Source organism: Chenopodium album, chromosome 25, assembly GCF_948465745.1.
Source record: "Chenopodium album chromosome 25, dcCheAlbu1.1, whole genome shotgun sequence".
Classification (NCBI taxonomy): Eukaryota; Viridiplantae; Streptophyta; class Magnoliopsida; order Caryophyllales; family Amaranthaceae; genus Chenopodium; species Chenopodium album.
Window position 1 is genome coordinate 18,821,465 of NC_137858.1, and position 72,089 is coordinate 18,893,553.

The window sequence follows — 72,089 nt, forward strand, 5'->3', positions numbered from 1 at the left end:
TTAAAATGTAAAGAAAAAAAAAGGAGAAGAAAGACAATGCACAGCAATAGAAGAGCCCACACACCACGCAATATAAGGACATGACTTGACTGATCAGAGACAAACAAGCCAATCATGACAATTTCTTGAAAGAGTAAAAAACTAAGACTTTATGACTTCCTTAGCACAACCATTCAACATCTCTACATATTCTCTTGTACTTACAGTTTATAAAAATCAGAATTAGAAAGTTGCTTTTCATAGATATATTGTTGTACCTACAATTTACAAAAGGCTAAAATAGAAAGTTGCTTTTCGTAGATTTCGTAATATGCACGATGTCCACACACACGTGTGTTAGCCGTTTTTCCTATTCTTAAATTACGAATTGTCATATTTTTAAACATCACTTTGTCACACAATCTAACATTAGTTATAACTCCTAATCTTACACAATATACCATTTAAAAAAATAAGATGGAATTATTAAGACTTACATTTAATTAACATTACACGATACAACATCTTAGCCTGTTTATAACACTGTTGCACTACCCATTATATACATTATCTAAATTGGATTAATAAGGTCCATCAAATTAACGATACCATTAAATTCACTCGTTCCGTGTTTATTGGGCTATGGTGCACGCGATGACTCAACTAGTAAGCTTAAAAGTATGAAATTTGACTTTAATGGACTTTTAGATCCCTCATGGGCCATTGACCCATAGGAAAAAAAAAAAAAAAAAAAATCAACCAAAGAATATTCCTCAACCCCAAGTACATACATGGATCCCAAAACTTCCTCAACAATTCCAAAAAAGGGCAGACCTGCAACGCCATTTTCCTTTTCTCTTCCCACCATTCTCACCTTCATTCTCCATCACTCACCTCAACAATGGCCGCCATTACTCGCCTTCTCAACCATTCAAGGTCATCCACCTTCCCCTCTATTTGGAAGGCCATGATAACGACCTCAGCCTCAGCCTCAGCCTCTCCGTCATCTGGGTCAGATCTGAGCTCCAGAAACGTGCAGTGGGTTTTCTTGGGTTGTCCTGGCGTCGGAAAAGGCACCTATGCTAGTCGCCTTTCTAGTCTTCTCGGCGTCCCTCATATTGCCACCGGTGACCTCGTCCGACATGAGCTCTCTTCCAATGGCCCTCTTTCTCATCAGGTCCACTTTTTCTCCCTTAATTTATCTTTCATTCTAACTCATTTGATATTCAATCTCGAAATCAATTGAAACTTTTTTTTATTTTTTGGGTTGTAAATTTGTGTTTTTATTGCATTGTTGGATGGAATTGATGCTATGCTGTGCTAACTGAATCGATTTGATGATCTAGCCATGTAGGATTAGGGTTCATGTTAATAAAAAATTAGTAAAGTCATAGGTAGTTTTCATGGAATTAGTGTGGAATTTTAACTATACCCTTGTACAGAAATAGAATTTTGGCTGTTAGTCTGTAATTTTTGTACAATTTAAAGTCGTTTAATCAGTTTAACTGTTTTCATTAGCAAAAGAATCATTCGCAAATGATTGTGAAAATACAGAAATTGCATTTTATTTTTTGATTGATTATTAACAATCTATCTATTTGGGATATACGAAAAGGGTGATGTGGCTGATTTGCTTGGAGCAAAGGGAGTTACTTGATTGCATACAAGCTTTGCATTATTGTTTGGGTCATTTTTTTCGCATAAGATTTGGGAATCCAGTTTTTAGGTCATTTTAATTTTCCCATTTCCTTAGCCTTAATGTTTCCTCCACTCCTTTCTACAATAATTCCCCACCGCCCAAGGGTTTCATTGTAATATAATGGCTCATTCGACATTGACCACCGCCAAGACCAACAATACCACCTGACTGCCCACTGTCAAACCCAACCCTAGCCTCCCCGCCTCTAACTCAAACCAGGCTGCCAACCACCCTGCTGTCACCCCATCATTGACCCCACCCTTCTACCCTGCAGGTTTGCAAAACTCTAGATACCTCGCAGCCAAACCACATTGCTGCCCATCTAGTCACCCCATCCCCGACTTCACCTACCCGTTAAACCACCTCAACCAACCCAAAACCCACCCTATCACTCCACCATCAACACAACGCTACCTCCAACGGGAACTTCACAACCCACCACCTAACAAATACCTTCCAATTTATAACAACCGCACCCCACCAATATTCAACCACATACACCGAGAAAGAGGAAGATTGGATGATGGGAAGAGAATGTAAACAATTAAAGAACTTTTAATTGTGTAAAACTCAAATTTTGTAGTTTAAGGTCAAATATCATAGTTTCAATTGTGCAAGGTGTTAATGGTGGTGGCGGCAGCACGATAATGGTGGTGGTAAAGATTTGGGGGTTTTCCATACCTTGTCTCTCTCTCTCTCTCTCTCTCTCTCTCTCTCTCTCTATATATATATATATATATATATATATATATATATATATATATATATATATATATATATATATATATATATATATATTCATTCTTTCCCATTTGCTCTCTTTAACCATATGATCATTTTATATTTGATTTATATGTAATGGGTTTGCCTACATAATTCATAGGGGAAAGATGATTTCAAATGTCAACTTTTTGGGTTAATAGTTAAAAACAATGATATCTGATTATATGGAAATTCTAAAAATTATTTATGTGAAACAAGAGGTGATATCTCCTCTAATTTAAGGCTTAAGATAAAAAGGGATTTTCTCTATATTTAATAATCCATTTTTATATTTGTTGAGTGAAATAATTTGGTATCCTCTAATTTTTCAAAGTTCAACATATACCCCTTAGTTTTTCACAAATGCTTCAAAGTACCTTTATTGACTAATGAGCGTCACTATGTCGGCCATATTAAGGCCCCGTTCACTTCACCTTATTTTTGTTGAACTGAAATTCTTTTTATTGAATTGAAATTATTTTTGCTGAATTTAAATAATTAAATAATTTTTACTGAACTGAAATTATTTTACTGATTTTCTATTATATATTTTTTTAAAGTTACTGAATTTTCTGAACTTATTTTAACTAAATTGAAATTATTTTTACTGAATTGAAGTTATTTTTACCGAACTAAAATTATTTTTACTTAATACTTCCTCCCTTTGTTTTAAGTTGACACCATTTCATATTTACACTATTCACAAACTACACTTTGACTAGATTTTGTGATTTTTAGCTACGATAAAATATAGTCAAGTGAGATCTTGTTTGAATCGTCTTAATGTATATTATATTAATATCCACTTTTTATAATTTTACAATGTCGAGAATTAGAAATATTAATCGTTAAATTAGTGCGTTGACAAACGTGAAAAGAGAATGGTGTCAACTAAATAAAAACAGAGTTAGTATTATTTTTTAAAGGTGAAGTGAGCAGACCTAACACTTAATGATGTTACTACATCTCTTATTACTTTTACACTCTTTTCTTTCTCTAATATTCCCCATCAACCACATCCACTTTTGCATAACGCCATAACTCCAATTTCCTCTCTCCTTTTACATCCAAACTCTGTCAATTCATTCATTCAATCAATCAAAGCCTTAATCCCAAAAGTGGGGTCGACTAACATGAACCAAATTTGAATCCAAACTCTATCAATTAGAAATAAAATATAATTTAACAAAACCTTTAGATGAATTCAGAGTTTCAAACATAAATCTAGAAATGTTCAATCAAAATTCAATTTGAATCTTACCCACAAAAACCCTATAATAGAGTTTATCAATCAAGGATGCCACCACTTCAAAAATTCTAACAGTTTCCATGGCTTCTTTCGTCTTCCCCTCTTTACTCCTTACCCTATGTTCCATTCCCCTCTCTCCCTCTATCTCCATTCAATCCCACTCTATCTTTCCTCGTGCTAAAAACGGCCTTGGTAGGAACATCTTTTCAACTAATCCCCAAATCTACATAACCAAAGCCTTAATTTCGCAATTTTCCCTTTAAAGTCTCTATCAATTCATCAATGACAACACCTGTAACAATTGCACAATGCATTGGGGAAGAATAACAATTGCACAGGGGGAATGGGGAAGGATAAGGTTGGTGGTGGCGCCATTGAAAGGTATACAAAATGGAGGATGAACAAGCAATGCTTAGAGAAATTTTTGGGAGAAGAGATATGATTTTGGTGTTTTTATTTATGAAATCGACATCGTGTTTGGTTGGTTGTTACTTAGACATATTCTAGCCAATTCACAGCGAGAAGTGGCGGCATCATGGTGGCAGTCATGGTGATCCAAAAGCATAGAAGATAATCTGAGAAATTGCAATTGAGCGGCAGAGCAGGAGAGAAGTAACATTTTAAGTGGTGAAATTAAAGAGAATTCAAGAATTGTAAGCTTGTTTTTGTTGTGTTTCTCTTTCGACAGCAGAGGGAGATGGTGATTGATAACAGTATTGGCGATTCTGCGCGTATGTGATTGGTATGGTGGTGGTGGTCATGTGGAGAGAGATGGGAGCAAAGGGAAGGAGAAAGATTAGGGGACGGATTAGTGGTTTATGCTAGGACTCAGGTCATGTGGAAGCAGATTTAGGCTACAATACAGCAAATAGAGAAAGGGGGGGAATAGTTTGTATTTATTGATGAGTATAATCTTCTCAATGCACCCTTTCATTTGAGTGGAAAGGAGCTCTCAAACTAAGCAAAAGCTTATCAATATTGTAGCATGATTATTACAATAGAATACCCTCCCTTAAATACACTTAGCCTGCTAACAACTTGCTAACAGATTCTTCTCTCTATAACAAACTCCTCTTAACAGAATTATTAATATTAATGACTCCTTTGCCCTTGCATCATTAGTTGATTTTACTGCCCTTGCCATGCTTCTTACATGCATAAGTGATCACATTGGAGGTCTAGGAACATCTCTAGCAGTTTAATTAGGGGTTTGTGGGGATAGTTAGAGATTTATGTGTTAATTAAGGGCTATAGCTAACAAAGTTAATGTCCAATGTCCATTAAGGGTATGTGATGTGTTTTTGTTAAATTGAGGGGCATATGGTAAATTTTAAAAAGTTGCGCGTACCATGCCCATTTTCTCCACAATAGAGGGGAGACCATGGACAAAGGAATTAAGGGGGAGGGAGAGGAGGAGAATATATGCCACTAAATCCAACAACTTCTTCAGGTGTTGTAAGCAGAGGGAAATTGAGAGGAGATGGATTATAAAAAGGGTAAAAAGGGTGATGGTGGGGGTATGAAGAATTCAATTTCTCAACCTAACACTTTATATCAGGTTTGACTTTTTATGTATCTGCCATTATAGGCTTATAAGTCTGAAACCAAAAACCATATGATTTGTTTAAAGGAATAGTTAGATGTTATATTTCAGATCAAGGGTGTACTACTCTCTGCTATTGCAAGATAGTTTTTTTTTGATGTAATTCTGTAATTTGATATGTTACAATAACACAATAAAAATTGGTTTGTTAAATTAATCACCTGCTATGAAGAGTTAGCATCACTTAGCTACATCTCCCATCCCCCATCAAATATTTATTTAAACCTTATCCTATATATAAAGTGAAAGGGGGTTTTGGGTGATAAATTTTACTTTCCCAAAATACCCCTCTCAATTTTGTCTTATAAAAAAAAAGCTACAATTGTTAAAAAAAAAAAGAAACTACCATCTAAACAAAAAAACTACCACCTAAAAAAAACTACCATGTGAAGAAAAAGAAAACGAAAAAAAAAAGCAGACAGCCTTATATATTCACACACGAATTTTTGTGTGTCGCCTAGCATGTTCTATTAAAGACAAACACCAATTGACTATAAATGACTACATATACGGATATACCCCCCCCCCCCCCCCCCAAAAAAAAACAAAAAAAAAAAAAAAAACAAAAAAAGGGCTTAGGCTTTTTTGTCTTCCTGACATTTATCTTTTGCTCATTCTGACTTCCAGCTTGCTGAAATTGTCAACCAAGGTAAACTAGTATCCGATGAAATAATAATCTCTCTGTTATCAAAGAGGCTTGAGACTGGAGAAGCAAGAGGTGAATCAGGTTTCATTCTTGACGGATTTCCACGTACTATTAGACAAGCAGTAAGTTTCTTTTCATTGTTGGAGTAAACCTTTTTATACAATATTGTATCAGATATAAACATATGGGTTAATTTGTTTCCTATTTGAGTGAACATGCGAGGCTTTATTTCTTACAAATGCTATAATTATTTATTTATTTCTGTACCTCACATGTTATCAGATTTTTGTTGCTCTCTTGAGTTTAAACAAAACATCCTACATTGTGTAGGTTTTAAAATTTCGAGATATTGTTAAATTCTATGATGTAATTTCTTGAGATGTAAACCACTCTAAAAGTTAGATTTTTTTTTTTGGGTTGCAATACCTTCATTGGTTCTTGTATTATAAAATAGCTGCGTAGTTGTATCTGTATCTCCTTGTAGCATATTGTACTAACTTTATTGACGATCTACTTCTTGAGAGGTAAAGATTGTAAACCACTATAAAAGTTTAATTTTTTTTTTTCGGTATGCAATATCGTAAATGGTTCTAGTAGTATAGAGTAGCTGTATAATTGTATCTGTATCTCCTTGTAGCATATTGTATTAGCTTTGTACATGATCTACTTTTCATAAATTTTTATTCTCAAGTGACCTTATTCTACTTTTGTAGTGAAAATTTGTTTGATGCCTCTTTGTTTTGCATATTAGAATATCATGTATTATTATTTTTGTTTTTTCCCTTGGTGTCTGCTCACACCTTGGTTCTGATTTCAGGAAATACTGGAAGGAGTAACTGATATAGATTTGGTGGTTAATTTGAGATTACCTGAGCAAGCTCTAATTGAGAAATGCCTTGGTAGAAGGATCTGTGGCCAGTGTGGTAAAAACTTTAACGTCGCCTCTATTCATATCAAGGGTGAGAATGGAATGCCTGATATAAGTATGGCTCCACTGATGCCCCCTTCGCAGTGTGCTTCCAAACTGATTACCCGAGCTGATGATACTGAAGCAGTTGTGAAAGAACGGCTTCTTGTATACAGTGAAAAGGTAATTACTACAGTCATAGTTTGTTAAATTTCTTAAGGTTTCTATTGATAGTTTCATCATATATGATTATATGAAGAGTTATCTAGCAAAAACGAGGGAGTAATAGTCATTTTTTTTTCCTTTCTTTCTGAATTAGCATGCTTTTGTTATTTACTTTTTCTTTCTGAAAGAATGGAATTGTTAAAGAATAGTTAAAGAGTGCTTCTTATACTTTCAAATTATTTAAATTTTTGAAGAATCTGGCCATGGCTATAATTTACTGCCAAGAGCATAAGTTTCTTTTCTCCCATGGAAAGATCCTTGTCTAATACTTCATCTTCCAATAGCGAGTTGGTCTAGTAGTTTCCTAAATGAACTGAAGTCTGGGATAGTGGGATGATCAAGCTGGTTGATCATAGCAGAAAGGATTTTAGGCTTGTTACTCAAACTTGTTTTATAGAAAGAATGAATGGGGGATTAGGGAATTAGAAAATATGAATCTAGGGATTAATTATAACCGCCTTGGCCTCAAATAGGATTTCTCAATAGTACATGATATTTTATAGCATTTGCCTTCCTTTTCTCCCGAGGACATCTTTTTCTCTTTTATGTATTTTTTTTTGTCATCCTCTTTGAATTTGATAAATTTTACCTATCTGACATAATAGCATTTGAAATATGATTGCAGAGTCAGCCACTAGAAGAGTTTTATCGCAATCGTGGCAAATTAATGGAATTTGACCTTCCAGGGGGCATCCCAGAATCCTGGCCTAAGTTGCTGGAAGCTCTTAATCTTGATGAGCATGAAGAAAAGCTCTCTGCCGCAGCATGATTTTTTCCCTACCCCGAAAGTTAGTTTGTTATTTTTTGCATGTTCTTGAAGCATGCCAAACAATTTTGTTAGTGGTTACAGGAATTTATTAATTGCAATAAGTAACTCATACGTGCAATGTGATCACGGCGGATGCCTGGTAAGTTCTTGTACCTTAGGTGAAAGAGTTAGACAAACATTGTTACATAGCCAATCATTTTTTCTTCAGGTCCATTGTGGCAGGACTGGGTATGTAAAATTAATGTCATGTGAATGTTTCGCCCCATGTTTTCATGGACAAAAGTTTATTGAAATGCTACAAATAAGCTCTTGCTTCCCACCACAGACACGAAAAAAAAAAAAAAAAAATAGAAAAAAGATTTTTTAGAGAAGATAACATCACGAAAAAAAAAAAAAAAAACCAAATTCAATTATTACACCACAAAAAGGAAAACACTTTCATTATAACATCACATGAAAACCCAAAAATTAACATGTGTCAATAGCCTATTTGGTTAAAAAAATTATATTAATAAAAAGAATTTTTTTATTTTAAAAAAAGCTTATCTCCTAACTCAGCCAGGCACACCATTAGCGCCACCGTACGTCAGTCTTGGACACCTTAACGGCTTAACCTAGGCTGCGTCACCCCCCCCCCCCACTAAAATCGGCGAAACCACCCCATGTCGCCGAATGTTGCCTTCCCCCTCCCCGAAAATTACCCCTAGCCGTCGAACTCCTACCACCAAACCTGAAAACCACCCCACTCCGCTAAACTCCTACCAACATCACGCCACCACCACCTACCTCAGCTACATCACCACCATAGTCGCTGAACTTCTCTCCCTTACCCACAACCGTCGTTGAAACCAACCCAAAAACAACCCAACCACCCTTCTCCTGTCACCCTCACTTGAATCCAAACCCGTACCCAGAAATCGAATTGAATCGGGTTGAGGTTGGAAAAAGTGTTTTAAGGTTAGGGTGGTGCATCGTTCAGGTGGCCGGCTAGGCTAGTTTCGTCAATCAAGGGTGGTTGGCTGGGGGAGCCAGCAGCGGCGGTGAGTGCAAGGGGAACCAGTGCCCATGGTGAGTGTGGTGGCTGGGTTAGTATTTTAGGATTTTTCATTTTTCTTTTTTTAATCCAATAGACAACTGACACGTGTATAGTGTAAGGACCCACTAACGATCTTTTGGATGGCGTTAGTAAGTGGTGGTCAAATCCAATTTTTTGGGTTTTTTTTTGTGGTGTTATCATAAAAGATTTAAATTTTATGATGTTATAATCAAATGTGTGATAATTTTGTGATGTTATTTTCTAAAAATTCCTAAAAAAAAAAAAGTTACAAGTTAGTAATATAAGTGTTACTCTTGTTAGTATAATACAAGTTACTCAATTATTATTAGGGTCTATTCTATTCACCTTAATTTCACTTATTTCATGTCTAATAAGTTTAGGTATGTTTTAAATAAGTACAATTCATAAAAATAAATTCAATTCATAATTATAAGGATTATCTCTAACAAGGGTTATCCAATTCAAATTAAAATTAAATTAAATGCAGATAAGTCAATAAAAGTTCAATTAAGTTCAAATAATTGAAAATCAAGTGAATAAAACGCACCCTTAATGTTATCAGAGTTATCCTAATTTTTTGCAATGAACACCATATGCTAAAATTGATCATACAAACTGAAGTATATCTATGCTTAATCTTTTACAAAAATAAGAGCATATATTATGTTAAATATTCATTGATTATTCACAATTATGCACAATTATAAAAAAGACACATGCCAACTAGTCAACTACTCCGCAGATATTTGGATATTATGGTTTTAAGTTGTCAATGACAATAATCGACTAACAAGGCATCATACTATGACAAGCTACCTGCATTGTTTAGACCTAAACTTTTCTGAGTCAAGGAGCTGAAGAACAAGCTTCTCAAGCCTTCTGGTATTTATACTAGGTTTTATAGCATCTGAACTCCCAAAACTAGCACATGGATCCTTTTCAGGAACATAATTTCCCAGGCACCATCCCCCGGGGGCAAAGTAGCCATCCGTTCTCCTTAAAAGTTCCCGATCAATCTGCTCGAGAACGGGGTCATTCATAGAAAATCTATGTGCAAAAGGAGCACCACTCTGTACCATATCATCGAAATGCTCCTGGGTCAAGTTGACAGGTTGCTGGTTCGGAGGGTTGTCCCATTTCATATACCGAAGGTCATGGTTTACAGTAGTATTCTGATAATTTTTATGGTTACAGACCACAGTGTGAAAGTAGCCCTCAGAAGAGGATAAAAAATTTGTGTAATACATGAGTAGTGTCCTAGGAACATTATCCCATCCCCATATACAAAATTCAACAAACGATTTAGTCAGCACCACCCACTCAGACCCTGTCAATGAAAACCAAAGCATCAGAATATTATAGGGCCAATGCATAAACATATGGTAGGAATGCATATTATAACAGGCTCAAGGCAGAGTATGGCCCCTAAGTTGTTTCACTTAGTAAAGTAGTTTATTAGAAAAGACAACAAATACATTAATTGGCAAGAAAAAAATGTGAGTCACTAAATCGAAGTTTTTGGATGGTAAGTTGGTTTTGAGTTCGACTATGCTAGAAATAATAACAAAGAAGAGCATGTGGATAGTAACATTGACATAGTATGACAATAACAAAGTTAGAACTCAATTAAGGCAACACGCATAATGTCTTATTCAACCAACCCATCTAGGATTCTGTTACGCTATTACTTTTTTCTTGGCAAGTGATGTGTGTGATACTTCAAAAGGCATGTACAACAACTTATAGCATGTTCATTTTAATTTAAGGTATTTTATTTGATCTCTAAGCCAATGATACCAAGTAGTTGTAAGACTAGTAACAAGCAACTATAAGTATAATGAACATTAAGTGTCAAACTTGAGCTAGTCAACTAATTAAAAAAAGCATAAAGAATGAGGGAGCAACCGTGCAACTAACGTGGATGTTGCCTGTAATGGTTAAACAAAATAAACCCCAAAATCTGTCATAAAGTTATTAGAAATACTTGTATTCAAAGATATTTTTATTCTTTGACAAAGCTTGATGGAAAAACTCACCTATAGGCATCTAGCCCCCAGTGGTAATTCCCATTGGAATTAGAAATTCCTACATGCAACTAAGCAAACCTTGGCGTTTCCTAAGAAAATGAATTTAATCTGCATTGAGGGGGTGCTTGGTATGAATATTGGAAATTGAGTAGAAAGGAATTAAATAAGGAGAAGGAAAAAAATCTTTCCACAGTTACCTTTTTATTTGTGTAGTTTAAGCATGGAAAGGAATTAACTAAACCCACATCTCTTTATTTTTGTTTGAGAAGGGTACGGGTAATTGTTACCTTAGCTGTAGAGCGGTAACAAATAGGTGGAAATCATTACCCTTAGAAAACGGTTATAGTTATCCAAGCCTTCTAACCAAACATTTGGTAACGGTAATGGTTTAATTGAATCGCTTTCCAACCCTAAAAATACTCTTACCAAATATGTTGTGAATGTTAAGGGATGGTTCCTTATCACGAGATTAATGTGCATTGAATGTTAATGAGATGGTATCCCCTTATAACTATTGTAAACCTCTTTGATTTGTATACTATTTCTATTTCTCACGATACTGATATGGCACTCTTAGGGTAGTATTTTTCTTAAGTTTTTGGTAATTTCTAGCTTATTTTATTACGTTTTTAGGCAATAATGCTTGCTTTATATGAATGTGTGATAATTTAGAGAAACGTGTGTTTGAAATAGTTATTCCTTTTACGCAATTCTTTGTTATTCTTGCTTTCCTGTTTGCTTACCTTGTTTGTAGCTATGTCGAGCTTTCTCGAGATTCAAGGATAAAGGAGGAAGCTTGATATTAGCTGTAAAAGCCAATGTGATTAAGTTTAGGAAGCTAGAGCACGAGCAAGGAAATGTTGGAGGCAAAGCAAAGTACCCAGGCAAGACCGCAACAACCTAGGACATGATTTATCAATTTGCCCTAGGTTCAAGGGTTGAGTTCTTGTTTTTAGCAAAATGGTCCCCCGTGCCATGGCATCTTAAGCTATCCGAGCTCCAATGCTCCACCTGCGCAGGCACGCAGGTTAGGTCTCGAGCAGGGGTGCGCATTCCTTGGTTTGCGTTTTCGTAACCAACATTTCACGGGGGCTCAAAATGTTAATCGAGAGCGCGCCAGCCGCCAAGTGGGTTATTTTCCTTTATTTTCAGCATTTAATTTTGTTATTTGATGATCTTGTTAAGTGATTTTTCATTGCTACATTTAGTTGATTCAATCCTTTAATTCAATTCAATGTTGATGATGATTTTAGTTAAGTTAGTTGTAGAATTTAGTAGGTTCTTTGCTAGGGATTAGGGACAAACATGTTTGATTGATGAACGTGAGCTTATTTTGGAATTTTGAGTGATTTTTTATGATAATCAAAGTGATTAGATAAGATTTGCTTTGTGTTTATATCGATTGGATTGGCTGCCCTTGATGTTAAGCATGCTTGCATGATTGAATTCAATCGACATGGGAATTAATGTTGTGTTCATCATAATTGGTTGAGAATTTGATCATGTTTCTTCTTATTGCCTTGCTTTAGAGGGATCTAGGTTAGATAATAAGAGGATGATTGATTGAATGCTCCTAACTGCTCCTACTACTAGTCTTTGCTAAGCTTAAATCACTTGTTTCCCACAGTTTGCTTGATTGACCATGATTACATGTGGATCTCGAATCCCTGGTGTCTTTTATTGAATGAATTTCGTTCTTGCTTGTTGCTACTTGATTTAGTTTAGTTCAAATCTCTCAAACTCGATTTCGAAATAGCTTCGTCTTCAATCATTTGCAAAAGACTTCCCCTTCCTCGTGGATCAACCTCCTACTTGCCACTTCGCTAGTGCTGACATAATTTTCCCTTGCCAATTACACACCTTTTCCTTTCTTTTTTTTTTTTTTCAAACTTTTATTCAATTGATTATCTTATTATGCTCTTGTTATTTTTCAAACGGTTCCTTATAACAATTCATGTTAGCAGAACCCAAATCATTTCAAGATTTTGGCTTTGTTATTGTTGTATTGAATGTAAATAGGAATTATTTCTTCCTATATCCAACCAAACAAGCACTTAACTAGCCCTAGATTGTTGTACACTTGTAGCAACTTCTTATAAGTCTTGCCCTTCTCATTGTTATTCATCTATAGTATTAATATCTTATAAATATGTAAATTTCTCATGCATTAACTCTCCGTTATCTTATGTAAACGGAAGGTCTATTTCGTTTTTTTTACTACAATTTGCTTTCTTTTTATAAGAGCTCCCAATAATGTACGGGCACCAACTCAAGAGAATGGAATACATACATGTAAAAGCTATATAGGGAACCTTAAGAAGATGATGAATCTTGATATGAAACAACCAAGAAAAGAGGGGAAAATCAATCAACAACAATTTCAAAGCAACACAAATAAACCTATGCTTAATTTTGAAATCAATGAGATTTTCTCTCAATCTTAATGATTAGGAAATTTTGTTTTTTACCACCTCACAAAAACACGAAAATCTCTTTTATCACCTCCCAAAAAAAAGTATTACTTTACCACCTCATAAAAAACACGAATATAGTTTTACCACCACTTAACTGATTCCGTTTAAGAATCCGTTAAGTGGGCCCATAAAGCCACGTGTCGTGTTATTATTGGCCAAAAAAAAAATAAAAAAAAATAAAAAAAAACCCTAAGACTACCCAGCCACCACCACAGCCCCCCACCACGCCACCACCCAACCCACGACTACCCCCCCGAACCTACCACCGGCGGCGCGGCTCCACCCCCTCCCTCTCCCAACCCACCTGAACGCCCCCTTCCCTCTCCCGCAACCGCAATCGGCCCAAAAACCACCAACCCACAACCCTCAATGACCACGAATCCCCCCCAAAACAGCCACGATTCCGGCCACAAATGGCCGAAATCGGCCGATTAAGGCCACTCAGCCTTAAAACCGGCCGATTTCGGCCATTTGTGGCCGAAATCGTGACCGTATTAGGGAAGGAGGGTTTTGGGTTTGGTGGTTTTTGGGGGTGTTACGGTTGCGGGAAAGGGAGGGGGAGGGTTTAGGTGGGTTGGGGCTGGTGGTGCGACGCTGGTGGTGGTTTCGGGGAGTGCTGTGGTGAGTTGAGGGGGAAGGTGGCGGTGGCCGGGGGTGGTGCTGTGGTGATGGCTGGAGTAGTTTTAGGTTTTTTTTTGTTTTTTTTTTTTAATTTCTCTTTTTTTTTTGAACAAATAAAATGCTGACACGTGTTATCGTGGGCCACACTTAACGGAATTTTTGGATGGAAACCGTTAAGTGGTGGTAAAACCTATATTCGTGTTTTTTATGAGGTGGTAAAGTAATACTTTTTTTTTGGGAGGTGGTAAAAGAGATTTTCGTGTTTTTGTGAGGTGGTAAAAAACAAAATTTCCTAATGATTATTTGCTTTCTTTGTGATTGTTACTTTGTAATCATCTGGTTACACCTTAATCCTAGCTTTCTGATGCGAGAGAATCGACGATAATCGACTAATGTTGACTAGACGAAGATGTGAAAATTTTGGGCTCAATTTGAATTATTTGGATAATTTCCTTCGTATATGGGATTGCAATTTAGATTTTTTAGTTATGGTCTTGTAATTAATCCTAGCCTTTTATTTTGTATAGTTTAGATTTAATGAGGTTCAGGGTTTTATTTCATGTACTAGTGTCTTCTTACAAAGGAGATCTTTTATGATGTTAAATGGAGACTTATTTAGAATATAAAAAATATGAGAGTTTTTCTCCTTATTGAAATCTTGGTGACCTTTGTGGTAAAACCTCAATCTTTATCAACCTTTGTGATTAAGATTGAAACCCTTGTTTATCTAGACCTTATGACTAGTGAATCAAGTTATTTTGCTAGATAATCTTACTTGGTGTTTGATTATTTTAGCTTGTTTCCTTAAATCTTGATCTAAGATCATATCTTTAATTTTCTTTGCCCTCAAAAACTATAAAAATCATCAAAATAGATATGTGTTCTTTTTTTTCATATCAAATCTAAAATCAAGTAGCCAGCTTTATTCCCCAAGGATAAATTTAGGTGGGAGAGCCAAACAAGGCATGGTGCTAGCACTTGAACAAATGCAAGCAGCAATTTATAACAGTAGAAGCTTTTTAACAAATACTTAAATGACCGTAGGGAGCCCCTTAATGTCTAGTTTGAATTATATTAGCATGTTAGCTCATTCATTGGAGATTATTTTGAGTTAGCCAATCTATAAAGCTTCTAATTGAAGGAAACCCGAGAGACTCTTACGAAATGGACCTTACTTATAGTAGTTACCTATGATCTAAGATAACCTGGATAACAACTTTTACACAAAATCAACTTCACTTAACCAAACACTTTCATGTCAAGCTTGATTTCTAAGGCTTAAACTTCATCAAATCAAAAGAAATATTGAGTGGAATACTCATTAACTAGTTAATCATTATTATAGCCATTAGCTGTCTATAAGCACGATTAGTTGACCTAAACACCCTTTCAGTCACGGCTTAATCCTAACTATGTTATTAATGTTACTAATTTTGACCAGTTGTGAGATCATGCCTTTTTTGTCACGATTGTACCCTTTAGAGAATTAGTGAGAGCAACTGTGGAAATTAGTCTCTATTAGTTTTGATAAACTAGATAAATAACCAAAGAGCCATAATGGAGTTGTGATGAGTGACATTTATTTCACTCTTAGGGTAGTGTTTTTGCTTTCTTTTAACTTGTCTTTGTTTGTTTTATAATCCCTCCGTCCCAAATTACTCGCAACATTTTGACTTTTTGCACTATTCACACATCTCACTTTGACCAGCGTTTTTTAGCTATTATATGAAAGTCAATGTAATCATGTAACATATTGTTGGATTTATTTTAATGTTCTTAATATGAAATTTTTATAGACAATATAAATATATAGTAAAATATATCGACGGTCTAACATGTGCATCGACAAGCGTGTCCGGTCAAAATGTTACAAGTAAACTGGGACAAAAGGAGTAGGTGTTTTGTTCAAATAATTCGTACATTCATGTCCTAATGTATTTTGCATGAAATTGCGTATGTGCTTGAATGCTTGCCTTTTCGTGTTCATACTGTTGCCCTACCTAATTGCGTGTTCCTTTGCTTCTCTTGGTGTTTGTGTTTAAAATTTTAAAGTCAAGAATTGTAAAGAAGAAGCCAAGGAAGCACGAGAGAAGAACCGAGGAAAGCAAGGTGGGAGGATGAGTATGACTTGAGCATGGGCGCGCACTAGCGGAGAAGCGGCACAACAGCACCGCCGGAAGCTATGTCGTGGTGCGCCGGTGGCAACCGTGACACGGTTTTTGCTGCCGTGGCGCGGCATTGGCTGCCGTGTCGCGGTGACTTCTATCGTGTCGTGGCGCCTTTGCCGTGACACAACAATATCCACGAGCGTGCGACGCGCACATGAAGCAAATTTCAAAAGTTGAGGCCAAATGTTTGCACGCGCTGTGCACGGTCTATGCCTGGGCGTGTAATTCAGTAGCAAGACGCGCATACCCACAAAGTCACGGGCGCGCAACATTGTGCATGGGCACAATGGTCCCTTGCTCGGGCCCGCGGCCTTCGTGCACGGGCGCACACTGGGCCCCTATACAACTTATTTCGCGACTCTATAAATGCGTGAAGCTTGTTTTGTGCCAGAGTAAAGTCTATTCTTTAGATCTCTTTCTCTAGTTTTAGGAGAGCTTTTTTCTCTATGTTTAGAGTAGTTTAGAGAGAGAAAGTGAAGGTTTCACTTTTGTTAAGCGTGGATCTTGAATAGGAAGATTGATCATCTTGCTTGTAGACATTCACCATCATTCAATGAGAATTTCTAACCTTCTCTCCTCTATCTTTATTGTTTATTGCTTTAGATGTTAGTATTGCTTGTTAATCATGTTGATGCCGGTTGATTTGATGATTAATCTTGTTATTAGCGTGATTAGTAAGTGATTCCCCAACTAAGGGGATGGTGATGGTGAAGTTGGATCTTGAGCATGTTTTAGGGTTAGAAATTAATTTGGTTGTGATTAAAATGCTTTGTCTTCCATATCTTACCAATTATTTCATTTTGAGAGGCCTATCAATTGTCGTAGTTGGGTGGATTGAACTAGATTATGGCGATAGCGTGATCTAGGAATGTCCATTGAATGATTTGCTTGATTTGTACCTCGATTCGTGTGGCTTATGACGATAGTGTAAGTTGTGCTTGAGTTGAGAAATCAATTAACCCCGAAGGTGGTTAGATAGTGCTTTGAATCATTGACATGAGTTGCTTAGTTATGACGAATCACATTTATATAGGATTTATAGGCACGTTTATGCTAGTTTATAGTTGCTTTTTAGGTCTTTAAGTCACTTTTAAGTTGCAAATTAAGGTTGTCCATTTTGTGCTCTATTATGCTTCGTTTCTGTTTTCTTAATGTTTTAGGTAGTTTTTATAACTATTTGGACGCTTTCTGAGTAGTTTTAGAAGAATCAGACAATGAAAGGATGAATTGAGGCCACTCAATGAAGGATAATAAAGGATGTGTGTTTATGGAGGCTTAGGTTGAGATTTATAAGCATACGGAATGAAAATAGCATCCGTAAGGGTCGCTATGCATCTTTCGGATATTTATTTTAGTTGGAAACGAAGGTAAACGAAAGTTTACACAGTGTCAAAACAGATCTTTGGTCACTCTTTTGATCATAACTTGAGTCCTACAGATGGGATTGAAGTGATTCAAATTGCGTCGGAAACTAGACTTGAAGAGCTTTCCAACGATAGGTCACATGCCCCAATACGATCCCTTGAACAAACCATTGGACGACCAGCGCCCGCAGCACGAGCAAGCACCCATCGAGGAGCTACTGCTTGCCCGCTGGATAACCAGCGGGCGCTGGTTTGTCCTACGGCAACTCGTGATGGGCCTCATCTTCCCACCTTCGCAAGCTTCGTCGACTATGATTCCACATGTCACCTTAGTCGACCAATCGTTATATGACTTATGTAATTGCTATTTTTCTAATTTTATTTTTATTTATCTATTTTTAGATTAGTTTTAGGATAATATAAATACTCAAATGATATTATTTTTCCCCGATGCCTTTTATTTCTTTTATTATTTTACGTTCGTGATAGTTCTCTCTTAAACCCTAGTTTCTCATGGCATCTCCATGGATTCTTCCATGGATGATTCTCGGGTTTATTATTTTAATTCATTGAGGTATTTTTATTTCAATTTATTGCTTTCAATTATGCTTTCTTTAATAGATTTGGTTTTGATTATTTATTTCATGCTACAGTAGTTTATTTCTAGGGTTTGAGAATCCATGTTTATATAATAAATCTTGATTGATATTATTAATGTACTGATTATTGATTTCTCTAATTGATAGTGTTTTTATTGTTAATCTTGCAATCTGATCAATTGTTTGATTAATATGAGTTAATAAGAGTTTGAATCGAAAGATTTAACTTTTAACGGCTTACCTATAATTAGTAATTCTGATTATGTTAGCGACCGAACTATGTGTGTTGAATTGAGAGCATTAAGACCCAACCGTGGGCTTAGAAATTGCTCTAGATAATTAATTGATTGACTTGTTATTGATATTTGATAGATTTAGAACTATAAACATCGTGAACCACAACCCATGGTCTTTTTATTAATTGTTTCCTACTTTAATTTAGACTATCTTTTTATCTCGATTTCGTGACTTAGTTTAGTTTCTCCAATTACCTAAAAGTCAGATTGAATACCATCTCCTTGTGGATTTGACCCAACTTACCCTACTACATTGTTAGTTGGTTTTATTAAGAATTTATCTTTAACATGTGTACGACAACCTATCAAGTTCGCATTTCGATTTGATTTCATGTCTTATTTATGCTTAAGTGAATGTTATAACTAAATCGTTTTCCTTAGTGCTTTATTTCTTGCTTTAGCATCTTTAGACTTTAATTTACTTTCCCCTATCCCGGACTAGCTTAGTTGGTGATAACATTTGGTGGTGTTTATTTGTTCTTTGTGGTTGGACCCCTATGCTTGCCCTATACTCGTATTAAGTTTGTTTAGGTTTTATAAATTGTATTTGATCTAGGGATAGACAATTGACGACGTGTTTATTCCCTCATCAAGTTGTTAACTACAGCTCAAATCCAAAATACCCCCTTCTGTTTTAAGGGTGCAGCAGTGGAGTCATAAGTCATTTTTACAATCTTTTCTTCTCAAATAAGCTACAATAAAAGAATTTCCATACGCAAAATTGTTTCGTTGGGTTAGATGATCTTAAGAGCAGCAAGAAAAATCCCAACCACATGTAAGTTTTTTGTCTCCAAATTAACTTCTGCACTGCCCTTGTTTCAATCTTCTACTAAAGTCTTTAGCTATCCAGCATTCTAGCTTGATCTTTAACATCTAAATTATGTCCTTCAGTTCTTTTAGAGTTCTTCTAGAGTAATCTGTATTTAGGGCATAGCAAAAAAAAATCGTGGGTGCAGTTGCAACCGTTGTAATGTCACAATATTGCAACCGTTGTAATGTCACAATATTGCATGTGCAGCATCTCAGGTCAAGCATGCTTATCAGCAGCCATCGTGGAATGAAAAAAAAAACAAAGTTAAATAAACCATACTACCTCCGGTTCATATAATATGCAACTTTGGAATTTTTTATATCTCACAAATAATACACCAAAGTTGCATATAATAAGAACTGAAGGTAGTACATCCAAAGATTCACTTTTGAGTAGTGTTTCCCAAGCAGTCAAGTATTATGTGAGTTTTATGAAACTTTTGATGTGATCTCTAAACCCTTAAACAAGTTTTGATACATTGTTTATAGAAACTTGAATGCGTATTCAACCTTTTGAGGTGTTTGACCTATTCTATAAATTGTTATTAAAGTGGGGTGTAAAGCTTATTTTCATTTCTTAACTTAGCATTACTCTCATAGAGGAATATTGGGATAATTTACAGATTTACTAATCAATGAAGCATCTTATTAACTTTCTTTCATCCATCCTCTTTTTATCGCTTCTTACCGATTTTAAAATCCAAAAACATGGAATTTTCTTAGTATTAGTTTAACCTTAATCTAGATTACTTAATGCTAAATACTTAACATTATGCTGCATTAGTGATAATTTATTTAAAGGAAGATTATATAGTTTTTCTATCTCATGATTTCTTTCGATTAAATTCATACATAGCTATTCAAAGTAATTTTATGCTTTACCTTTGATATTCATCATAGTGAGAATTTGAGCCTTAATTTAAGCTTAACAATGCCTAGTAAAAGAAAATCTTGAATCATACTATTAAAGTGAATTTTAACATTAGTAAGTAGATTCTTAGGTAGAATTGGGCGAATACCCAACCAAGCATATTAGTAATAAATTAGGGGGTTTAAGGGAAGAATTAAATTGTTTACATAATTCTAGGGGTTTTTATTTTTTTTAATTGATTGTATTGGTGAAGGCCTCATCCATATATATTTTGTTTTCTTCAATCTAGTTGATAAGCTCTAGTATAGATTTAAAAGCAGCTTTTAGTGTATTAAAATTGGTAGAGCATCTCAAGTTAAATAGAGTGTGTAAGAGAGTGTGTATCTTTTATGATTTATTGATAGATTTGTATAAGGAATTCAAGGTGGAGATTTGATTTTTTTGTTGTATCGATTGTTTAGCTCGATAATCTAGTTTGGATCCTTGGTAGAGGATTAAGCTCTTTTATGGATTGAATAGCAGCTTTTAGTTAATTGATATTGGTGGAGCATCTCAAGTTTAACAGAATGTGCAAGAGTGTGTGTTTATATGATGTATATCTTGTATGATTAATTGATGAGATTTGTAAAATGAATTCAAGGTGGAAATTAGATTTTATGCTCTATTGATTATTTAACCATATAATCTAGTTCGGAACCTCGATAAAGACTTAAATTATGCTATTGACACTACATCCCCTTCCTTAAATCCCCATAAACTCATTTTGTGTACACTTGTGTGCTAGTCCCCATCACCTATGTTTGGATTGAAGGAAATGGGGGGAAAGGAAAAGAAGGGAAATAGAGGGAGGGAGTATTTTTAATTAGGATAACAAATTAGGGATGAAGGAAATAAGAGGGGAGAGAAATGGAGAGATTAAATTTTAAGAAAATGATCCCTCCAACAATGGAGAGATTTGGAAGTAAGAATATTAGAAACTACAGAGATGAGTACCAATCAATTTGTAATCAATAATTAACAGAGTAACTAAAACAAAATGATAAAGCTGTAATTGAGGTAATCATAAGATAAGGGTACCTCGTATGTGATGTGATAGCATTCAAGCCAAAAAGTTTATCTTAAACAACTCGAGCATCGCCAGACACAAAACATAGTTAGTTAAATGTCTTTTTCTTTGATGTGTTATTACATACATAACAATGTTTATCAGTCATAGAATAGCCGTATAAAAAGTGACTTGGGACATATTATAAGAGATTTTGCTTTTTTATTGGTTCTTTTTCAGTTGTCTTCTAATTCCTATTGGGAGCCTTATTAAAAGGTGTAGACTTACAATGTTTTCTTACATATTGTTATAAAATTAAACAAGGTAGTATAATGATGCTGACCATCAGCAATCAAAACCAAATAAAGGAACAAGGAAATGAGCCCATGATGAATATATTACATAATTTTTTCAATAACTAAAAACATAAGAAGCTATTAATCAAATTATCTTGAAAGTTTATGATAACCACCAGAAAATAGAAACAGGTTTTGTGGGAAGGCTTGGAAAGAACAAATGCCTAATTTTCTGCTCAAATATTAAGGTGTAAGACAGCACACATACACACACATGAATACAAGTACAATTACACAAATACACAAGCACATAGGCATCGAAAATGCACACACGCAAAGGCTAACACACATATTTTAAGTTTCAGGATACAACACTAATAGTTAGGTCAAGACATGACATGTAAGATAAAATAAAAGAAAAGAGGGGGAGAGGGGGTTGTATAGCCTTACCTGTGAACAATTTAAACGAAGATGGCATAGACCTTTTTTCTTTTGCCCAAAAAACTCCCGATTTTTTTACATGATACAAGCCAGGATCAATGATGATAGGTCGTGCTCTTTGATGTCTGCATACAGAGGACGTCTGTTTATATTCTCTTTTACTGATAATTCCAAATTAATAAAGACATGAAATAGAGGCATAAAGAATACTCACTCTTTCCAACCAATATCACTCGTGTGCTCAAGAAAGTTCAAGTCTCTAGGCAAGTAAGAGAAGATGTGCAAAAGATCTGCGTAAAAAGACAACACTTGAAATTAGCTTTATATAAAAGGGGGAAAATAAAATATACACAAATAAGAAGAATTAGAATGCATTATACAAAGATGAAAAGCTAGAAGCACTTCGATATTTGTGCCTTAAAAGTCTTGAATATCAATAGGAGCTATTCAGCCACTTCCTCCTCTTCTAATCACTGTCTCTCTATTTTATTTCTCCTATTTCTTCCCTCAATTTTGAAATAAACTAATTTAGCCTAATAGGAAAGAAACTAAAATTTGGACAGTGGAGTATACTTGAAAGAGTACCACCGAAAAGCATTCTAAAAAATTCTTAAGGACCAAAAGCTTGTCAATAACCTGATAATCAATAATGAATATGACAAGTATAAGGGATAAAGCTATTGTTTGTTAGTGTATCATCTGTGCTACGGTAGTAGGATCAGTATTTCGTATCAAAGTTAAGTCAATACGGCTATAGTATGTTTGTGCTGCATATTCATATCTGAATAAATTACTGTTTAGGTTGATGAATTTTTTTCATTTTTTTCTCAAAGACCTTCAAATATCTATAACCAACAGTACATTCAATCATTCAGTCTTTACTCTTTAGGTCATATAATTTTTACACTAATTATTCATACATCAACTGATGGCTAACAATGAATAGGGTCATGGGTGTAACTCTATGAAATTATTACTATATATACAGTTGAAGATTTGTGACATGGATAATTTACTCTCTCCATCCTACTCAAATAAACAACTTTTTAAATCAAGTAAGTTGAATTACAATGTTTCCTATATCCCTCTTAATGTTTCAAGATTTGATGCATAGTACCCTAACGATTAAAAAGATGCTTTCTCAACAGTCAATATAAAGTACAATCATCGAGAGTTAGTATTGGCCTGCTGAATTAACAACTTATGCAATTTCGATCCCCCCCCCCCCCCCCACCATCTCCCTTCCCCTGCACTCCCGCTTCCTATTTCCATGTAAGTCCACATAGCATTATCAACCAATACACACATCTCACCAACATACATTGAACCTCAATTTAATTTCGAAAATTCTTTTTGTAAACAAGTCATCATTAATAACACATGCTCATTCAAAAATGCAATTCTGGAGAATAAACACTTTTTAGTTCATCATTGATTTAGGGATGGGTTATATTTACATGATTTTCACCCATCAAAACTTACCAAAACTTGGTATAGATGTAAATTGAAATTCAGTACCCTTATTAACTCTTATCGAACTTAGTTTTCTTGAACTTTTCTAATTAACCCTTCGCCGCCAAATCAGGTGGAATTAATTTCAACAGATTAGGTCCTACATGACATTACTTTTCCCAAACAATATAGAATAATTAAATAGCTTCTGAATCAAACACTGCAACTAAATGCTCAACAAAAAAAAAAATGCCAAAAAATAAATAAATAAATAAATAAATAAATTTTACCATCCTGTGAAAAAAGAGGATAATCCCAAGCATTAAGATTAATAAACCAATCCCAATCTTTGGCCTGCCTCAACAAAATAGCAACACCATGAAGCAATGAAGCTGAAGCAGTTGGACCCTTTGAAGTGATCAAGTCCGCCTTTCCAACAACAAAAACATTCCTATAATGCCGCACCACCGGTTCCGATTTCGCAAACTTAGCAATCTCAAGCCTTTCATCCTCTGAAGCATCGAGATCAAAGTGAATTAAGTAGTAGTTTCTGGGATGATACAAGGCTTGAAGCAATCGCTTGACTTGCGGAGCTTCGCCTCTGGTCGCTGATATCAAGTAAGCGAACTTCGGGATTTGTGGAAGCCTTGATTCAGTGAAATGTGTTGAGTGTGAAGGGGCAGTTGAAGATGATTTGCGTCGGAGAAGAGCAAGAGCAAGAGAAGAGATGAGTAAGAGAGAGAAAATGGAGAGGAAGAAGATTGAGATTCGCCATTTTTTATTGGTTGTGATGGTGTGGTAGATGTGTGGACGTTTCATCAAATTTGAAGGTCAAATTTTTGGGATTTGAAGAATGAATATAAGGAGATCGAAATTGGAGCGCCTGCTCTGTGCCAACTGATTAATTGGGCGTAAATCGCTGCGAATGTTGGCGATTAGGTGGTGCTCGTTAGCTCCTCTTTGTGGTTGGGTGTTGATTGTGGGTTGTAGCTGTGATTGTTGGAGTTCGGTTGAAGGTTGGTGGTGACAGGTGGCGTGCTGCAATATTGATGGAAAAGAGGAGTGAGGGCTGCAGATGCAGTTGCGGCTGGTGATCGTTGGTGGATGCGGTGAACTGGTGGTTGGAGTGTGGATTTTGCGGGTTGGTGTTTGAATTGGAGCAGGGGAGCAGTGAAGGAGTGAGTTTTTTTTTTTTTTTTTTTCTTCTTCTTCTTTTTAAGGAGAATGAGAAAATACAAGTTTCTCAACATGTATTTTGGTCTTTTGATAAAAAAATCCCCACTGCTTTTAACTTCTCTCTCCTCAACAATGGACTTTGACCGGTTTTTAACAATGAAAATCGCATAATTCTTCAACAATGGAGGAGGGAACACTTTCAAGCAATGACAATAACCTACCATATGGGGTTAACCATGCCCTTAATTTATACATTCTTCTTAGGGTTTTTCGTTAAATTCGACGGCGAAGCCGCCGAATATGGTGGTGTTAAAGTTGGGATTTATTATAGTATTGGTGGTGTTGGGATGGTGTTGGTTATGGTGATGATGAAATTCTTCTGCCATTGATGATGATTCAAAAGGTTGAAGAAAGAGTGATGAAAACAAAGGGAGCTGAGAAGGAAGAGGATGAGTCAGCAAGAAAAATAATAAAATATTGTAAAGTTTGCCATTATTTACAATATTTGCCATTTTGAGAAACATGATTGTTTCTCATTTGAGAAACTGGGGCAAGCTCAGGGAGAATTCCCTTGCAAGTTGGGGGGAAATAAGGGATCCAACTTGCTTGGGGTGAGAATCGAACCTCTCTCCCAAAGCTGGAAGGGGGGCCTCCAACCACTAGGCCAACCTTGATTCTCGAAGGAGTGAGGTGTTGTTTGGTGAAAGCCCTGAAAGATAAAGTTTTGGTGGGGTATAGCGTATAGCGTATAGGTGGCATATTCTTAGGTGCACACTTATACACCTAAAAATAGGTGCAACAACAACACAATATGAACATTAGCTTTTCAGATTGTGAACAAATGCATAAAGAATTTGAACATTAGTTTTCCGAAAGTGAACATAGGCATACAAATGTGTGATTTTCAAATTCTGATGTGGTAACTTTGTGATTAACTTCGATTGATTAGGTTATACTACCTCTGTTAACATTTAGTTGCAACTTTGGGTATTATTTGAGAGACATAAATATTACAAAGTTGCAATAATTAAATGTTAACGGAGGTAGTATATGATTTTCTTCATTCTAATGAATTGAATTTTATCTGACTTTCTACATTTTTTTTTATCAATGAACATAATAATGCAAAATATGAACATATGCATAGGTTCCCTTACATGTGAACATTAGCTTTTCAGAAAGTGAATATAGGCATAAAAAATGTGAACTTATTCATTTCAGAAAGTGAACATAACATTTCAAAATATGAACGTAAGCATTGGTTTTCTCAAAGTGAATATAATCATTTAAAAGGTGAACATATACGTAAAAAATATGAACATAAACATTTAAGACAACATATGCATAAACAGATTTAATTAATATATTTCATGAACAACACTACATATTTACATTATGAATATTTGAAATTATATATGAACATATAAAATATTATTATGAATATAATGCATTTAATTACGAACATAAAAATTTGAAGAAAAAAATAATATGATTATGAAACATATGCATTATAAGTATTAAATGTTCAATTTTTTTACGTGTTCATTTTTTATTATTAAATGTTCATTTTTTTCATGTTCATATTTTTTTTTACTAAATGCTCATATTTTTTTTTTTTTTACTAAATGTTCATTTTGTAGAGCGTAGTGTTGATTTTTTTACATTGTTGCACCTATCTAAGGTGCACCAGGGTGCACCTTAGACTAATTGGCGTATAGGTGATTGGGCATAGTTGGTATATAAAACTTGTTCTCCTATATAAAAAAAAAATTAAAAATAAAAAAAAACTTGTATTTTCACCATTTGAAATAGAGAGGTTGGGTGAAATCGTGAAAGATAGGAATGAGGAGGAGTTTGGTTCGCAAGCTAGTATGGGGTTGGAAATTTGGAATCAATTATAAAACCATGGTGGTATGGGTTTTGAAATTAATTTGGAAAAATTGATTCTAATAATCCCACCGTTGGTCGGTTCGCTGTTAATAATCTCACCTTTGGATTATTATCTAATATAATTCCACCTTTATAAGACATTCTCTTTTATTGGTCCCTAACCTATTGGCAACCGATTTTAATAGGTTTTAATGCTATGTGTCACTTTGTTATTGGTTGAAAAAATAATTTTTTTAAAAAGTTAAGAAGAACTAAAAAGTTAAAAACAAAATTTAAAAAGAAAAAAAAACAAAACAAAACAAAAAACAAAAGAAAACCCCAGCCATTCCCAAATTCCGCGATGCAACCCAACCCCCACTATAACGCAGCCTCTGGCGTGACTGGGCACTTTGCCTGGCTGCGCGGCTTGATGTTGCTTCGGCTAGGCATGGTGCTCAGGCAACCTGCTCCAGCGATAGGACAAGAAGGGGCAGTAGGTGTGACAGTTTGGAGAAGGGCGGTGGCTGGGTTTTTGGTCTGGGTGCTTCGGCCGGCGGTAGAGGCTGGGCTTCGGCTTGCCCTCAACGGCAGGCTACTGTGGTGGCCGGTTGTTGCAGTGGCAGTAACGTGGCTGGGCAACAGCTCAGTCACGGTTCCCGTATTACTTGATTAATAATTTATTTGAATTGGGGAAGAGGAGTGGGATTCAGGGTGATTTTAGGAGAAGGGGAGGAGCAATTAGGGTGATTTTAAGGGAAGTGGAGGCGATTTTCGCTGGGTGGGGAGTGGGGAGGGCCGAAAGGAGGTGGGGCTCCCGGAAGTTAGGGTGGCGTGGGGGTTGCCTGGTTGGGGTGCCTACTACAGTAGTGCCTAGTGTAATGTTTTTTTTGGACCAATCACTAAATGACATGTGTCACTTAATTTATTTTTATGAAAAATAACCTAATGTACAGATTACCGGTCACAAAGGACAAATAGAAGAGAATGTCATATAAAGGTGGGATTATTAGATAATAATCTAAAGATGGGATTATTAACAACAAATTGATCAAAGGTGGGATTATTAAAATCAATTTTTCCAATTGTTTTTAGTACCATATGGTTGGTATAATACCTACAAATATGGAAATGAGCCAAACTCACCTCCCCCAAGTTTTCTATGGGTTTGAAACTCTTAAAAATTTAAAATATGTTCTATTCTATATATTATATGAACTAAAGTAGCAACTGCTGACGTCATCTTTCCCCCAAACCTGTACACGTGTCGACTTATTATGAAAAATTTTCCCGCCCAATTGTATGGCTTATTTTAGAAAATAATAATAAAAAAATTATCATTAAAGTTACAGCAGTAAACTATTATTTCCTAAAATAATGGGATTTGAATTGGTATAGTTGTTTTTGTATTTACCCCAAGTTACTATACATTTTACATAAATCAATATTTTAATTACAAGAATTTTGATTTTTGCCTCTTAATACAAGAATTTTGATTTTTTTTTTTTCAAATTAGAATATTTTCTTAATACAAATTTATTTATATATATATTTATTTATTTATTTTTGAAACACTTAATACAAAAATTTTGTTTGTGTGTGTAATTTTTTTTTTAGAAATCATCTACCTTAATATTTTGACATACTATTGAACAAGTTGTTGATGATACTTTTTTTTTTTCTTTCAAAGATTGATAAATTGAACTTTTTTAGTATTTCTCTATATTTGATAATTTGGGTGTTTCATTTAATTTTAAGTTGGCCACTACAGGTCAATTATATTGAAAGAGTTGATTGTATTATTAGTAATATATCACTTAAAAACATAGGCTTATGATTTAATCTATGGCAAAAATGTGGAAATATTTAAGTAAAATTAACATTAATTATCCGATTGATGTTTGATTTTGTCATGCTTTACAAACTTAATACGGAGTACTATTTTAAGTAATGTATTAATTAGAGCAAGATTAGCCCTGAGTCTTAAGACTCAGAATGACATCATCATTTTTTGATGACAATTATCAATCAAAAATATATTCAACGTTTATCAATTTAAATTATCCTATTTTTTTTGTTATTGTTGGTTGGTTTTTAATATTTATCATGTATGTACCTAGTCATAATTAAACTACTCTATATATGTATTATAAAAGCTAAATATCTTATTGATTCTATTATCATTTATTTGTCTTCTTTAAAAGCCTACCAAAAATATAAAGAACGTATAATATTATAGCTTTCTCTGAATATGGATCCCATTCAAAATTTTGATTTGCAATCTTTTATGAACTTGATTCAAAGCAATAAAAATCAAAATCTACCCTCACAATCAATGCAAAATTCCCAACTCCCTGAATTTCTAGCCAACAAGGGTTGGAACATATTGAGATACAAACTCCTTCTATGACTACTCAAGGCCGAAAAAGAAAATCGACTCCCTGGACGATTAAAGATGATTTCAAAAAAAAATATATTGAAATACATACGCTAAAAGACAAAAAAAATTAATAAATATTTTAAATAAATCTAAAATAAGTCTTAGGATTGAAGAGATAAATCTGATTGAGTCTTAAGGAGTGTAAACATAATTAAAATTAAAAAAATAATTAAATTTAATATAAAATCTGATGTGGAAATTAATTAAAATCTTAAGACCAGACAGGGCTAATTTTCTCTTAGTTATCTAATGCCTCACTCGAGAAGATTATTTATAGAGTATATGCGAGTTCAACATTGAGTATGGAGTACAATTTTATTTGTTAAAATCATGCATCGCACGGGGGTAGACTTGGTTATTGGGCGGGTCGGGTCAGGGTTGGTGCGGGTCGGTTGCGGGTCAGGGTCAAAGAGGGTCATATTTTATAGGGTCAATATAGGGTCAGGCCAATGCGGGTTGTGGGTCAATAATGGGCGGGCCTACAAAATATCAATTAAAATAAATATTGGACAAAGCCATTATTAAATACGTATTGTTTTGGGTGTTTTTGTCCCTTAGGAGAGTTACAACTCGAAGACTGGTCCTGCTGACTCTGTACCCGCAAAAACAACGGAGACACCGGTTGGGTGGTGCTCCGCCTCCAACGCTCAAGTTAGTAACTTGAAGAAGAATAAAAAGTGCGAAAATTTAGGTGGGGATCTGCTTGGATTCCAAGCTCAGGTGTTCTCTGATGAGAGAGAAAGTAGGATGTAATAAATGATAGTAAATTTCTGAATATCCCCCATTTTGGGGGAATATCTCCCTATTTATAGGGTCATTGGGAAAAGTGCCCCTCCTTAGGTCATTCTGACCTAGGACTGATGGGCTGCGCCGCCAAATAGCGGATTTTGGGGAATTGGGCCCTTGAAGGCCGCAATTCTAAGGAAGTATCTGGAGAGGCCACATGTCAGCTGGAGATTGGCCATGGATGACCTGCCAGCCTCTAACACGTGGCACCTCCTCATTGGTCCACTTGTCTAGGGTAAAAATTCCCTAAACATTTGCCCCTCACAGGTGGCACGTGGCAGGCCACGTGGCGCCTGTGACACGTGTCAGCCCATGAAGGGTGAACAGTGAAAACGGCTATTTTTTGACAGTGGTGACGGGGATTCGTGCCGTTTCACCCCCTATAAATAGGGTTTTACCCCCTCCCTCTCTCCTCTTCACTTTTTACATTCTTGACTTTTTAGACAGAGAAAGAGAGTTTTCTAGAGAGAGGTGCTCTGATCCCGGCTGCGTTTAAGTAAGTGATGTGTTCATTATATATATATATTTATCCCCGTCCCTTGGTCGTAATTAGTAGTGTTTTTGGCTTCTACGAGCCACTTTTATTACTAATTTGTGTTTTCCAGTGCTTTGGTAGTTTTGCTTGAGTTTCGTAGGAATTTGCGTACTTGGAGCAATTTCCCGGGCTTTTCGAGGAGCATCTACAAGTATTGGAAGACCGCGATCACGTTCGATAGCCCAAGGCCGATTGGAGGTATCAAATCGGCGACTAAGGGCTCAGTTCGATGGCATTTGGGCCAAGTTCAGAGGCCCAAAGGTAGAAGCCTGAGGCTAAAAAGCCCCGCCCAAGGCCACCCTCCTTGCCCGATGCACGTGCCCGTTCGGGCGGGCCAAAGCAGCACGCGCCCGGTGCACGCGCCCGGCCGGGCGCGAGAAGACTCTTGGAGTGAAGAAGGCGGGCCCGGTCGGGCGAGCCCTTGCCCGACCGGGCGCGAGTGTTGCCTTGGGGCTTGTTTGATTTCCGATCAGTTTTTGTTTAGCGAATAATTAAGCTTGCTTAGTATTAATAGGTTATTATTAGGCAAGATTAGACTATCTCTTCTTCATTATTATTACTTTAGTTTTACTTTCTCTTCCCTCTCTCTACTCAACTTTCTCTCTCTAGATTTTATTTTCTTTCTTGTTCCTCAACACTATTGTAATTCCGCCGTCTTGGTACGATTTCTCTCTTAATTAATCTCAGTATTTATTTCTTTCCAATTTCCTTCATGTCTTGTTTAATTATTATGCTTTGTTTAGTTTTGATTATGTCCGAGTAGTCTAATTCTATGGTTTATGGGGATCCATAATTAATATGAAGGGATAATTTGTTATTATTAATTATTGATATTGCATGATAATTTCTTATTGAATTGTTTTAATTCTTTGCAATTAGATTATGAATCGAGCAGATGTAATTTGATTGTGAATGTTAAGCAATATTGAATTGATGAATCGAGCAGATGTTAATTTGATATTAAGGGCTATTTTCAATAGGGACTTAGATCTAATAAATTGCGAGAGCCTGTTAGATCTATGTTGGTTAATAAATTGCGAGAGCCTGTTAATCACGTTATCTGTGCAATGTTGATTGATTGATTGTTATGTTTTATCCCGGAGTATTAATTATTGGTGAACCTATGACCCTAGGCCTTCTTATTATCGATTTTCTCCCTAAACTTAATCCCTGTAGTATAGTTTCATATTAAATACAACAAATTGGTTACCTTAATAATTTAGACTATATTAATTATTTAGGAGTAGAAAGACCAGTTTCCCTGTGGATTCGACCCTACTTCCCTATCTACTTTAGTTAGAGGATTTAGGTAATTCTTTTGATTAGGTGATACGACTTTAGCCTGTCAAAATTTGGTGCCGTTGCCGGGGAAACGGTTTTATTTTTATTTCTAATTGTTTTTGTAGTTTAGATTATTTTTCTCTTTTGCCTCAAAGGACATTAGTTCTTTGAGGTAGTACTAATATCCGTCTTTTTAGTTCTTTGTTTATGCCCAGGTGTTCCAGATCAGGTTACATTCCATTCGATCCTGAGATCGAACGCTCGTTTCATAGACAAAAGAATCTTTACAGGCAGATCCTAGCAGGTTCCGGGAGTAGTAATATTCCTGGAAATCCATTACCTACTTCTAGTGATTCGGAGCATTCTTCTGATTCAGAACTAGAGATGGGTACACCACCTCCACCTTGCAAGCTTAGCGATTATTCGCAACCATCGCTGACGGATTTTCCACATCTTTCTCCTACGCCCGATCTCGAGGGAGTCCAGTTCGAGATCAAGCCCCAGTTCATAACGATGATAGAAAGAAAGCAATTCAGTGGAGCAAAGGGTGAAGATCCTAATCTTCACATTGCAGATTTCTGTCAATACTGCAATACTATTAGGCAGAATGGGGTAACGCAGGATCAAATCAGGGAGATTCTTTTTCCCTTTTCTTTATGTGGAAAAGCTAAATTATGGTTTAATGGTTTGAATAGAGCTGCACTTGGTATTACTAACTGGGAGACTCTTGCATTGAATTTTTATAACAAATATTACAAAAACAGCTTTATTGAGAAGCGCCGTCCAGAATTTTGCCCAAGAGACAGATGAAGCATTATATGAAGCTTGGGAAAGATTCAAAGATCTGCAGAGGGAGTGTCCCCACCACAATTTGGCGAAGTGGCAACTGATTCAAGCTTTTTACAATGGATTAGGAAATGCATCTAGGACAATTTTAGATTCCGCAGCTAGCGGTAGATTTATGAATTTAAATGTTGATGATGCAGGTCAGGTTATTGAAGATATGGCAATCCATAATTCCCAATATGGGAATGCTAGAGGTTTTGCTAACAAGGGCAAGCATCATGTTGATTCAGTCACTCTATTGCAAGCCCAGCTTACTTCTATTTGTCAGAAACTAGATAATCTTACCACTAATAATTCTAATTCTGTTGCTAATGTTTCTGCTGTTTCTAATAATGCTAACGATGCTTTCTGTGAAAATTGTGGAAGTGTAGGCCATTATGAACAAGATTGCAGGAGTTCAATGGAGCAAGTTAACGCTTTTCAAACTTACAAGCAAAATAACCCATACTCCAATTCCTACAATCCTGGCTACCGGAACCATCCCTACCTATCTTACCGTAGCACTAATGTTCAAAATCCTCCACCCCCACAACAACCACAACAAGCACCCCCTCCACAGCAGAAATATTACCATCCTCATGCTAACCAGAAACCCCCATCACAGCCCCCTACTACATCTTCTGACCCTGCTTTATCAGAAATTAGGGCAATGCCGACCAATATGCAAAAACATATGGAGAGTAGAGACCAATAGATTGACTCTATTATAGCCCATAATAAAGTCATGGACACCCAAATTGCCCAATTGTCCTCTACCCTTCAATCTCGTCAGCAGGGAGCTTTACCAGCGCAGGGAATGCAACCTACGGATCATGCAAATGCAATCACCCTACGGAGTGGTTCACACTACGATGGGCCCCAAATGCCCAAAGAGGATGAATCTGATTTATCTAATATTGCTAATCCTGATTCCGTTGTACCAATTTCCCCTGCAGGGCTGCAGGGTAAAATTCCTGATGCTAATATTTTTGATGATTCATTGCAGGGTACAACCCCAGGGAAGGATGCACCCCAGGAGAAGAGTAGGGAAGTACCACCAGTTATCAAGCTACCTTTTCCCAACCGTCACTTGAAGACTAAGTTGGATAAGCAGTTTGGTAACTTTTTGGAGGTTGTCAAAAATTTGCAGGTAACAGTTCCCTTCACAGAACTTATTACTCAGGTTCCTGCATATGCTAAATTTATGAAAGATATTCTGACTAGGAAAAGGGCCTTTAATGAGGTAGAAACTGTAGCATTCACTAAGGAATGTAGTGCACTTTTACAGAATAAATCCCCTCCTAAATTAAAGGATCCCGGTAGTTTTTCTATCCCTTGTCATATTGGAAATGTCTTCATTGATAAAGCATTATGTGATCTAGGTGCTTCTGTTAGTGTAATGCCATCGTCTGTTTGTGCTAAATTAAATATGGGTGATTTAAAAGTTACTAATATAACATTGCAAATGGCAGACCGTTCTGTTAAATACCCCTTAGGTATTTTAGAGGATGTACCTGTCAGAGTCGGTAAATTTTTTATCCCCGTTGATTTTATTGTTCTAGACATGGCTGAGGACACACAAATTCCCATTATATTAGGTAGACCTTTTCTCCATACTGCAGGAGCCATTATTGATGTCAAAAATGGTAAACTAACCCTTTCTGTTGGCGACGATAATATCACGTTTAATTTAGGGAAAGTTTTGAAAGGTCCAATGCTTGAAGAAAATTGCTATCTAATTGATGTGCTTGATGTAATGGATGGTATTTGTGAGGAAAGCTTACCACAGGTTCTTGCAAGGGACCCCTTGGAGGAAATTCTTTGTGGAAATTTGTCTGCAGGTGATATGAGCATATGGAGCAAGGAGGTGGATGATATAGAAAGAGCTCTTGCCACCGAGGAATTCGATCCTAATGATTGTGTGAAGGTAGTAAATTTGGTTCAGGAATCAAAACCTGCAGAGGTGAAGAAACCTGAACTAAAACCTCTCCCTTCCCACTTAAAATATGTTTTCCTTGACGAGCAGGAAATGCACCCTGTGATCATCAGTACTGCACTTGATGACCCACAAACTTCCCAACTTCTAGAGGTTCTCCGAACCCACAAAAGGGCAATAGGGTACAGTATTGATGATCTCAAGGGTATAAGCCCTGATTTTTGTATGCACAGGATACACTTAGAGGACAACTACAAACCCTGCATTCAACCCCAGAGGAGGTTGAATCCTAATATGCAAGAGGTAGTCAAGAAGGAGGTTATGAAGTTACTTGATGCAGGTATCATCTATCCTATTTCTGACTCTAAATGGGTAAGTCCTGTACAGGTGGTTCCTAAGAAGGGTGGGATGACCGTTATTAAAAATGATAAAAATGAATTAATTCCCACTAGAACTGTTACAGGGTGGCGTATGTGCATTGACTATCGTAGATTAAATATCGCCACTAAAAAGGACCACTTCCCTCTTCCCTTTATTGATCAAATGCTTGAGAGGTTAGCAAATCATAAGTTCTTTTGCTATTTGGATGGGTATTCGGGATTTTTCCAAATCCCGATCCACCCTGAAGATCAGGATAAGACAACATTTACATGCCCTTATGGCACTTTTGCATATCGTAGAATGCCTTTTGGTTTGTGTAATGCGCCTGCTACTTTTCAACGTTGCATGATGAGCATTTTTTCTGATTTCATAGAGTCTATCATGGAAGTCTTTATGGATGATTTTAGTGTTTATGGTTCTTCATTTGATGCATGTCTAATTAACCTTGCTAAAATCCTGAAAAGATGTGAAGAATGCAATTTGGTTTTAAATTGGGAGAAATGTCACTTTATGGTGACAGAGGGAGTAGTCCTGGGTCACATTGTATCTGATAATGGCATACAGGTAGACAGAGCTAAAATTTCAGTGATTGAGCAATTACCTCCCCCAGTTAATGTTAAGGGAGTTAGGAGTTTCTTGGGTCATGCGGGGTTTTATCGCCGTTTCATCAAGGATTTTTCTAAAATTGCTAAACCACTGACTCAGCTTTTACTTAAGGATGCCCCTTTTGTTTTTACTGACGAGTGTCGTGAGGCTTTTGACAGGATTAAGCAGGCTTTGATATCGGCACCCATCATATGTGCTCCCGATTGGAACCTTCCATTCGAGATTATGTGTGATGCAAGTGACTATGCTCTAGGAGCCGTGCTTGGACAAAGGAAGGATAAAGTTTTGCACGCTATTTATTATGCAAGCAAAACTTTAGATGAGGCCCAAGTCAACTATGCCACCACGGAAAAGGAGTTTCTTGCTGTTATATATGCTTTAGAAAAATTTAGATCATATCTTGTTGGTTCTAAAGTCATTGTTTTTACTGACCATGCAGCTTTGAAATATCTAATAGCTAAGGCGGAATCCAAGCCAAGGCTACTCCGGTGGGTTCTTTTGCTCCAAGATTTCAATATAGAGATAAGAGACAAAAAAGGAGCAGAGAACGTTGTGGCGGATCACTTGTCACGAATCAGGTATGATGAGGGTAAGGATTTTCTCCCTATAGATGATTCCTTTCCTAATGACAACCTGTATGCAGTAGTAGAGAATCACCCTTGGTATGCAGATTTTGCTAATTATTTGGTGGGTGGTACTTTACCTCCTGACTTGTCCTACCAACAGAAAAAGAAATTCCTTTCTGATGTTAAACATTATTTTTGGGATGATCCTTTTTTGTTTCGTGAGTGTGCAGATGGATTATTTCGCAGGTGTGTTCCCGAATGGGAAGTTCACGGCGTCCTTACAAGTTGCCACACTTCACCCTATGGTGGACATCACGGCCCCTCTAGAACGGTGGCCAAGATTAACGAGTCAGGCTTCTTTTGGCCTACCATGTTTAAAGACGCTAACACTTTTGTGCAGGCTTGTGACTCTTGCCAGAGGACCGGCAACATTTCGCGGAGGCATGAGATGCCCCAAACTGGGATTCTTGAAGTTGAAATATTTGACGTTTGGGGCATCGATTACATGGGGCCGTTCCCATCTTCCAATGGGAATTGTTACATACTTGTAGCCGTAGATTATGTGTCCAAATGGGTTGAAGCCATAGCATCACCAACAAATGACTCCAAGGTAGTCATCAAGCTATTCAAGAAAATCATATTTCCCAGGTTTGGTGTCCCACGAGCCATTATTAGTGATGGGGGTACCCACTTCCACGAGAGACAACTGGACAACTTACTTAGGAAGTATGGTGTGTATCATAGAACCGGGCTTAGTTACCATCCCCAAACTAGCGGTCAAGTTGAGGTCTCTAATAGAGAAATCAAGGCGATTTTAGAGAAGGTAGTAGCCAAGTCTAGGAAGGATTGGAGTATGAAGTTAGATGACACACTTTGGGCATACCGAACAGCATTCAAGACACCGATTGGTACTTCACCTTATAGGCTAGTTTATGGTAAGGCATGTCATCTTCCCGTAGAATTGGAGTACAATTGGATGAGTTTAGATTGTCGGCATATGACAGTGCACGCATCTACAAGGAGAAGACCAAGAAGTGGCATGACAAGAGGATCCTACCGAAAGAGTTTACACCGGGTGATAAGGTTCTTCTCTTTAACTCAAGATTAAAGATTTTTCCAGGAAAGTTGAAATCTAGGTGGTCCGGTCCCTTCACTGTCACAAAGGTGAACAAATTTGGTTCGGTGGAGTTGGTGAATAACAAAGGTGAAGAGTTCAAGGTAAATGGCCAAAGGTTAAAAGTGTATCATGATGGTGCTACTATTAGGGATGTGGAGGAGACTCTCCTAACTCCACTTCCTAAATGAGCTCAAAGGAGGTAAGAAGGTCGTGCAGGACCTAGATAAACCAGCGCTTTGCGGGAGGCAACCCGTATTTTATTTGTTTTTATTCTTTTTTTTTTTTTCTTCTTTTTCTTATGAGAGGAGAGAGGAGGGAATTTAATGAGTTTTATGAGCTTTTGGTACAGTTTACAGGAAAAGAGTTAGCCAAATTTGAAGGAAGAAAAAAATCGTCAAAACTTGCTCTCGGGCCCGACCGGGCGGATCTTCGCCTGACCGGGCGCGAGAGTTGACGTATACGGACTTTAAATTGGCCCGAACGGGCGGGATTTCGTCTGACCGGGCGCGAGAAGGAGATCAAAAATTTGAGGAAAATGGCCCGACCGGGCGGTGAGGCGCCCGACCGGGCGCGAGAAAAAGGTGGGATATGTGCTGTAGATCGCCCAATCGGGCGAAGTGGCGCCCGACCGGGCGCGAGCTAAAAAAATCCGAACATCCAGATCGCCCGACCGGGCACCATGCCGCCCGGCCGGGCGCGTGCACACCCCCCCCGTTTTTTTTCCTTTCTTTTTCTCCTTTCCTTCTTCTTTCTTCATTCGTCTTTCTTTTTTCCTTCGTTTCATCTCTCTAAAAATCAAATTTCCTCTGACTTCTCTCTAAGATTCCTCCTTCTCCTCTTACCCAAATCCAAAACTTTTTACAAATTCTTACTCCTCTCTTCATCCTCTACACTCTCATATCAAATATTTTCAAATTCCACAAAATTAATTTTTGACCACCACCACTAATGGCGGCCAAAAGGGCTCGAAGTTTACTCGGGGGTAGCTCCAGTTCTTCCCAACAGTACGACCCGGCGCTCCAACTCCCTCAGTGGCCGACGATCAAGATCGCAACGGCGGAGCAACGGGAAAAACTCGAGGTGCTCTACGGACGAGAGGTAATTCCCTCACGGTGGTTACACCGTCCCACTTTAGAAGCTTTAGGAATTTTTGGTTTTGTTAGAAGATTTTTGAATGATATTGGTATGAGAAAATTTGTAGATATGCATTATTCAACATACCGTGAATTGACTTGTGAATTCTTATCTTCTCTTGTTATTCAAAACCATAAAAGTGGTCCAAAATTAATTTTTAGGCTTAATAATAAAAACACCACTCTTTCTTTTGCGGAATTCTGTAAATTATTTGAACTGGAACCTGATTTGAACAGACAATGGAATGCCGAATTTAAAATGGAGGATGTTTATTTAGCTTTAACTGGTATTTCACATGTTAACGCTCAACATGCTAGTGCTAGGCCTATTCATCACCCCGTCCCCAAATTGTGGCAAAGATTTGCCGGTGTGTGTTTCCTAGGGAGAAATGAACCCCATAACTGTCAGACCAATGAACTAGCTGTAATTGGCCATTACATGTTTGGGTATGAAAAACTGAACATCGCCCGGTACATCATCCACCACCTAGGTAGGCACGCTACGGCCAGCAACCACCACACTACCCCTATCCGTCTTGGTGGCCTTATCACTAGGATAGCCATCAAGAAGGCCGGTTTTGTAGAGAGTGGACCTCACCGGATGACTAACATGGGACCTGACACCTACATGACCTCTAGGTACCTTGAGGAGCTTGGGTGGTTGAGGGTAGACGAGAACCAGGTCACCCATTGGTGCATTAGGACAGGGACTGAACAACCCTTGCCTATTTTTGCTTTGCCCAACCCTGACCTGACCGCCTTTCCCCCAGGGCAAGAGTCCTATACTTATGCCCTGTTAGTTGCCCATGCTAGGGGTGAGGATCCACAGCAGGCCCAGCCACCTCCTGCACAGCCCATTCCACAGCCACCATCACCACCCCGACAGTCCTATTCTATCCCTCACGGTGACTCTGACCCAGTTTGGGACTTACAGAGTATTGGCCAAGCCATAGGTCGCATAGAGCAGAACCAGACCGAGTTCAGACAGATGATTGGCTCTGTCGACCATAGGTTAGGCTACCTAGAGAGGAACCAGGGTAGGGGGCTCTACCCTATGTATGATGATTACGCTCGTCGGGGCAACATTCCCGACGATGCGGTTTACCCAGACTGGTTTCAGCCCCCACCCCAGGGATACGATAGGGATCCCACTGCCCATGGCATTTACACAGACTATTCCTCGTTCCATGGGTACGGACAGGACATTCCTTTTGGGGGACCGCCGGGGGGGACTTTTCACGCTAACTATTTTGGTAGTGGCTCTTTTGGTGCAGATGGTGCCGGTTCCAGTGGTGGAGCAGGTGGGTCCTCTCATATGGACCAGGATGAGGATGAGTAGCCAGCTGGGCTACTTTCGAGCCAATGAGGACATTGTCCGATCTTGGCTTGGGGGAGATTTTTGGATTTGGTATATACTTTTCTGTTTTCTTTTTCTTTATTCTTGTTTATTTTTGGTGTGTTTTGTTAGTTTAGATTTATTGCTTTTTAGATTAGTTTATTGTTTTCCTTATATGAAAAATACAAAAAAATTGAAAAATCAAAAAATAAAAAAATACGAACCAATGAACTGTAAATCATGCTTCCCTGTGCCCCATACTTGAGAAAATTGTTTTGATTCTTGGTTTTTGATTGTGAGCATTGTGGATTAGTTGATCATGATTTGAAGTTTAATTATTTGGATTCCTAAACATGCGTCAATTTTGCCCAACTACTTGTGAATATAGTGCTTGACTAGTTGATTTGGTTAGGAATGTGTGATTAGTTCCTGGTATGTCAATGAATTTGAGTATTGGTTTGCAACTATGAGTAGTGTTTCATAACTCAATATTATGCACATGTGGAGGACAAAGGCATTTGTTCTTTTAGGTGGCCTTCAGACTTATTTAGATACATTTGTTCCCTTCTTGCTACCCATGTTGTTGCTTGTGCCCTTTTATTGTTTTTAGCCACATTACAAGCCTATTTTGCCCCATTGGTTACTAATCCCAAGCTTGGCTTGGGGGAGCTATTAGTGAGTGAGGTGAGGGAGTTTGTTGTGTGCACATTATTTGCACAATTTGGGTGGGTTTGAGAAGTTATTTGTTCTTGATCATATTTTTGTTTTGATGAGTTTTATAGTGTATATATTTGAAAAATAAAAGTGTGATAGAAAAAAAAAGAGAAGTTCAAAAAAAATAGTGAGAAAATAAAAAAGAAAGTGAACTTCTAGAAAAAAAAAAATGAAAAAAAAGAGCAAAAAAGAGAAGAAAAAAAATGTTTGATGTTCAAATTATCTAAGTGAAGGTTGATCAAAAGAAAAGAAAGGAAAAAGTTTGAGTTTCAATGTAAATATTTGAGTTTGAGTTCAAAGTTTGTTTATTCACTCTAGTTCTTTATTATCATATTTTTGGGAGTGAATTTTTGTAAGTATTGGGTTTGATTTTTATGATTGGAGTATATTTGGTGGATTATTGTTAGAGTTAGTTTTGTTGGAGATGATTATGACCATTATTTTTGGTCATGGGTTTGTTAGGATATGGCTCCCTTATGCATAGCTTTTCTCTCACATATTCCCAAATTTATCCTACCCTTTTCCCTAGCCTTGCATTACAAGCTTTAAAAGACCTTTTGACCTTGTGCATAGAGTTGTGTAAATATGAAAGTGTTGTTTATCAATGCAAGTTATGACTTGACATATTCCGAGTCGACTATTAGGTTGAGTGTATGTCTTTTTAAACACACGAGTGTTGTGAGTTTGGGAGGGCATTGTTCACAATAAAGGGGTTGGGATGGAGAGCGATCGAGTACATCTTTTACTCGCCACATAAATGAGAGTTGAATGTGTGAGCACTAGTCTTGAATTCTATATGCTCTTGTGGTTTGCTCTACTTGACAATTGTTGGGGAGGAAGGGTGATTAGATGGATAGGATTGGTTGATTTTGAAGCATGTTCACTTGATTTGCCTTGAATCGTTTGTGCTTGATTTTTATATTGGGGTGAGGCATGTTTTATTTATTCATTGAGGAGCTCTTTGCTTAGGGACAAGCAAAGGTTTGGCTTGGGGGAGTTTGATGTGTTCATTTTATATATATATTTATCCCCGTCCCTTGGTCGTAATTAGTAGTGTTTTTGGCTCCTACGAGCCACTTTTATTACTAATTTGTGTTTTCCAGTGCTTTGGTAGTTTTGCTTGAGTTTTGTAGGAATTTGCGTACTTGGAGAAATTTCCCGGGCTTTTCGAGGAGCATCTACAAGTATTGGAAGACCGCGATCACGTTCGATAGCCCAAGGCCGATTGGAGGTATCAAATCGGCGACTAAGGGCTCAGTTCGATGGCATTTGGGCCAAGTTCAGAGGCCCAAAGGTAGAAGCCTGAGGCTAAAAAGCCCCGCCCAAGGCCACCTTCCTTGCCCGATGCACGCGCCCGTTCGGGCGGGCCAAAGCAGCACGCGCCCGGTGCACGCGCCCGGCCGGGCGCGAGAAGACTCTTGGAGTGAAGAAGGCGGGCCCGGTCGGGCGAGCCCTTGCCCGATCGGGCGCGAGTGTTGCCTTGGGGCTTGTTTGATTTCCGATCAGTTTTTGTTTAGCGAATAATTAAGCTTGCTTAGTATTAATAGGTTATTATTAGGCAAGATTAGACTATCTCTTCTTCATTATTATTACTTTAGTTTTACTTTCTCTTCCCTCTCTCTACTCAACTTTCTCTCTCTAGATTTTATTTTCTTTCTTGTTCCTCAACACTATTGTAATTCCGCCGTCTTGGTACGATTTCTCTCTTAATTAATCTCAGTATTTATTTCTTTCCAATTTCCTTCATGTCTTGTTTAATTATTATGCTTTGTTTAGTTTTGATTATGTCCGAGTAGTCTAATTCTAGGGTTTATGGGGATCCATAATTAATATGAAGGGATAATTTGTTATTATTAATTATTGATATTGCATGATAATTTCTTATTGAATTGTTTTAATTCTTTGTAATTAGATTATGAATCGAGCAGATGTAATTTGATTGTGAATGTTAAGCAATATTGAATTGATGAATCGAGCAGATGTTAATTTGATATTAAGGGCTATTTTCAATAGGGACTTAGATCTAATAAATTGCGAGAGCCTGTTAGATCTATGTTGGTTAATAAATTGCGAGAGCCTGTTAATCACGTTATCTGTGCAATGTTGATTGATTGATTGTTATGTTTTATCCCGGAGTATTAATTATTGGTGAACCTATGACCCTAGGCCTTCTTATTATCGATTTTCTCCCTAAACTTAATCCCTGTAGTATAGTTTCATATTAAATACAACAAATTGGTTACCTTAATAATTTAGACTATATTAATTATTTAGGAGTAGAAAGACCAGTTTCCCTGTGGATTTGACCCTACTTCCCTATCTACTTTAGTTAGAGGATTTAGGTAATTCTTTTGATTAGGACGGATATGGAGCGTGGTACACTATTTCCACGCTCCCGGAATATCTGATGACCTTGGACAAGGTGTCCAAGTGGGGAGGCTGGAAGGACAAGTGGTACTTGGTCTCCTCCCCTCAAGTGAGAATAAACAAGATCCTCCGGCGCTACAACAAAGAGCCGGCTTTGGTGGGCCAGAAGTGCATACGCCCAGCTCTCACTACCAAAGCCCGGGAGCAAATAATAGAGCCGGAGTTCTTCAAGACAACAACTGAGCCCTTGGACTCACATAGTTGTTCCAAGAAACTGGATCCCCCACCCGGATTTCTTTGCGGATGAGAGATTCTTGTCCGCCTGCGGGTTGAGCCCTATGTTTCCAAAGGGTAGATACACTCACCCACCCGGCGGTCTTCCGTCTGCAATTTAAATTTCAATGCCTTTAACTTTTTCTTGTTCTAACACTTTTCATGTTTTTCTGCAGAGGAAGCAAGGAGAATGGTTGACCCAGCCAAGACTCCGGCGAAGTCTGCGGCTCAGCTCCGCAAGGAAAATATTATGGCCAAGAAGGCCACCATTGAGGCCAAGGAGGCCAAAAAAGGAAGAGTAAGAAAATCTTCAAACTTCTCTTGAATTTTTTCAAGTTCTTTCTGATACCGGATGACTTATGGTTTCCTTGCGTTTTTTGCAGGCTTCAACTGGCATCCTCCCCCGCTCCGTAACAAAGGTCTTAAAAAGACCTGGGGATGAGAACCTTCAGAAGTCGGCTGCCAAAGCCGGGAAGAAGGCAACCTCGACGGTCTCTAGCACTAATGCCAAAGGCCACCCAACAACCGGGGGAAAAGGCCCCGAAGCCATGGCAACTCTGAGTGAAAACTCAGAGAAGTCAAAGAGAAAGTCGGATGCTACTGAAGCATCGAAGGATGGCGAGCCATCCAGGGCTGCAAGTGGTGCTGCAGCCGTAGGGGAGGAGCCGGCGAGGGTCGACTCCAAAGGTAAGATAGAGATTCCTTGGCCGCCTGATTTTATGCGCGTCAAGACTATGACTGACCCTTCCGGGGGTTCCGTGAGTAGCCGGCAAAGAATGAACGCTAAATACGCTGCTAGTCTCTCACAAAGTCCTTCTTATGCTGCAGATGCTACTTCTGGGCCCCCGAACCTAGCGGGGTTTGGCAAGCGGATGGTGAGGACTCTCACCCAAACGGAGAAGAACTCCATACCCAACCACCATGAGGTCGACTTCGACCAGATTCTGGGGCAGCTGGCGGAGGTAAGTGAAACTTGCCCCTTATCTTTTTCATTTCAATTCATTTCATTTCTCTTTCAATTTTGCTAAGTGTGTAATTTCCCGGATGACCTTGCTCAGGTTATGGTCCGGGTGGATGGGCTCCGGGTGCCATTCCGGAAGAAGCAAGAAGAGGTAACTAATGCCAAGAAAAGGGCTCGAGTCAATATCAACTCTGCTGAATATGCATATATTAACTTTGATCTTGAGATTAAAGCCCTAGAGTTGAAACAGGAGGAGCAGGTCAAGACCTTGACGGCTGCTAATGATGAGGCTAACAGCCGGATCAGCGACCTGGAGCTCCAGCTGAAAACTGCCGGCTCATACCTCAAAGCCTTGGAAGGAGCTGACAAAGAAAATGCTGATCTAAGGAAGGACAAGTCCCGGCTGATTGCTGAGCTTGCCACTCTGAAAAGTCAGCACGAAGAAGAGTTCAAGGCTGAGCAGGGACGGCTCATCAAGGAGAATGAGCGGGATAATGAGATCCGCATCCGGATGGCTTGGGGGATTCTCTACCCTGAGTTAGACTTTGAAGTCTACAAACTGAGGTATAACTACGCCACTGAGGCGTATGATGCCAAGGTTCTTGGGGATCCTGCTCCGCCTCGCTTCAAGGACTGGGCCTTGGAAAATGGTGCTGAGGATTTGGACACAGAAGAGCCGGACTTAGATGAGATAATGAAGGAACTGGGCACCAAAGACAGCCAGCCTGAAGAGGCTGTGGTTCCGGATGATGTTCCTTCTACCACTCCAGCCCAACCAGAACAGCCCCAAGCGTAGCTCCCCTCCTTCTCTGCGGCAGTATGCCAACCACTTTTTTATTTTTCAGCGGCTGTATGCCAATCATCTACTTTTCCGGCCTGTGTGCCGAGTATTTATGTAACTTTTTTTTTTATGTTTCTCTGTATACCGGATGTAGATCCGGCTGACAATCATTCCTGGACTTGAGCCAGTTTAATTTATTGAAGTATACCGACTCAGTCGGATTTCTTATACTTGCCATGCACAATTTTTCAATTTTTTCAGTTTTTTCACTTTTGCATATATACTCAATATATACTTGTAATTTTGCCTATCTTATGAAAAGCATGCGGCAGGTACAAATCCGGCTGTCCTTGCCCCTGGACGGCTGTGTGGTTGGTTTAATCTGAAAAAGGATTAATTGTCTTGGAAACTTCTCATACTTTAAAGAGTATGGGATGTTTGTAAGACAATCAATCACAATAGTGATTTCCCCAAACCAAGTACACAGCCGGTCAAATGACAGGCATACAACCTCTGCCCCAGTCGGTATCAAACCGCCTGGGTATTCTTTATAACCATTACGCAAAAAGGGTTTGCCCTATAAGTGCGCAACTTGAAGAAAATTTTACTAAGTAAAAACTTATGATGGTACTCCGGCTGATACTTGCAGGCAGCCGGAGTTTTCGCAACCAAAAAATTACTTAGAAGAAATAACATGGTCAGACAGCTATGAGTTGGCTGGTCCAGCCACTCAATCTTTGCCGCCTGCATGGGTACATAGAACGAGCAAGGTGGCTGTTCTCTGCGACGATTGCACCCGGAGGGGTGTCGCCGAACGCCTGTATCCATAACAAGATAGACGAATTTGTAAAAAAGACAACCATCTAGCCTTTGGCTTCTGGTCTAGTTGGAGACCGGGTGCATAGCCACTAAACGGTTTTGTGCTTAGTTTAAGGATCCGGCCATTGGCCTCTTGTCACTATGGACTTTGATTTTATATACTAAGTATCAAACTTAGTTTTTTATCTGGCCACTGGCCTCAAGTTATTCACATATTAAATTTGCTACTAAACTTTACAACATCTGTTTGGGTAAACCTAGACGGAAATAAAAAGACAATAAATGAAACAAAAGCATTTCTCATTAATACTTCTTGTTACAAAAAACTTTACAATACTCAGAATTAGTACTTTTTTAAGCTATCTACATTCCAAGTTCTAGGCAGGCGTCTACCGTCTGGGGTTTCCAGGCGGTATGTGTCATCCCTAACTTCTTCATAGATCCGGTAGGGGCCTTCCCAATTAGGAGTTAGCTTTCCAAGCTCATTGGCCCTACCGGTTGCCTCCATTTTCCGTAACAGAAAATTGTCAACTTTCAAAGGACGTTTGTGCACTCTTTTGTTGTAGGCTCTCGTCATTCTCAGACGGTATATCTCATGTCGCAGGGCAACATTGCCCCCCTGCGTTCCGGGAGGGAGTCCAATGCCAGCCGCATGGCCTCCCAATTTGCCTCTTCATCATAGAGCATCACTCTGAGCGTAGGCTCATAGTGTTCAATGGGTAAAACGGCTTTAGCTCCGTATACCATGAGAAATGGGGTTTCTCCGGTTAACCCCTTGGCAGTTGTCCGGATGGCCCAAAGGACATGAATTAACTCTTCAGCCCATAGACCACCGGCTCTTTCAATTTTCTTTTTTTATGCCGTCTGAGATGAGTTTGTTGAATGCCTCAACCAGACCATTTGCTTGAGGGCGGCCGACTGAGGCAAAGTAACTTGAGATACCCTGATCTCCTAACCAAGTCTTGAGATGAGGCATCTCAAACTGAGGGCCGTTGTCAAATACCATAGACATAGGTACCCCAAACCGGGTGATAATATTCTTCCAGATGAAAGAGATGACATCCTTTGTCTTGATATTCTTAACTGCCTCCGCCTCCACCCATTTGGTGAAATAGTCCACAGCCACCAAGATATAGCGCTTTCCGCCTGGAGCAAGCGTATAAGGACCCAAAATGTCCATGCCCCACTTAGCAAACGGGACTGGGTTGTGGATTGCCGTCAGATCAGTAGCCAGGCGATGTATTAGCTTGCCAAACCTCTGGCATTTATCACATTTCTTCACAAATTCTTTGGCGTCTGCCTCAAGGGTAGACCAAAAACAATGCCGCCTGTCTCTAACGGCTAGGGACTTGCCGCCTATATGGGAGGCGCAAAATCCCGCATGCAGCTCTTCGAGTACCTCTTTCCCCTTTTCTGGGGTGACACATTTCAACAAGGGCTTGAGAAAACCAGCCTTGAAGAGTTCTCCGTTTCTTAACTCGAAGTTAGCTGCTCTCTTTTTCATGATGGCTGCCTCCTGAGGTGAATCAGGGAGCGTGCCGTCTGCAAGATACGCCTGGATGCCATCCATCCAAGTAGAACTTCGATCCAGAATTCCAATGGGCTCTTCATAAATACTTGTTTTTTCAAGAACTTCCCAAAAGACTGACCGAGGCGTATCATGGCAGGCGGATGATGCCAACTTTGACAGCGCATCCGCCGGGTGGTTATCTGACCGGGGCACTTGATTCAATCTGAATTCCTTAAGTGTCCCAGCCTCATCTTTGACAGCCTGAAAATATTTGATCATAGCCGGATGGGTCGCTTCATAAGTGCCCTCATACTGGCTAACAACCAACTGAGAATCAGAATGGGCGTCAATCTTTGTTGCCCCTGCTGCCTTACACATGCGGATTCCGGCTAGCAGGGCTTCATACTCTGCCTCATTATTTGAGGCCTGAAACTTGAACCGTAGTGCATACTCATATCTATCTCCTTCTGGAGATTCACAAACAATGCCTGCACCACAGCCATTCTTTGTAGAGCTCCCATCTACATACACCTTCCAAACCTGATCAACATTATCCGGGAGAACCGGACGAGTCATTTCAACAATGAAGTCGGCAAACGCTTGACCTTTCACTGCTTTCCTTGGTTCGTAGGAGATTTCAAGACTTTGCATTTCAATAGCCCATTTCAACATTCGGCCGCTTGAGGGGCTGGTCGGTGTAGATTACAACCGGATGTGCCAGAAAGTATGGCTTCAACTTATTGAAGGCCATATATAGAGCAAGACCAAATTTCTCCACCATGGGGTACCGGAGTTCAGCATTTTTTAACACATGGCTAATAAAGTATACCGGGAGCTGAGTACCGTCTCGTTCAGCAAGGAGAACGGCACTGAGGGCATGGTCTGAGACGGCTAGGTACATGTACAACTTCTCTTTAGGCAAAGGACTGACAAGCCTTGGCAAAGAGTGTAAGTGTTCTTTTCAGTTTTTGGAAGGCCGCCTCATCATCATCCCCCCATTCAAATCTAGTCTTCTTTCTGATTGCTTGGAAGAAGTAAAGGCATTTGTCACCTGACCGGTGACAGGCTAAAGTCGTATCACCTAATCAAAAAATAATTACCTAAGTCCACTAGCTTATGCAGATAAGGAAGTAGGGTCGAATCCACAGGGAAACAAGTCTTTTCACTCCTAATTAATTAATATAGTCTAAATTACTAGAGTAATCAATATTTGTTATGACATTAAATTATACTACGAAGATTATGAGTAAAGAGAATAATTAGGGAAGAAATCAAATATTAAAAGGCCTAGGGCATAGGTTCACTAATAAACAATATTCCAGGGTAAAACACAATAATCGATCATCAATGCATTAATTAATCAGATCATAAAGGGCTTTCGCTACGTATTACAATCACATAATTAATTTACCGGTATTAAATCTCATTTCTCAAATCTCGACCTAACCATTTATAAATTAATCTGCCTATTGAAACTAAGCCTAAACATCAATTCTCATCTCTCGAATCTTGAATCAATATTGCTAAACTCATACAATTAAACCTGGCCAAATCTAATTGCATAGCATTTAAACAATCAATAGGAAATCAATTAAGCATTAATAATCAACAATCATAAAATTACCCCTTCATATTATTTATTAGATCCCCATAAACCCTAGAAGGAAAACTACTCAGACATAATTAAAACTAAGCAAAACATAATAATTAAATAAGACATGAAGGAAAATAGAATGAATAAAATACTGAGATTAATTAAGAGAGAAATCGTACCAAGACGGCGGAATTACAATAGAGTTGAGGAACAAGAAAGAAAATAAAGTCTAGAGAGAGAAAGTCTAAGTAGAGAGAAGGAAGAGAATAAAAACTAGAGTAAGTAATAATGAAGAAGTATCTATCTTCCCCGTAAAATTACATTAATACTAAGACTTATTCGCTAAAACAAACTAAACGGAATTAAAATCCTAGAACCTACACGCGCCCGGTCGGGCAAGGGGCCGCCCGACCGGGCCCGCTCTTTTCCTTCTCTGGTGGTTTCTCGCGCCCGTCCGGGCGCGTCTCCGGGTGGAATGTTGCCTCGCCCCGCCCGGCCGGGCGCGCCTTCGGGCGGGGCATTTGGTCCGGGCAAGCTGCTTGGGCCACCAAAACCTCGATTGGGCCTCTTATCCTTGGCCCAATCCGAGTTTCCTCCTTGGATCTTCATACTCGAGCCCTTAATCACTGATTTGATACCTCCAATCGGTCTTGGGCTATTGAATTGGGTCGCGGTCTTCAAACACTTGTAGATGCTCCTCGAAAAAACCCGGGAAAATGCTCCAAGTACGCAAATTCCTACAAAACTCAAGCAAAACTACCAAAGCACTAGAAAACACAAATTAGTAATAAAAGTGGCTCGTAGGAGCCAAAAACACTACTAATTACGACCAAGGGACGGGGATAAATATATATATCAAATGGACACATCAAACACCCCCAAGCCAAATCTTTGCTTGTCCCTAAGCAAAGAGCTCCTCAATGAACAACAAAACATGCCTCACCCCAATATAAAAAACAAGCACAAACGGTTCAAGGCAAATCAAGTGAACATGCTTCAAGATCAACCAATCCTATCCATCTAATCACCCTTCCTCCCCAACAATTGTCAAGTAGAGCAAACCACAAGAGCATATAGAATTCAAGACTAGTGCTCACACATTCAACTCTCATTTATGTGGCGAGTAGAAGATGTACTCGATCGCTCTCCATCCCAACCCCTTTAATGTGAACAATGCCCTCCCAAACTCACAACACTCGTGTGTTTAAAAAGACATGCACTCAACCTAAATGTCGACTCGGAATATATCAAGTCATAACTTGCATTGATAAACAACACTTTCATATTTACACAACTCTATGCACAAGGTCAAAAGGTCTTTTAAAGCTTGTAATGTAAGGCTAGGGTGAAAGGGTAGGATAAATTTGGGAATATGTGAGAGAAAAGCCTTGCTAAAAGGGAGCCATATTGTAGACACCCATTTGTGTCTCCCCAAAACCAAACCCAGTGATGAATGCCTTGCACGTTGTGTCATTATCGAATTAGGTGAAAGTGATTTGAAAGCCGAGTGTTGCGGTTTAGTTTTAATTAAATTCTTTTATCTCTGATTTTGAAAATGGCTTTATTTATTTGAAAATAGCCGAACCAGTTTAGTCCAGTCCATAATTAAGGTCCAATAATAGTGTAGATAGATGGGGCTCGAAGAGACCTTTCCAACGATATATTATAAGCCCAATTCCGATGAAAATGAGGAAGTTATGGCCAAAATACTAAACTGGTCCTGGTTAATTATTTTAATACGGCCCAATGATCTAGAGGAGGGCCCAATATTAATTATTATTCCTAAAATTATTAGGATTAATTATAGTTTTCTAGAAGTTTCTAGACAGTTCTTTTTAATTCTAATGTTGTTAGATTTAATAATTAATTATCTTTAAAAGATTTTTATTTGGAATAAAATATTGTTTTGTTATCTTAAAAATATGTATTTTATCTTCTGTACGGATTCCGTAGATCAAGTTGATTAAAGATCGGATTCCGCGTGAAGAAAAACGCGCTAATACAGGCTGTCGCCAAACGACAAGTCTTTCGCCGCGCGACAGACCCTGTCGCCTCGCGACAGACATTGTCGCGTCGCGACAGAGTTAATTCCTGGCGACAGCGTGGAGTTTTATTCCTTATCGAATTCTATGATTTTCCGGACTATTTTCATTATAAATAGCGTCCGAATCCCTGTTTTTAGAATCATCAATCACTATCAATTCTCATCCTTAATTCTCTCTTTTCTCTCTTGAGCAATATAGCTTTCTTTCTCCCTCTTTTTCTAAACTAGCTTTTCACATACAATATTCCGCATTCACAAGATCTTGAATCTCTTAGCCAAGTTCGAAGTTGCCTTCGCCCTAGACGTGCAAGGTTTGATATTTCTGAGGGTTTGGTCCAAAACTAGTCCAAACTTTATTTAATTTGATTTCAATTTAATTCTTTAATCGTTCTTTATTTATTTTCATTGAAGTTTACTAACTTGTGTGTTTTGTTATTAGAAAGAGGTACGAGGCTTCAAAGTATGTAATCTTATTACTTTCTTTCACAATGTAGAAAGCATGTTTATTATTGTTTTATATTCCTAGTATCATGTCAGGATGTATTTAGTTCCTAGTATCATGTTAGGATGTTATTTTATGCTTTCTAGTATCATGTTTAGGATGCCTTTACTCTTTCTAATATCATGTTAGTACCATGTTAGGTTAAAGCTTTGATCTTTGTTGCTTAGTGACATGCTAGGATTTGTTATTAATCTTGTTAGTATCATGCCTAGAATCTTGCTATTATTATTAAGCTTTATTATGCCTTATCATGCTATTATCGTTATTATCTATTGATTATTATTTATGTTGCTTGATTTATTTTTTATTGTTATTGCTTGATCATGCCTTTTATGCAGGTTTAAAGGGAATTTGTACTTGAAATCACGCTTAATAAGGTAATTAATAATTTGGTTTAGGCTAACGTGATTTTAACTCAAGTGATCGCCAATAATAGTATTATTTGTGCATTAATCTCAACCAACATAGATAAACAGGGTAGGTTTAATATAATGTTTGCATGTTATTCGAAAAGCGCACATGAATACGAGCAGAACAAAGTAGAGGCCTATTTTATAGGGCGGGTCCTTTCTTTTGTAGATTGGATTCGTACCCTCATCCCCGGACCCTGTTTGGTTCAAGACCTTATGGAGTAGTTGATGGTCCTTTTGGATTGTCTTTTGGGTTTACAAGTTCCTAAAACTTGTTGGCGACTCTTTTTGCTCTTTGTCTTTCCCTTTGGAACGCCACCGTACTTTAGTGTATGATCACAGTGGGGTTCAAGTTTGGGGTTATCGTAATGCTTGAAATATTCCCTACACATATCCTAATAAACCCATGACCAAAGATAATGATCATAATCATCTCCAACAAAACTAACTCCAACACAAATCCACCAAATATACTCCAATCATAAAAATCAATCCCAAAACTTACAAAATTAACTCATAAAAATATGATAATATGTCACAAGAGTGAATAACAAACTTTGAACTCAAACTCAAATATTTACAATGAAACTCACTTTTTTTCTCTTTTGATAAACCTTCACTTAGAATATTTGAACATGAAACACTTTTTTCTTTTTGCTCTTTTTTTTCATTTTTTTTTCTTTTTTTTTCTAGAAGTTCACCTTTCTTTTTTTTCATATTTCTCACTTTTTTTTTAACTTCTTCTTTTTTTTTTCTTTTTCATCACACTTTTTTTTTCCAAATTCAACTTTTAAACTCATCAAAACAAAAATATGATCAAGACCAAATTACTTCTCAAAACCCACCCAAATTGTGCAAATAATGTGCACTCTACAAACTCCCTCGCCTCACTCACTAATAGCTCCCCCAAGCCAAGCTTGGGACTAGTAACCAATGGGGCAAATAAGGCTTGTAATGTGGCTAAAAACAATAAAAGGGCACAAGCAACAACATGGGTAGCAAGAAGGGAACAAATGTATCTAAAATCATCTGAAGGCTACCTAAAGAACAAATGCCTTCGTCCTCCACATGTGCATAATATTGAGTCATGAAACACTACTCATAGTTGCAAACCAATTCTCAAATTCATTGACATACCAGGAACTAATCACACATTCCTAACCAAATCAACTAGTCAAGCACTATATTCACAAGTAGTTGGACAAAAATTGACGCATGTTTAGGAATCCGAGCAAAATATCAAATCATGATCAACTAATCCACAATATTCATCATCAAATACCAAGAATCAAAATAAGTTTTTCTCAAGTATGGGGCACAGGGATGCATGATTTATAATTCATTGGAACGTATTTTTTATTTTTTTGATTTTTCAATTTTTTTGTGTTTTTTCATATAAGGAAAGCAATAATCTAATCTAAAAAGCAATAAATCTAAACTAACAAAACACACCCAAAAAAAAAAAAACAAAAATAAAGAAAAAGGAAGAAGAAAATATATACCAAATCCAAAAATCTCCCCCAAGCCAAGATCGGACAATGTCCTCATTGGCTCGAATGTAGCCCAGCTGGCTACTCATCCTCATCCTGTCCATTCGTGAGGACCCACCTGCTCCACCACTGGAACCTGCACCATCTGCACCAAAAGAGCTACCACCAAAATAGTTAGCGTGAAAAGTCCCCCCCGGCGGTCCCCCAAAAGGAATGTTCTGGCCGTACCCATGGAATGAGGAATAGTCTGTGTAAATACCATGGGCAGTGGGATCCCTATCGTATCCCTGAGGTGGGGGCTGGAACCAGTCTGGGTAAACAACATCGTCGGGAATGTTGCCCCGACGAGCGTAATCATCATAAATAGGGTAGAGCCCCCTACCCTGGTTCCTCTCTAGGTAGCCTAGCCTATGGTCGACAGAACCAATCATCTGCCTAAACTCGATCTGGGTCTGCTCTATGCGACCTATGGCCTGGCCAATACTCTGCAAGTCCCAAACTGGGTCAGAGTCATCATGAGGGATGGAATAGGACTGTCAGGGTGGTGATGGTGGCTGCGGAATGGGCTGAACTACAAGCTGTGGCTGGGACTGGGCCTGCTGTGGATCCTCACCCCTAGCATGGGCAACTAACAGGGCATAAGTGTAGGACTCTTGCCCTGGGGGGAAGGCGGTCAGGTCTGGGTTGGGCAAAGGAAAAATGGGCAAGGGTTGTTCAGTCCCTGTCCTAATGCACCAATGGGTGACCTGGTTCTCGTCTACCCGCAAGCTCCTCAAGGTACCTAGAGGTAATATAGGTGTCGGGTCCCATGTTAGTCATGCGGTGGGGTCCACTCTCTACAAAATCGGCCTTCTTGATGGCTATCCTAGTGATAATGCCACCAAGACGGATAGGGGTAGTGTGGTGGTTGCTGGCCGTAGCATGCCTACCTAGATGGTGGATGATATACCGGGCTATGTTCAATTTCTCATACCCAAACATGTAATGGCCAATTACAGCTAATTCATTGGTTTGACAGTTATGGGTTCATTCCTACCTAGGAAACAGACACCGGCAAATCTTTGCCACATTTTAGGGACGGGGTGTTGGATAGGCCTAGCAATAGCATGTTGTGCAGAAACATGAGAAATGCCAGTCAAAGCAAAATACACATCCTCCATTTTAATCTCAGCATTCCATTGCCTATTTAATTCAGGTTCCAGTTCAAATAATTTGCAAAATTCCACAACAGAAAGAGTGAAATTTCTATTATTAAGCCTAAAGATTAATTTTGGACCACTTTTATGGTTTTGAATAACAAGAGAAGACAAGAATTCACAAGTTAATTCACGGTATGTCGAATAATGCATATCTACAAATTTACGCATACCAATATCATTCAAAAATCTCCTAACAAAACCATAAATACCTAAAGCTTCTAAAGTAGGGCGGTGTAACCACCGTGAAGGGATTACCTCACGTCCGTAGAGCACCTCCAACTTTTCTCGTTGCTCCGGCGTTGCGATCTTGATCGTTGGCCACTGAGCAAGTTGCAAAGCTGGGTCGTATTGCTGAGAAGAGCCGCTCGAGCTTCCTCCTAATAGATTTCTTGCTCTTTTAGCCGCCATTAGTGTGGTGGTCAAAATTTTAATTTGTGGAAAGTGAAATTTTCTTGAATAGGAGTGTAGAGGATGAAGAGAGGATGAAAAATATGTAAAAATTTCTGAATTTGGGTGAGAAATGAAGGAGAGATCTTAGAGAGAAGTTAGAGGAAATTTGAGTTTTAGAGAGATAAAGTATGGAGGAAAGTGAGAAAGGAAGAAGGAAGAAAGGAGGAAGAAAGAAAGAAAAGAGAAAGACGGGTGGGGGATGAGTGTTGTCGCGCCCGGCCGGGCGGAATGGGGCTCGGTCGGGCGATCTTAATCCCTTGTTGATTCTTTTGCTCGCGCCCGGTCGGGCGCCATTTCGCCCGATCGGGCGACACACCGCCCGGTCGGGCCAATTTAACGCTTTTTCCAACCCAACTCTCGTGCCCGGTCGGGCGAAGCTTTGCCCTACCGGGCCCGAGAGCAAAGTTAGTCGACCTAACTTTCTTCAAATTTTCACTAACTCTTTTCCTGTAATCTGTACCGAAAACTCATAAAACTCATTAAATTCCCTCCTCTCTCCTCTAATAAGAAGAAGAAGAAGAACAAAAATAAAAACAAGAAAAATACGGGTTGCCTCCCGCAAAGCGCTGGTTTATCTAGGTCCCGCACGACCTTCTTACCATAGTATTCTCAAGGTGAGCTGGAACTAGTCAGGTGTAGCAGTTCAACTGCACCAATCGTAGCCCCGTTATGATATATCTTAAGCCGCTGACCATTTACCTTGAACTCATTACCAAGCTCATCAAATAACTCTATAGAACCGAACTTGTTGGCCCTTTTTACCGTGAAGGGACCCGACCACCTTGACTTCAACTTTCCTGGGAACAGTTTAAGCCTAGAGTTAAACAACAACAGCTTATCACCCTCTTTGAATTCTCTCGGAAGGATCAACTTGTCGTGCCATCTCTTAGTCTTCTCCTTGTAGACTCGCGCACTATTATAGGCCATCAACCTAAACTCATCAAGCTGGTTAAGTTGAAGAAGCCTCTTTTCTCCCGCTAGCTTAGCGTCCAAATTGAGCTCCTTAATAGCCCAATATGCCTTGTACTCTAATTCCACCGGAAGATGACATGCTTTACCATACACAAGTCTATAGGGAGTGGTACCTATAGGGGTCTTAAATGCGGTTCTATATGCCTAAAGGGTGTCATCCAACTTATCGCTCCAATCTTTCCTAGATTTTTCTACCACCTTCTCTAAGATGACCTTAATCTCGCGATTAGACACTTCGACTTGGCCACTAGTTTGGGGATGGTAAGCTAACCCTGTCCTATGGTAAACACCATACTTCTTTAGGAGGGTATCTAACTTCCGCTCATGAAAGTGGGATCCTCCGTCACTGATTATGGCTCTAGGCACTCCAAATCTAGGAAAAATAGTCTTCTTGAAAAGCCTATGGACCACCTTGGCATCATTGGTAGGAGTGGCAATGGCTTCTACCCACTTGGATACATAATCTACGGCGACTAGTATTTAACGGTTCCCTCTAGAAGAAGGGAACGGTCCCATGTAATCAACACCCCAAACATCAAAAATTTCAACTTCCAAAATCCCAGTTTGAGGCATCTCATGCCGCCGCGAGATGTTGCCAGTCCTCTGGCAAGAGTCACAAGCCTGCACAAAAATGTTAGCATCCTTGAACATGGTGGGCCAATAAAATCCTGACTCATTTATCTTGGCCACTATTTTAGAGGGACCATGATGTCCTCCATAAGGTGAAGTGTGGCAGCTAGTGAGAATACCATGTACCTCCCATTCGGGGACACACCTGCGAAATAATCCATCTGCACACTCACGAAACAAAAAAGGATCATCCCAAAAATAATGTTTAACATCATACAGGAATTTCTTTTTTTGTTGGTAGGACAAGTCAAGAGGTAGAGTACCACCCACTAAATAATTTGCAAAATCGGCGTACCAGGGGTGTTGCTCTACAACTGCATACAGGATGTCATCAGGGAATGAATCATCTATAGGGAGAAAATTCTTACCCTCATCATACCTGATTCGTGACAAGTGATCTGCCACTACGTTCTCTGCACCCTTTTTATCCCTTATTTCAATGTTGAAATCCTGGAGCAAGAGAACCCACCGGAGTAGCCTAGGCTTTGATTCAGCTTTGGCTATCAAGTACTTTAGAGCTGCATGGTCAGTAAAAACAATAACTTTAGAACCAACTAGATATGATCTAAATTTTTCTAAAGCATAAATGACAGCTAAAAACTCCTTCTCCGTGGTGGCATAATTGACTTGAGCCTCATCCAAAGTTTTACTAGCATAATAGATAGCATGTAAAACTTTGTCCTTACTCTGTCCAAGCACGGCTCCTAGAGCAAAATCACTTGCATCACACATGATCTCGAAAGGAAGATTCCAATCGGGAGCACATATGATGGGTGCTGATATCAAAGCCTGCTTAATCCTGTTGAAAGACTCAAGACACTCGTCAGTAAAAACAAAAGGGGCATCCTTAAGCAAAACCTGAGTCAGTGGTTTAGCAATTTTAGAAAAATCTTTGATAAAACGGCGATAAAACCCCGCAAGACCCAAGAAACTCCTAACTCCCTTAACATTAACTGGGGGAAGTAATTGCTCAATCACTGAAATCTTAGCTTTGTCTACCTGTATGCCCTTATCAGATACAATGTGACCCAGGACTACTCCCTCTGTCACCATAAAGTGACATTTCTCAGCTCCCAATTTAAAACCAAGTTGCATTCTTCACATCTTTTCAGGATTTTAGCTAAATTAATTAGACTTGAATCAAATGAAGAACCATAGACACTAAAATCATCCATAAAGACTTCCATGATAGACTCTATGAAATCAGAAAATATGCTCATCATGCAACGTTGAAAAGTAGCAGGGGCATTACATAAACCAAAAGGCATTCTACGATATGCAAAAGTGCCATAAGGGCATGTAAATGTAGTCTTTTCCTGATCTTCAGGGTGGATCGGAATTTGGAAAAATCCCGAATACCCATCCAAATAGCAAAAGAACTTATGGTTAGCTAACCTCTCAAGCATTTGATCAATAAAGGGGAGAGGGAAATGGTCCTTTTTAGTGGCGACATTTAATCTACGATAATCAATGCACATACGCCACCCTGTAACAGTTCTAGTGGGAATTAATTCATTTTTATCATTTTTAATCATAGTCATCCCACCCTTCTTAGGATCCACCTGTACCCATTTGGAGTCAGAAATAGGATTGATAATACCTGCATCAAGTAATTTCATAACCTCTTTCTTGACTACCTCTTGCATATTGGGATTCAACCTCCTCTAGGGTTGAATGCAGGGCTTGTAGTTGTCCTCTAAGTGTATCCTGTGCATACAAAAATCTGGGCTTATACCCTTGAGATCATCAATACTGTACCCTATTGCCCTTTTATGGGTTCGGAGAACCTCTAGAAGTTGGGAAGTTTGTGGGTCATCAAGTGCAGTACTAATGATCACAGGGTGCATTTCCTGCTCATCAAGAAAAACATATTTTAAATGAGAAGGGAGAGGTTTTAGTTCAGGTTTCCTTACCTCTGCAGGTTTCGATTCCTGAACTAATTTTACTACCTTCTTATTCTCTTTGTCATCAAGTTCTTCTATGGCAAGAGCTTTCTCAATAATATCCACCTCCTTGCTCCAGACACTCGCATCACCTGCAGACAAATTACCACAAAGTATTTCTTCCAAGGGATCCCTTGCAAGAATCTGTGTCAAGCTGTCATCACAAATATCATCCATTATATCTATAACATCAATCAAACAACAGTTTTCCTCAAGCATAGGACCTTTTAAAACCTTCCCTAAATTAAAAGTAATATTATCATCACCAACCGATAGGGTTAGTTTACCATTTTTAACATCAATAATGGCTCCTGCAGTATGGAGAAAAGGCCTACCTTATATAATGGGTATTTGTGTATCCTCAGCCATGTCTAAAACAACAAAATCAACAGGGATGAAAAATTTACCAACTCTAACAGGGACGTCCTCTAAAATACCTAGAGGATATTTAACAGAACGGTCTGCCATTTGCAAGGTAATATTAGTAATTTTTAATTCACCCATATTCAATTTAGAACAGATAGACGATGGCATTACACTAACAGAAGCACCCAAATCACATAATGCTTTATCTATGAAGACATTACCAATATGAAAAGGGATAGAAAAACTACCAGGATCCTTTAATTTAGGGGGAGATTTATTTTGTAACAATGCACTACACTCCTTAGTAAAAGCTACAGTTTCTACCTCATTAAAGGCCCTCTTCCTAGTCAAAATATCTTTCATAAATTTAGCATATGCAGGAACCTGTGTAATAAGTTCAGTAAAAGAAACCGTTACATGCAAATTTTTAACAACCTCCAAAAACTTACCAAACTGCTTGTCCAACTTAGTCTTTAGTTGGCGATTAGGGAATGGTAATTTGATAACTGGTGGTGCTTCCCAACTCTTTCCCTGGGGTGCATCCTTCCCTGAGGTTGTACCCTGCAATGAATCATCAGAAATATTAGTGTCAGGAATTTTACCCTGCAGCCCTGCAGGGGAAATTGGTACAACGGAATCAGGATTAGCAATATTAATTAAATCAGGTTCATCCTCTTTGGGCATTTGGGGCCCATCACTCCTTAGGGTGATTGCATTAGCATGATCCGTAGGTTGAATTTCCTGCGCTGGTAAAGCTCCCTGCTGGCGAGATTGAAGGGTAGAGGACAATTGGGCTATTTGGGTGTCCATGACTTTATTATGGGCTATAATAGAGTCAATCTGTTGGTCTCTACTTTCCTTATGTTTTTGCATACTAGTCAGCATTGCCCTAATTTCTGATAAAGCAGGGTCAGAAGATGTAGTAGGGGGTTGTGATGGGGGTTTCTGGTTAGCATGAGGATGGTAATATTTCTGCTGTGGAAGGGGTGCTTGTTGTGGAGGTGGAGGCTTTTGAACATTGGTGCTACGGTAAGATAGGTAAGGATGGTTCCGGTAGCCAGGATTGTAGGAATTGGAGTATGGGTTATTTTGCTTGTAGGTTTGAAAAGCATTAACTTGCTCCATTGAACTCCTGCAATCTTGTTCATAATGACCTACACTTCCACAATTTTCACAGAAAGCATCATTAGCATTATTAGAAACAGCAAGAAACATTAGCGACAGAATTATGATTGTTAGTAGTGAGATTATCTAGTTTCTGGCAAATAGAAGTAAGTTGGGCTTGCAATAAAGTTACTGAATCAACATGATGCTTGCCCTTGTTAGCATAACCTCTAGCATTCCCAAATTGGGAATTATGGATTGCCATATCTTCAATAACCTGACCTGCATCATCAACATTTAAATTCATAAATCTACCGCTAGCTGCGGAATCTAAAATTGTCCTAGATGCATTTCCTAAGCCATTGTAAAAAGCTTGAATTAACTGCCACTTTGCCAAATTCTGGTGGGGACACTCCCTCTGCAGATCCTTGAATCTTTCCCGAGCTTCATATAATGCTTCATCTGTCTCTTGGGCAAAAATCTGGATAGCGCTTCTCAATAAAGCTGTTTTCTCTGCAGGGTAATATTTATTATAAAAATTCAACGCAAGAGTCTCCCAGTTAGTAATACCAAGTGCAGCTCTATTCAAACCATTAAACCATAATTTAGCTTTTCCACATAAAGAAAAGGGAAAAAGAATCTCCCTGATTTGATCCTGCGTTACCCCATTCTGCCTAATAGTATTGCAGTATTGACAGAAATCTGCAATGTGAAGATTAGGATCTTCACCCTTTGCTCCACTGAATTGCTTTCTTGCGAGGTGGAGGTGGTGGTGGTGTACCCATCTCTAGTTCTGAATCAGAAGAATGCTCCGAATCACTAGAAGTAGGTAATGGATTTCTAGGAATATTATTACTCCTAGAACCTGCTAGGATCTGCCTATAAAAATTCTTCTGTCTATGAAACGAGCGTTCGATCTCAGGATCGAATGGAATGTAACCTGATCTGGAACACCTGGGCATAAACAAAGAACTAAAAAGACAGATATTAGAACTACCTCAAAGAACTAATGTCCTTTGAGGCAAAAGGGAAAAATAATCTAAACTACAAAAACAATTAGAAATAAAAATAAAACCGTTTCCCCGGCAACGGCGCCAAATTTTGACAGGCTAAAGTCGTATCACCTAATCAAAAAATAATTACCTAAGTCCACTAGCTTATGCAGATAGGGAAGTAGGGTCGAATCCACAGGGAAACAAGTCTTTTTACTCCTAATTAATTAATATAGTCTAAATTACTAGAGTAATCAATATTTGTTATGATATTAAATTATACTACGAAGATTATGAGTAAAGAGAATAATTAGGGAAGAAATCAAATATTAAAAGGCCTAGGGCATAGGTTCACTAATAAACAATATTCCAGGGTAAAACACAATAATCGATCATCAATGCATTAATTAATCAGATCATAAAGGGCTTTCGCTACGTATTACAATCACAGAATTAATTTACCGGTATTAAATCTCATCTCTCGAATCTCGACCTTACCATTTATAAATTAATCTGCCTATTGAAACTAAGCCTAAACATCAATTCTCATCTCTCGAATCTCGAATCAATATTGCTAAACTCATACAATTAAACCTGGCCAAATCTAATTGCATAGCATTTAAACAATCAATAGAAAATCAATTAAGCATTAATAATCAACAATCATAAAATTACCCCTTCATATTATTTATTAAATCCCCATAAACCCTAGAAGGAAAACTACTCAGACATAATTAAAACTAAGCAAAACATAATAATTAAATAAGACATGAAGGAAAATAGAATGAATAAAATACTGAGATTAATTAAGAGAGAAATCGTACCAAGACGGCGGAATTACAATAGAGTTGAGGAACAAGAAAGAAAATAAAAGTCTAGAGAGAGAAAGTCTAAGTAGAGAGAAGGAAGATAATAAAAACTAGAGTAAGTAATAATGAAGAAGTATCTAATCTTCCCCGTAAAATTACATTAATACTAAGCCTTATTCGCTAAAACAAACTAAACGGAATTAAAATCCTAGAACCTACACGCGCCCGGTCGGGCAAGGGGCCGCCCGACCGGGCCTGCTCTTTTCCTTCTCTGGTGGTTTCTCGCGCCCGTCCGGGCGCGTCTCCGGGCGGACTGTTGCCTCGCCCCGCCCGGCCGGGCGCGCCTTCGGGCGGGGCATTTGGTCCGGGCAAGCTGCTTGGGCCACCAAAACCTCGATTGGGCCTCTTATCCTTGGCCCAATCCGAGTTTCCTCCTTGGATCTTCATACTCGAGCCCTTAATCACCGATTTGATACCTCCAATCGGTCTTGGGCTATTAAATTGGGTCGCGGTCTTCCAACACTTGTAGATGCTCCTCGAAAAAACCCGGGAAAATGCTCCAAGTATGCAAATTCCTACAAAACTCAAGCAAAACTACCAAAGCACTGGAAAACACAAATTAGTAATAAAAGTGGCTCGTAGGAGCCAAAAACACTACTAATTACAACCAAGGGATGGGGATAAATAAATATATCAAATGGACACATCAACCGGCTGAGGAATCTCCCCAAGGCGGCCAGGCAACCGGTGATTCTCTGAACTTCCTTAACAGTGCGGGGTGACTTCATGTCAATTACCGCCTGTATCTTCTCAGGGTTAGCCTCTATCCCCCTTTGATCAATCAGGAATCCGAGAAACTTCCCAGAATCAACACCAAAGACGCATTTCTTAGGATTTAACATAACCTTATGCCGCCTGAGTGTGGTGAAGGTTTCTCGGAGATCAGCAAGGTGATCCGCCTGCTGCTTGGATTTGACTATCATGTCATCAATGTACGCCTCTACGTTCCTCCCAATTTGACTAATGAAGACTGTATTAATCATCTGTTGGAACGTAGCCGGCGCATTCTTCAAGCCAAACAGCATCACAGTATAACAGAATAACCCTTGATCAGTGACGAAGGCCGTCTTTTCTTGATCTTTTTTCTACAGAGGTATCTGATGGAAGCCGGAATAGGCATCCATAAAACTCATCAAGGCATGACCGGCTGTTGAATCGACCAAGCTGTTAATTTTTGGAAGTGGATAACTATCCTTTGGGCATGCCTTATTGAGATATGTGTAATCTACACACATCCGTCAGGTACCATTCGGCTTCTTTACAAGCACAACGTTTGCCACCCAGTCGGGGAAATTACAAGGCCGAATGAACCTGGAATCCAACAGCTTTTTTACTTTGGCAGCTGCCGCCTGACTTCTTTCCTCACCGTGGTTCCTCTTCTTTTGTCGGATGGGCTTCATTTTTGGATCCACGGCGAGTTTGTGGACAGCGAGATCCGGGCTGATGCCTGGCATCTCTTCCACTTCAAAGGCAAACACATCTTTGAATTCTTTCAGCAGAAGATGCAAGTCTGCACCCAGAACAGCATTAGCAACCGTCCCAACCTTAACAGTTCGCTCTGGACGGCTGTCGTCCAGAACAAGATCAATACTTTCACCAGCCGGTTGGGGACGGAGCTCCTCTGACCGTTCACCGGTCAGTGATTGCTATTTCTTTTCTTTCTTCACCACCACCAGCTCTGCAACTTTTCTCTTTTTACCGGCTGCTGGTGGGGGTGAAGGAGCATCCTTGACATTGTCAAGGTCTATTGGTTCCTTCCCTTGGCCGTCTGAGGCCACAGTATCCTTGACGGCTGAGAGGTAACACTCCCGGGCCATCTACTGATCCCCATTTAGGGAACCAACAGAACCATCATCCCTTTCATACTTGATGAGCATGAGAGACGGGATGATTACCGCCTTGGCTTCGTTGAGGGTTGGCCTCCCAAGAATGATGTTGTAGGCGGTCAACTCCTCAACGACCAAGAATCTGACGACAATATGTCGTCCCTGGCCTTTCTCACCCAACCGGATGGGTAAGTCAATTCGTCCGGCTGGATAGACCATCCCACCCCCGAAACCAACCAAGGGGAGGGTGACCGGATGCATGCTGCTGTAGTTGTATTTCAGCTTCTGCAAGCACCGGAGGCTGATGATGTCTGAAGAGATGCCGGTGTCAATAAGGATGCGCCCAACTAACTGGTTGGCGACCTTGCATTCAATAACAACCGGGTCGTCATGCGGGCGGCGGACGCTGCCCCTGTCCTTCTCAGTAGTGAGGACATCCGGAAAAGTGGAGCTGGCAAACGCCTGCTCCTCATCATCCTTATCCATCTTTCGAAGATGGCTTTTGGTGCCCCGGATGGTAGGGCCACCACAAGAGAACCCGCCGGCTATGGTGTACACCGTATCCCTGTCGGTATCCGAACTACTAGTAGGCTGGGGGGTAGCCTTAGAGGGCTGATGTAATCCCCCATATTTTTAGAATAAATTATTATATTTCTTTATTATTTAAATAAATATTTTACTTTGTTTTCATAAATTAAAATTATTATATGCAAAATTTATTTTAACTTTATTAGATTATTAAGCACCAATATAATTGAAATTCTTATTATAAATGGTGTTGGTAGCCCAAATATGAATAAAGAGAGCCTAAACTTTTATTCAAGCCCAAATACAATTCTCACTCCCACTTGATTTTGAAGATCAAGCCCACAAAATATATAAAACCCCAAAACCCTTATTTCCCCTCACTTTCTTTCCTCCTCTTCACATACTCACAAGAGAGAAAAAAAAACATCAATCTAATTTGAAGTTGCTCACTGCTGCTGCCCCGAAGCCACCCCCCTCACCGGCCGCCTGCACCTCCGGCCACCCTGCTGACCGCCGCAACACCGCCGCCTAGCCGCCTTGCTGCTTCCGTTTGCCCCTCTTCTTCCTTTATTTCTTTTTATTGTTTTATTATCTTATTAAATTGTTTAAAGTTTTAAGCTTTAATTAAAATTCTTGTTCTAAATTATATTATTATGGTTTGATAGTATGTTTAGATTATAAAAGATTATAAATTTATGGGTTTTGTATATCTAAATTATTAAATAAAATTTTAGATTATGTATTTTGTATATTTTAGGGCTTAAAACATTGATTTTTCATATTTTAGGGCTTGAAAACGTGTTAAGCAAGTTAATTAGAAATACTATGATTTCATAATTGTAAAACCCACTATTTTACAATTAAAATTAATTTTCATATTATATATCTTGTGAAATTGGACTTTTAGGTTGTTTATTTGAAGGATTTTAAGGTTTTAAAGTGAAATATACTATTATAGCTATTGAATTATGTATTTAGATCTTTAAAAGTTTGAAGTTTGCAATTTAATTTATTTTTCAGATTTTATATAATCTGATTTTTATTGGTTTTGAGCCAAAAATAAAGGTTTAGAATGCTTTAATATCTTTTAAACAACTATTTATGCAATGTGATAGGTATAGACTATTTGAATTGCAAAAACTATTAATAAAACAAATTTTCAGCATGTATTAGTAAGTTAAACTTGCTGTAATTTTATACCATATGATATGTTTTCTTGAATCTAACACATAAACTTGTAGTTGGGATGGTATATTACTAACTTTGACTATTGGGGACAATTTAAAGGCCTTATTTTGATGGTTTGAGAGGTTTTAAAACACTTTAGTATTGCTGTAAATTTAATTGCTTGAGTATTGATTTATTTCTCATTGTTTGCTTTAGGAGAGGACTTTGAAGAAGGTGACTTCTAGTTTCTAAAGTGGCCAACCGAATTGTTTGCACAAGGTACGTACAAGTTACAAACCTTGCTTTTAGGTGCATGTTTAAGGATGGATCGAGAACTTAGTATCATGTCTAGGGATGACTGGGTTAAATTGTTTGGTTATACATTGTGAATTTCCTTTGACGTGCACTATTCCTTATTGCAATTATTGGTTATGTTCTAATTATGCAAGGTGCTTTTAGAGGCAAAGGTATGTGATTGGTGAAATGACTTAATTATTACTCATTCATGATTTAATGAAATAGGATGAGTAAAGGAATGGTTCATGTCTTATAAGACAAGGTTAAGAGTTTGGGGTGCCTTATGCACTCAAGGTGTTTATACACCGAGGTAGTAAAGGAATAAATAATAAATGTTGCTTGCCACTAATAAATCAAGAATTGAAATTGAAAAGTTGATTTACTTGATTGAATTGATATTGGATTGATTGTATTGTTATGCATATGTGTCATCACCAAGTCTAAACCTGTAAATCACGTAAAGTGCAAGATGGATGAGCAATAAAACTCTGGATTGGTGCACTTCTGGAGTAATGACAATCAGGGGTTGGGGTACATGGGGTATTAGCCGTGTACTTTTCTCGAGGCCGTCTGATCTACGAGTCTCTTATTTCAAATATTTTTCAAAACTAGGAGTTAGGTGAGATCTCATACTAACTACGGTTACGGAGTCGCGCCCGTGGTCGTTGGATGTTTATTGATGTTTCCGAAAGGAGGCATGGGGTTTTTCTTTATTGATGTTCCAAATGGAACATGGGTTGGACAACCTTGTCTATTGCTAAATCCAATGAATAAATTGAAATGAGTTAGCTACTATTAACTAGTGGAGTCTTAATAAATTGGATAATCGAGTCGTGTGTTGAGTTTGTTATTTAATGATGCGTATGATTGATTATTAGTAGCATGTTAAGTATTTTCTTATTTTACTTTGCAGCTTGTATGTACTCAGCTTTGCTGATTGCGTACTTTTGTGTGTGTGTCCTTCTTTGGTCATGGCCTTCGCCTTTCAATGACCCTGTGACGATCCAATTTTTACACTTGTAATATTGGGGAGCAGAATGACCGCAGGTTCTCTCACATGAGTAGAGAGTTGGTTGCTTACATTTCATTTCCTTTGCAAGTTTGATTTTATCTTAACTCGATTTTATTTGACACTATTTCTCCTGGTTTAAGTTTGTTTAAACACTGAATTTAATCACTTATTATTTCTTTTGGGTTTTGAATAAGGGCCTTAATGGTTCCAACTTGTAATACTTATTTTGATTTAAATACTTTGTTTTGAGGTTTATTTAAAACTGTTTTGGTTTTCCACTGCTAATTTCTGAGATAGCCTTAACGTTTGAACACGTGGCGGTAGTACACCAGTAATTCTCTTGAATTTGTTCAGGTTATATACAGGTTTCTCATAGGTTTTTAAGAGAGAATTATTGGGGTGTTACAGCTGACCCTTGTTCTTCTTCTTTGCCCCAGCTGGGGACTTAGAAATGTAGGATTTTAGAAGCTCTTTGTCAGCCAGACGGTCCAACGTCCGCTGTAAACTGAAGCAGTCGTTGGTGTCATGGCCAACCTCCTCATGGAATTGGCAAAATACATTTTTGTTCCGTGACTGGACGGAACTCTTCATTGGATTCGGCTTCTCAATGGACAGCCGGTCCTTCACCTCCATGAGGATGAAGTTGCAGTCTTTGTTAAACTCATACCGGGGAACATATGGTTTAAACTCTTTTTTCTTCTTCTAGGACGGCTGCTCAGAATCACTGACCGCCCAGACTTCTTTTCTTTTCTTGCTCTCTTCTTTTTTCTTTGCCGGCTGAGCAGACCGGCTCTCTTTTTGCTTGTCAGACTTCTTGGAGTCCGACTGGCTACCAGGCGTGCAGAGGTCGGTTGCTTGTATATAACTTTCCGCCTCCCTCAGGGCCGCCTGTAGCGTAAATGCCCCTTTTTAGACAAGGTCGAACTTAAAAGTCGACCCGTCTCTCAGACCCTTAAAGAAGTCTGTAAATGCTACTTCGTCAGACAGCCCCTGGATCTGAATTCTGACCAGGTTGAACCGTCTGACATATGAGCGTAGCCCTTCTCTCTCTCCCTGCTTTATGGTACTCAAGTCTAAACTTGTTTTCTTAGCAGGGATGTTCATTGAGAAGTTGGTGGCAAACAAGAAGGCTAGCTTCTTGAAGAAGTCAATAGATCTGGCTGGCAAGTTGCCAAACCATTGTTGGCCAATACCCTTCAATGTAGCCGGAAAACAGCGGCACCAGGTGGCATCGTCCCAACCTTGTAAATACATTAGGTTGGTATATGACATCAGGTGGTCTTCTGGGTTGGTGGTGCCATCATAAGCACCAACCAAAATATTCTTAACCTTGGCCGGCTGAGCCGCCTCGGTTATATTGGCTGCAAAGGCAGACGGCTGTTCGCCTAGCCTCATCAGCCAGAGCTGCCAGTCCAGTGGCTGGACATTGGTATATGTCGCCTGACCTCCGAATGGGGGTGGCTGCATGAACTGGAGGCCATATTGCCCATACTGCGCCTGGGGTGCGTATGGCATAGACCCTATCATCAGCTGAGGTTCGGTGTTGACGGATTTACCGCCTGTCCGACTCTCATGCAAGGACATAGAATTCCTTGCAGAAGCTTCCTTGAAGCTGTCTGGAAAGCTTGAGGTAGAAGCTGACTCAGACTGTTGCTGCCTCCTTCGATTGATGACTTCTCTAGCATCAAAGGTAGACGTCTTTTTGGCCTCCGGCTGGGGTTGTCGGGGCTGCCTTTGGGGCATCAGGATCTTGGACCAGTCAAGTTTTGCGGCTGCCTTCTCCTTTGGATGAGGAGTTGGCTGCCTGTCCTTGACCGGCTTCTTCTTCTTCCCATCATTGGGAGTCTTTTTAGCCGCGGACTCTTGCTAGAGCCTGCCTTGTTGTTGATCATCTCCTTGATGTCACCCTTGAAGGAGTTCATGAATTTCATGAGCTCGTTCCGGGTGACTGGAGCCTCTCCTCTAGTCTTCCGGGTTGCCCCGTCTGACCTCCCAGTGGGCCGGCTGCTTGGACCCGCCTGGTCTAGATTTCGCTCCAGTTGATCTCTAGAACGAATGGATTTAGAGATGAGGGAGCCATCTTTGGTTATGTAGGTCTCCACATCATTGTCTTCTTCTTCTTCCTCCTCCTCAGTGAATACCTCGGGCTGAGGCTGAGGCGGAGGCTGAAGGATTTCAAAATTTTCCGGTTGAATAACCGGTTGCAAGTCTTCTTGGTTACCCGTCTGAGTAACAGGACGTAGAGAAGTAGAATTGAGAATTGGTACAGAATTTTGAACCATCTTGAGGTACTCTCCCCACAGACGACGCCAAATGTTTTGGGTGTTTTTGTCCTTAGGAGAGTTACAACTCGAAGACTGGTCCTACTGACTCTATACCTGCAAAAACAACGGAGACACCAATTGGGTGGTGCTCCGCCTCCAACGCTCAAGTTAGTAACTTGAAGGAGAATAAAAAATGCGGAAATTTAGGTGGGGATTTGCTTGGATTCCAAGCTTAGGTGTTCTCTGATGAGAGAGAAAGTAGGATGTAATAAATGATAGTTTATTTCTGAATATCCCCCATTTTGAGGGAATATCTCCCTATTTATAGGGTCATTGGGAAAAGTGCCCCTCCTTAGGTCATTCTGACCTAGGACTGATGGGCTGCGCCGCCAAATAGCGGATTTTGGGGAATTGGGCTCTTGAAGGCCGCAATTCTAAGGAAGTATCTGGAGAGGCCACGTGTCAGTTGGAGATTGGCCATGGATGACCTGCCAGCCTCTGACACGTGGCACCTCTCCACTTGTCTAGGGTAAAAATTCCCTAAACACGTATGAATACAAATTAATCTATATAATTATTTTTACATTATGTATTTTCTTTATCAACTAAATTGGAAAAACATGTTGGCTCTATATTGATCCTACCCAATAAGGGCCCTGTCCATTAATAGCTCTGTCCATTAAAAGCCCTATAAGCTTGACCTTAACCCTATTATCATTGGGCTACCCTGTCCAAAAACCACCTCTACACGGGGGTAATGTAGTCATAAAACAAACATAAACCCGTACTATATACCTTCAAGTGAACCAAACAGCAAACACCCCCTGAGTTTGAAAGATGAACGGAGGAAAAGAAGGAAAATTATGGCCGGCGATAGGAATCGATCTCGGAACCACTTACACATGCGTGGGAGCATGGTCCCCACAACAAGACCGCGTTGAGATCATCACCAATGAATTAGGCAACCGTACGACGCCGTCTTGGGTCGCATTCAACGATACGCAGCGTCTCGTTGGCGAGGCTGCCACCAACCAAGCCGGAAACAATCCTACCAACACCATCTTTGGTCTTTCTCTTTCCCTCTTCTTTTATGCTTTAAAGTTTTGTGCTTTATCATTTTTTTTCCTTATTTTTTTTAATTTTTGTGGAATGATGAAAATTTATAAAGAAAAAAATTATAATGATTGTAATTATTTATACCTTTACTTTAGAATAACAAAATGTATTTCTTTCAAAAAAAGAATAACAAAATGTATTTGGTTGAATTTGATTTCTTCTTGTATTATTGATGTTGTATGGAAAAATTAAGAATATAGTTGAGATTATGCTATTATTGCTGTTTTACTACATAGTTTAAGAAAGAAGCACAAACAATGTTTTGGGTCATCTTGTTTTGGATCATTACTCTTGGGTCGAATTGGAAGTAATGGTGATAGACTATTTTGAGATGTTCGGAAAATGAATGTCTTGTTTCCTGAAATAGAAAGCTCAATTAAAGTAGTGAAGTTGAAGTTGGGAAGGAGATAAATGTTATTAGGGCTATGATAACTTTAGCAGTTAAAAAAGTATACTTTGAAGCTAAATCGTAATAAATTTGCTCCATTTTAAATGATGTTTGAATTGGTTGGGAAACACTTTAGTAAAGTATTTCTGCTGAAAGATGATTACAAATTGGAGCCTTTTTTCTCAAAGAAATTTTATTGTGAAGTTAGTGGCTTGCTATTTGAGCATAATACGAAGTCTTGACTATTGAAGTTGTCTTGTGTCAAAGTGGTTGTCTTTCTTAGGCTTTTGGTCTTGAATTTGATATTGAAAACAATTAAGATTAAACAAACGCGTAAGTTTTCAATTAAGGAAAGGGCAGTAAAGGTTAAACACTTGAATATAAGATGTGATGATTTTTGTTTCTGAGCTAGCAGTCACTGTGCTTAGTTAGCTATAATATGTAATCATAATTTGCAAGTGTCTTGTAAAATCTGTCAACTCGTCTTGAACTTTTTCTGCCATGTTATTTGCAACTTACATTTGAAGAGGGGACGTGTTTTGTGTAATTAGCCATAGCTATTTGTAGTAGTCCTTTGTGATGATAAATTTCAGTTGGTATCATAATTTATACTATTGGAATCCAAATAACGAGATTTGATTAACTTTGGAGATGGTAATGAGATTCTTTATTTTATAAATTTTGTAGATGCTAAAAGGCTTATAGGTAGAAAATTCAGCGATGAAATGGTACAGAAAGACATTAAGCTCTGGCCATTTAAAGTGATTCCTACTGCTGATGGAGAGGATTTCAAGAAGCTTATGATTGTAGTTACTTATAAGGGTGAAGAGAAGCAATTTGCTCCAGAGGAGATATCCTCAATGCTTCTCATGAAGATGAAACAGATATCAGAGGCGTATCTTGGTTCAGAAGTTAAGAATGCTGTTGTTACTGTTCCTGCCTATTTCAATGATGCCCAGCGACAAGCAACTAAAGATGCTGGTGTCATTGCTGGCCTGAATGTTATGAGGATAATTAACGAGCCAACAGCAGCTGCCATTGCATATGGTCTTGATAGGAAAGGTACTAGTAGTGATGTGACGAAGAATATTTTGGTTTTTGACCTTGGTGGTGGAACTTTTGATGTCTCTTTGGTCGCAATCAAGAAGGGTGTTTTTGAAGTAAAAGCAGTTAGTGGGGACACCCACCTTGGTGGTAGAGATTTTGACAATAGATTGTTGAGCCATTTTATCACTGAGTTTGAGAGGAAACACAAGAAAGAGATAAGTGCCAATCGTAGGGCTGTTGGAAGGCTGAGAGCTGCTTGTGAGAAGGCTAAGAGACTCCTTTCTTCAACTACAGAGACTACTATTGAGATTGATTGCCTTTTTGAGGCAGCAGATTTCTCTTGTAGCATTACTCGTGCCCGATTTGAAAAGATGAATATGGATTTGTTCCAAGATTGTATGTTACCTGTTCAAATGTGTTTGAGAGATGCCAAGATGGAAAAGAGTGAAATTCATGATGTTGTTCTTGTGGGTGGGTCGACCCGAATACCAAAGATTCAGCAATTATTGCAAGATTTTTTTGATGGAAAGGAGCTTTGTAAAAGTATTAACCCAGATGAGGCCGTGGCATCTGGAGCTGCATTCCACGCTGCGATCTTGGCTGGTGTAGGTTGTAATAAGAACTCTGTGCTTGTGGACGTTACTCCTCTGTCCCTTGGTATGCAATTATACTTTGGTAACATGAAAGTAATAATTCCTCGGAATACGCCAGTCCCAACGAAGATGATCAGCAGAGTTAGTACTGCGGTTGACAACCAGAAAACTGTACAATTTCCAGTATATGAGGGTGAGAGACCCATTGCTAATGAAAACAACTTATTGGGCCAATTTTCTCTGCATATCCCTCCAGCACCTCAAGGTGTCCCTCAGTTTGATGTCTGTTTCAACATTGATGTTGATGGCATTTTAACTGTGTCTGCAGAGCTTGTTGGCACAAACAACAAGGACCAAATCACCATCGCCAATCACAGTGGGAGGTTATCAAAGGAATCGATTGACAAGATGATGAAGTCTGCTCAAAAGTATAAGGCTGAGGATGAGGAGCGCAAGAAAGCAGCTATAGTTAAGAACAAGTTGGAGAATTATATATACGAGGTTAAGGGAACCTTAA

The 72,089-nt window shown here is 38.8% G+C and overlaps 3 protein-coding genes across 3 annotated transcripts in view; 2 read left to right on the top strand and 1 right to left on the bottom strand.

Annotated features, from left to right (window-relative positions):
• Positions 1 to 783: 783 nt before the first annotated feature.
• On the top strand, positions 784 to 8,165 carry LOC145615247 (adenylate kinase-like). Its single transcript, XM_081670314.1, has 4 exons — positions 784 to 1,156; positions 5,920 to 6,060; positions 6,756 to 7,028; positions 7,696 to 8,165. Exons 1-4 carry the CDS (start codon positions 881 to 883, stop codon positions 7,837 to 7,839), a joined length of 834 nt encoding a protein of 277 aa, XP_081526440.1. The 5' UTR covers positions 784 to 880; the 3' UTR covers positions 7,840 to 8,165.
• A 1,359-nt stretch (positions 8,166 to 9,524) lies between these two features.
• Positions 9,525 to 25,101, bottom strand: LOC145615246 (beta-glucuronosyltransferase GlcAT14C-like). Its single transcript, XM_081670313.1, has 4 exons — positions 23,651 to 25,101; positions 22,123 to 22,198; positions 21,918 to 22,033; positions 9,525 to 10,223 (listed from the first exon to the last, which is right to left on the bottom strand). The coding sequence occupies exons 1-4, from the start codon at positions 24,177 to 24,179 to the stop codon at positions 9,709 to 9,711; spliced, it is 1,236 nt and encodes a 411-aa protein (XP_081526439.1). The 5' UTR covers positions 24,180 to 25,101; the 3' UTR covers positions 9,525 to 9,708.
• A 44,145-nt stretch (positions 25,102 to 69,246) lies between these two features.
• Positions 69,247 to 72,089, top strand: part of LOC145614792 (heat shock 70 kDa protein 18-like) — a 3,261-nt gene continuing 418 nt past the window's right edge. The window contains exons 1-2 of the mRNA XM_081669857.1: positions 69,247 to 69,494; positions 70,620 to 72,089. The exon at positions 70,620 to 72,089 is cut by the window's right edge and continues 418 nt beyond it. Of these exons, the coding sequence (XP_081525983.1) occupies positions 69,266 to 69,494; positions 70,620 to 72,089 (1,699 nt within the window). The 5' untranslated portion in view covers positions 69,247 to 69,265. The remainder of the gene's footprint in view (positions 69,495 to 70,619) is intronic.

What these genes read in the sequence shown, in the direction of transcription:
- LOC145615247 (XM_081670314.1), top strand. Translation starts at nt 881, where the DNA reads ATGGCCGCCATTACTCGCCTTCTCAACCATTCAAGGTCATCCACCTTC. An exon ending in ATGGCCCTCTTTCTCATCAG is followed by an intron (nt 1,157 to 5,919) that starts GTCCACTTTTTC and finishes TCTGACTTCCAG; the next exon opens with CTTGCTGAAATTGTCAACCA. An exon ending in TTCTTGTATACAGTGAAAAG is followed by an intron (nt 7,029 to 7,695) that starts GTAATTACTACA and finishes ATATGATTGCAG; the next exon opens with AGTCAGCCACTAGAAGAGTT.
- LOC145615246 (XM_081670313.1), bottom strand. Translation starts at nt 24,179, where the DNA reads ATGAAACGTCCACACATCTACCACACCATCACAACCAATAAAAAATGG. An exon ending in TCCTCTTTTTTCACAGGATG is followed by an intron (nt 22,199 to 23,650) that starts GTAAAATTTATT and finishes CTTTTTACGCAG; the next exon opens with ATCTTTTGCACATCTTCTCT. An exon ending in AGTGATATTGGTTGGAAAGA is followed by an intron (nt 22,034 to 22,122) that starts GTGAGTATTCTT and finishes CTCTGTATGCAG; the next exon opens with ACATCAAAGAGCACGACCTA.